Here is a 72,089-nt window from a genome sequence, read left to right on the forward strand (position 1 = left end):
AATTTCCTAGTTATAGAGCGATAGAGTGGACTTCTAGAAAGGAATCCTAGATCTTCATGTTCAAGAAAGAGCAGTGTTAGTGCATAAAGGCACAAGTTACATACTCGGATATTTTTCTATTTTCTATTCAGGAAGGTGCATGAGGGAAGTGTGAACTTCAACTCACTCGAACACTTGAAAGTTTTGAGATTACTCATCTTTTATTTTTCGGCTTGTCTACGAGGAGACCTCCTACTCAAATTTTCAAGAGCATATAGATTTTGAACATATGTGATATTGATATAGTTTTGAAAACATTTTGAAAACTTATTTGATTTGGATGACAAAATATTTTCAAGTTTGAAAGCGAAAAAGGTTTTTCAAAATTCAAACTAATTTTGTAAAAAGTCAATTTCAATTAAACTTTCAAAAATAAAAATATTTTAATCTTTCACATTATGTTTATTATCTTATAAAAAAAAATTTTGCTCAAGAAAATTTTCTCATTAGAGTTATATAACTCATGGAGTGTGGTCCTAAATTCGGAATTCAATAATTTTTAAAAAAACTGGACATTTGGAACAGCCGCGCACCTTGGAGTAAAATCGCCATAACTGGAGGCTCCAACGTCCTTTTGACTTAAAACCATTTGCATTAGAAAGAGGACAAATAGACCTTTAATTTGATTCAAGAATAATTAAATTTAGAGTTATGAGCAGAGAGTTATGCTACTTTTACTGCTGGGTTTTCTCGAGCTCTAAGAAAACTGGAAATAATTAAAGTTCGGACTTGAGTGCGAAAAAGAATCGAGTGTAACGGAACGTTTTAGGGAGTTGTTAAACCTTTTATATGCGTTTTATTAATATGGTAATAACATGGAATAAAAAAAAACAACAATCATAAAATGAAACGAGTAAATAAACGAAACTAGCAAGACAATATAATTAGTCACAAAATTACTCGAAATTTTTTCAAACTTCAAAAACACGTTTTTTATTATAAAAATTAAAAACTTTTAGAACAGATTCTAATGTGTTTTAATAACATCCCGAGGTCATAGAAAATCACCGTGATTTTTAATTTAAAGGCAAGAGCAGTAAATTAAAAAAATCTAAGAATTCTTACTTGTCAAAAAACTAGTAACTTTTCGAAAACGATTTTCAAGCTCATAGTTTTAATCACATGCACATACATAACTTTGACCATAGATTTGGTACCATTTGTTGGAATTGATCTAGGGTTAAGAAAAGATTTAACGGTTCGAACGAGCGGCGGAATATAGATATTTTCTTTTAAACAAGTAAAACGATTATACTAACCTAGACAAAGAGCAAGCACATGTTTATTTTTAAATTAAAACTATTAAAGAGAATTACTCATTTACTAACGTTTGTGAAGCTTGAACGTTGAGAAGCCTTAGGAAGGTTGAAACGTTCGTCTCCCCAAACAGCTCATCTTTCTTTGCTCTTTGGGAACTCGAGTAACCACGAAAGTTTCTATCACACAAATCACTCGAGATTAGAAGGAATTAGTGTGTTGGCACTTTTAAACACGATGACTTGAAAACAAGTCTAAGAGTTAAAGAGCTAAAACACTATATCAAATGTGGACGTAGGTGCCAAAACAAAAACGAAAAGAACTAGAGAGAGAGAGAGAGAGGGAAAGGGGGCGGCCAAGACAATCTAGAGAGAGAAGCTCTCAATCTCTAAAATTGATGGGATGAGAAAATGAGAGGAATGAAGGCTCTATTTATAGGAGAAGGGTTGGCCTTGGAAAGAGGTAGTTTCCTCTTTTTTTCAAGCCTTCATGAGCAATCCGTAGTTGCCCATTTCTCCTAAAATTCACCCATCCTAGTCAACAACTGCCTACCACTACCAGAAATATGGGATACAACTACAACTTTTTTTTTTTATTTTTTTTTAACTCTAGTTTAGCCTTTTAATGGAGTCTTTTAAGACAGACTATGGTCACCCTTTTTTTGGCCGTTATTAGACTCTAGTCGAATATAAAACTGTAGTTAATGGAGTAATTTTCACTACAGTCAATATAAAGAAGTAGTGGTAATACTAAAAAAATAAAAAATTACCAAAATTTCACTACAGTCTAATCTAAAGAAGTAGTAATAACAATAAAAAAAAATTTCCAAAAATTTAAAATTTCCAACATTTCATATTGGAGGGAAATTTCCGGCTGACAAATTGATTTGGGCGGTAGATGAAAATTAACTAAAATCTACCAAGTATTGAAAATAGACTCTTTCTTTCATCTTCGTGTATCTTTTCTTTCTATCTCAGACACCATCTCTCCATTTCTCTATCTGTACCTAGATCTTAAATTGCAACAACCACCACGCAGCACCACCATCGTTAAACCAAAAAGCCCCCAATTTCGCAACAAATGCCTTACAACACCAAATCATTTTCAACATCTCCGTGCTTTTCTGCAAACGTCTTTAATTTTCTTCATCAGCGACATTGTATCTCTCTCTGAAATCTATTTGTCCCTTGCCGCTACCACCACCAAACAAGCTTCTCAGATCTGTTCTTTCTCGGCGCTCCTTGTCTCCGGTCGTCGACTCTTCGTCTCAGTTTGCCGCCACGAAGGTAAGTCCCTCGTTCTCGTTACTCTTTATCTATCTCAATGTCTATATATATCTCATTTCAACATTCTCTTTATCTTTGTAAGCTCTCTCAAAAAAAGCCCATTCGACCTAAATCAGTTTTTGTTCATGGTTTCATACCATGAATCAAAATCTTTGATTTAGGGCTTCGAATCACAAACTGAGCTTAGTTGTGCATCCTCTTCTCTGCTCCTCCACAAAAATGGAATACCAATCACCGTAAGTCTCTCTGAGCGGTCAATCTTGGTCTACATTTTTCTTTTTTATTTTTTTATTTTATTGTGACTGTTTTGCAGAGTGAAGAGATAGGCAAGGTGTGAATTGATAAATTTGGTCTAATGAGTCCAGGTTTTTCTTATTAATTTGATTTAATGCATATTGCTCAGTAGGTGTTTGATAAAATGCTTTTGTAAGATTTGGGGTTCTATTTCTGAGTTTGTTTTGTAGTTGAGAAAATTTTGATATGTAAGGTATAATCTGTGGCTCTCAAGAAGTTGAAAGTTTTGTTGCATTTCCACTCAGTACTGATTCCATTAGAGAGAAGAAAATTCCTTTGATAGAGATAAAAAATTGTAGTACAACGCATATTTCACATTTATAATTCTATACCTTTTATGAATGTATGCATGATTAGCAGTATTATACGGTTTTAGTTAAATATGATGCAATCAAATTTAAAAGTCAAAACTTGCTTTATGATTTCTAGTCCGTTACCATCCAGAAGATGAAATTGACTTGGCTAAAAAGACATGATCTTTAGTTTGGCTTTGAATTGCCTTTTTGTTTCATTTGATTTATTTTTTTGTGGGAAATGTTTCTCACCATTTCAAGAATCGGATTGCAGGTCTTTGTAGCAGGATTCTCCACTGCCATTCTCAAGAAACAAAGCCTCGCGGCTTCCCGAGAAACTTCCAAAGCAGACATATCGAGCCCACAACAAGAGAACGACCAGCCATTGGTCGAAACCGTGTTTCTACAGTTACTAGAGAAGTTCTTCTCTGCCATATTAAAGCTCCCCAATGTTGTTCAGTAAGTAATTTATGATCCTCATTCACTAAGATGTTCTCAGTGATACACTTAATTGTTGTGAGACTTTTCAATCATATGAATTTTTATTCTTCCCTCGAGCTTCTCCGTCTGCAAAGCTGAATTTGGATTATTCTACGAAGAGCGTCTCCGACTCGCCATCACCCTCGAAAGTCTTCACCCTAGGTTTTTTTTTCTTCTCGGTCGCTGATTTTTTCCAAATTTATTTAATTTTCTATTGCTGATTTCTTGGTCCATCTAACTTTCCCGTTTTTAGTTTTGATTTTGGTGTTGTTGATGCTCATATTTAATGCACACTATGTGTTTGATAATTTGTTGTTGCATTTTATTTGTACATTAATGAGACTTCAGTTTAGAAACTTGGATCTTTATACAATTGATACTTAAGTGAACATTGTTTTTTATTTGGTGTTATTATTTCAAAATTGACGATTTTTGTCTTTAAACATGGTTATATTGTTCTAAACGTATGATTGTGGAGTTTTGCAAGGTGGAGAGCCTCTCGTCAAGCTCAGTGTTCGTCTTCTCCAACCATTTCACTCGACTCTCCAAGTCTGTCAAGTACACCTACTTTTTCTCCCTTTCTTGTTGAGCCGATACTCGGTTCCTCAGTAATATGTTATTCCCACACAAAACACCGATTATTGCAAGTTTTCGTTCGATTGTCTTCTGAATCTAGAGTCCATGGTTTGTAAGCTTGGAGTTAATTTATAGAAATTAGGATAGGTTGGTATGTCTTTCTAAAAGCATAAACTTTTCATCTACAAAGGTCAATATTCTCTCTAGTAATGGTAATATGTACCTGAAATATGTCTAAGTTGGTATTTTTTGTTTGTTGTTGCAGGTGATCTATGACAAGGCCACCAAAAGGAGAAGAGGGTTTGCTTTTGTGACCATGTCTTCCATGGCCGAGCTTGAAGCTGCTTCACAACAGCTCAACGGCTATGTAAGCTTATCCTCGTTTTCTGTTTTGAGATTACTTATTAGTTTTAGGTATGAAATTTTTAGATATTGGTAAGTTTGGATGTCTTTGTTTTAGGTATTGAATATGGAAATGAGTATGGTTTGTGTTTTTATTTGTTTGGAGATCGGGAGGCAAGGCAGACTTAACTACAAGTTGTGATTTTTTTGCAGGCAGTTTTTGAGGCATTAATCTAATGACCTTATTATATGATTTTAGGTATTAAAGTTGATATGAAAACATGCTTAATAGCTTGTTTGGCCAAGTATTACCGTAAATAGACATAGATTTTGTTTGTATGCCACAATGATATATATGTAAATTATATTTATTATTGATTTAATGAAATTTGAGATTTTTTGGATATTATTATTATGTGTTTTTTAGATATTCATTTATTATAAATGTATTTTATTTTAAATTTATTTAAATATATATTTTTATAAAAAAAAATTTCTCTACAGAAATAAGATGTAGTCTATATTGTAAAAATATAATTTCATAAATATAAACTACAGCTAAACAATGTAGGCTTCAACAAAAAAGACTAGAGTTATAGGCAAAAAGATAAGACTCCATTGCAATAGATACCACAAAAACACAGTAGTCTGTCTAACTCAATTAATTATAACTACTATTTAAAGCTGTACTGTTTATAGAATCTCAACTTGAACAACTACATTATAAAAATGTAGTCTTCAATAGAAAAGACTGGAGTCATAGGCAAAGAGATAAGACTCCAGTGCAATAGATGCCACAAAAACGCCGTAGTATGTCAAATTGAATCAATTAAGACTACTTATTAAAACTGTATTGTTTTTTTCTTATGTAATTGAGTTCTATATAACTACGACATAACGTTGTAGTATTTATAGATGAGACTAGTAACACTACTTCTATAAAATGTAGTCATATATTTTAACTACAGTCTTATAAAACAGATACACTACGGAAAAAAAACTGGAGTCATAATCAAAGAGATAAGACTCCAGTGCAATAGATGACAGTCAGTAAACTATAGTCGACTTAAAATGACTACGGCGTTCTGCAGTAGTTAAAAGTCAAATTTCTGGTAGTGTAGGATTTATTTCCTCTTTTGTTTGCTCTTTCTCCCCTCTCTTTGGCCGTGTGGTTTATTTCCTCATCGAGGAAATTTGTTTCCTCTTTTTCTTTTAACAAGTATCTTTATACTTGAAGGCAAAAATAATATCTTTCACTCTATAGCATGCACGAAATTTACCCTCTCTTTACTTGGGTTGGACGTGCAAGGCTTCTAGAATGAGCTTCTAGATTTTTCTTCAGTCGTTCATGACAACATAAGAAAAGCCCATTAAGAATTTTCAAGTAAAATTCCATGAAATCAAATTAATCCTCAAGGCCCAAATAACTTATTATGGCCGAGTGATATTTTTCATCATATGACAATGTCAAAAACTTTATTGACATTCATTTTGTCATATGTCCAAAAACACAAAATTATCCTTTAGATAATTTTCGTAAAACATGACCAGTTCTTCTTTTGACTTAGCTTCTAGTTTAACTAATCCTACTCGATATGACTTGTGTTGTCGCTGTTTTTCGGACAACGATTTAGGAGTCAAAGGCGGTTAGACCCAAGGCCGGACCAAGTGGTCTCGCCCTGACTCGAGCGTGTCGGACTTGGTATCCCAAGTCGTCCCTTAGCTGTGAATGTCCCTTGAGTTCGTCAGAGTACCTGAAAAGCAGTAAAGAACAGGTGAACTACAAAGGGGAAACAGAGGGGGTGCCTCTGTTTACCTCTCCGACGCTCAACATTAGTGGGATTGAGGTGGAGTATAGAGGTTTAGAGGTGGTGAGAGGCCAAAGATGAGCGAAACGAGTGAAGTACGAGTTTGACAGCGTTTCAGGACACAAAATTGGATTACCTTTGGGAGAGGGCAGACCTCTCTATTTATAGGCGGCCAAGGGGTGTTTGGGGGACCCCTTGGCCGAGTGAGCACTTTGGGTCGGCCATTGGCCGGCTGAAGGGTTGGGCCGACCAATGGCCGAGTGAGGAGTCTTGCCCGGATGAAGGTTCACTCGGCCATTGGCCGAGTGAACTGCATGGCCGGATGAAGGGTTCACTCGGCCATTGGCCGAGTGAACTGCTGGAAGGTTCACTCGGCCATTGGCCGAGTGAACTGCATGGCCGGCTGAAGGGTTCACTCGGCCATTGGCCGAGTGAACTGCTGGAAGGTTCACTCGGCCATTGGCCGAGTGAACTGCAAGGTCGGCTGAAGGGTTCACTCGGCCATTGGCCGAGTGAACTGCTGGAAGGTTCACTCGGCCATTGACCGAGTGAACTGCATGGCCGGCTGACCTTTAGGCCGGCCATGGGCCGGCTGAGCATATGGCCGGCCATTGGCCGGCTGACCCTTGGGCCGGCCATTGGCCGGCTGACCCTTGGGCCGGCCATGGGCCGGCTGAGCATATGGCCGGCCGTTGGCCGGCTGACCCTTGGGCCGGCTAATGGCTGAGGCAAGGTTTCTCCACTCGAGGCCTCGCATCAGTCGCGTGGATCGAGGTGACGCCTTTGTCCCCGTCGGTCCGAGGAGGACCGACAACATTAGCCCCCCGAGGTTCTGGTCGAGCGTAGGTCGAGCGGAAACTCAGTGCTTGCGTTGATGTGCGGACCCAGGACAAACACTCTCGAGTCTGTGGTCGCATCGTAGAAGGGCTTTCAATGCATCGCGAGGGATGGCATCGGTGCTTCACGAGGGATGGCTTTTGTGCATCGCGAGGGACGGCTTCTGTGTGCGTGGCTTATTTTCTCGACTTGCCAACGAAGGCGTAATCGATTTGCACGTCTTTGTTGTGCGCGACTTACTTTCTCGACCTACTAGTGATCGATTTGCACGGCTTTGTTGTGCGCGGCTTATTTTCTCGACTTACAAATGAAGGCATGGTCGATTTGCACGGCTTAGGCCCCGGGGGGGCGTTGGTGTCACATTTGCGTGATTGGGTTTTCTGCGGACGCTGGCTAGACCAGGTGCGCCCGGCGGACGCAGGCCTTTGAAACCCATTTGTGACTCGCTGCCTATTGGCGCACGAGCTGGGCGGCGAGTGCAGTGCCACATTTGTGTGGCCAGGTTTCCCGTGGACGCTGGCTAGACCAGATACGCCCGGCGGACGCAAGCCTTTGAAACCCATTTGTAACTCGCTGCCTATCGGCGCACGAGCTGGGCGGCGAGCGCGATGCCACATTCGTGTGGCCAGGTTTCCCGTGGACGCTGGCTAGACCAGATACGTCCAGCGGACGCAAGCCTTTGAAACCCATTTGTGACTCGCTGCCTTTCGGCTCACGAGCTGGGCGGCGAGCGCGTGCCACATTCGTGTGGCCAGGTTTCCTGTGGACGCTGGCTAGACCAGATACGTCCTGGCGGACACAAGCCTTTAAAACCCATTTGTAACTCGCTGCCTTTCGGCTCACGAGCTGGGCGGCGAGCGCGGTGCCACATTCGTGTGACGAGGTTTCCCATGGACGCTGGCTAGACCAGATACGTCCTGGCGGACGCAAGCATTTGAAACCCATTTGTAACTCGCTGCCTTTCGGCTCACGAGCTGGGCAGCGAGCGCGGTGCCACATTTGTGTGACGAGGTTTCCCGTGGACGCTGGCTAGACCAGATACGTCCTGGCGAACGCAAGCCTTTGAAACCCATTTGTAACTCGCTGCCTTTCGGATCACGAGCTGGGCGGCGAGCGCGTTGCCACATTTGTGTGGCGAGGTTTCCCGTGGACGCTGGCTAGACCAGATACGCCCAGCGGACGCAAGCCTTTGAACCCATTGTTGCCTTTTGGCTCACGAGCTGGGCGGCGAGCGCGGACTCGGGACTCAACTCGAGGACTCACGTAGAGCCTACACGAGGAGTAGTTAGTTGACTTGTGGACTCGGGACACAACTCGAGGGCTCATGTAGAGCCTGCACGAGGAGTGGTTAGTTGGCTTGTGGACTCGATACTCAACTCGAGGAATGGACTCGTCTCGGGGAGGCATGTGAAGTCGGCACGGGGAGTATCGGTCGACTCGTGGACTCGAACTCGACTCGAGGACTCATGTAGAGCCTGCACGAGGAGTTTCGTGAAGAGTCGGCGCGAGGAGTATCGATCGACTCGCGGACTCGGAGCTCGACTCGAGGAATGAGCTCGTCTCGAGGAGATGTGTGAAGAGTCGGCACAAGGAGTATCAGTCGACTCGTGGACTCGAACTCGGCTCGAGGGCTTATGTAGAGACTGCACGAGGAGTTTCGTGAAGAGTCGGCGCGAGGAGTATCGGTCAACTCGCGGACTCGGAGCTCGACTCGAGGAATGAGCTCGTCACGAGGAGATGTGTGAAGAGTCGACACGAGGAGTATCAGTCGACTCGTGGACTCGAACTCGGCTCGAGGGCTTATGTAGAGCCTGCACGAGGAGTTTCGTGAAGAGTCGGCGCGAGGAGTATCGGTCGACTCGCGGACTCGGAGCTCGACTCGAGGAATGAGCTCGTCTCGAGGAGATATGTGAAGAGTCGGCACGAGGAGTATCAGTCGACTCGTGGACTCAAACTCGGCTCGAGGGCTTATGTAGAGCCTGCACGAGGAGTTACGTGGAGAGTCGGCGCGAGGAGTATCGGTCGACTCGCGGACTCGAACTCGACTCGAGGACTCATGTAGAGCCTGCACGAGGAGTTTCGTGGAGAGTCGGCACGAGGAGTATCGGTCAACTCGTGGACTCGAACTCGACTCGAGGACTCATGTAGAGCCTGCATGAGGAGTTTCGTGAAGAGTCGGCACGAGGAGTATCGGTCGACTCGTGGACTCGAACTCGACTCGAGGACTCATGTAGAGCCTGCACGAGGAGTTTCGTGAAGAATCGGCACGAGGAGTATCAGTCAACTCGAGGATTCGAACTCGACTCGAGGAATGAACTCATCTCGAGGAGACATGTGGAGTCAGCACGAGGAGTAGCTTGTCGACTCGTGGACTCGAACTCGACTCGAGGAATGAACTCATCTCAAGGAGACATGTGGAGTCGGCACGAGGAGTAGCTTGTCGACTCGTGGACTCGAACTCGACTCGAGGAATGAACTCATCTCGAGGAGACATGTGGAGTCGGCACGAGGAGTAGCTTGTCGACTCGTGGACTCGAACTCGACTCGAGGAATGAACTCGTCTCGAGGAGGCATGTGAAGTCGGCACGAGGAGTAGCTTGTCGACTCGTGGACTTGAACTCGACTCGAGGACTCACGTAGAGCCTGCACGAGGAGTTTCGTGAAGAGTCGGCGCGAGGAGTATCGGTCGACTCACGGACTCGGAGCTCGACTCGAGGAATGAGGTCGTCTCGAGGATATATGTGTAGAGTCGGCACGAGAGGTATCGGTCGGCTGCGCGCTTCTGGTTGGGTGCTCGATCAATGTTGGGTGGCCGCTGCCCCAAGACGATCGCGGTCTTGCGCTGAGCGTCGAGTTTTTCTCTCAAGTCGAACTCGTGATCCTCTCTTTGAGAGCTGAGGCGGTCTCTCAAGTCTCCGGAGGCCGTCCCTATCACCCTTGTTAAGGGCGTGTCATTCAGGCGACGCCTTTGGCGGAGGCCGCGACCATCGACGTTGTCACCTTCACAAGGGTTTTGGACGCGGATGGTGAGCTTGGAGCGTCCCTTTCGGGACCTCGAGACTGAGCGTCCTCAGGTATTGCGCGAGCTTTGACGCCTTGACGTGGTCGCCCGAGGGTGTCCCCTCGAGGGCGCGTGCGCGTGCTCATCAGAAAGTTGACGTCTCGGCGCGGTCGCCCGAGGGTGTCCCCTTGGAAGCGTGCGCGTGCGTCCCCTTTCGTGAACAGCATGGTCGAGGTTGGTCTCGTGGTTGACGTCGTCGACGTCGTTGGAGTCGAGGAGGTCGGCGGTGAGCGCGCCGGTGACGCCGGGGCGGTCTAGGAGCTCGGCGAGCCTTCGAGCCGTGTCCTCTCGGACTGCGGCCTCGGGGTCATTCGTCGGGTCTCGGGGCTGGCTCTCATTATCATGAGGTTGCCCTTCAAGACCGTGCGCAGAGCTTTGGAGGCCGTGCCTCGAGCTAGTCGCTCGGGCGCCCACGGAGGTGGCAGGCACATGACTCATCTCTCGAGAGTCGTAGGTGTAGTGATAGAGGAATGGAAGGGAGAGCGTCGAGGTCCCCTCCTTCTAGCGCCAAAATGTTGTCGCTGTTTTTCGGAAAACGATTTAGGAGTCAAAGGCGGTTAGACCCAAGGCCGGACCAAGTGGTCTCGCCCTGACTCGAGCGTGTCGGACTTGGTATCCCAAGTCGTCCCTTAGCTGTGAATGTCCCTTGAGTTCGTCAGAGTACCTGAAAAGCAGTAAAGAACAGGTGAACTAGAAAGGGGAAACAGAGGGGGTGCCTCTGTTTACCTCTCCGACGCTTAACATTAGTGGGATTGAGGTGGAGTATAGAGGTTTAGAGGTGGTGAGAGGCCAAAGAGGAGCGAAACGAGTGAAGTACGAGTTCGACAGCGTTTCAGGACTCAAAATTGGATTACATTTGGGAGACGGCAGACCTCTCTATTTATAGGCGGCCAAGGGGTGTTTGGCGGACCCCTTGGCCGAGTAAGCACTTTGGGTCGGCCATTGGCCGGCTGAAGGGTTGGGCCGGCCAATGGCCGAGTGAGGAGTCTTACCCGGATGAAGGTTCACTTGGCCATTGGCCGAGTGAACTGCATGGCCGGCTGAAGGGTTCACTCGGCCATTGGCCGAGTGAACTGCTGGAAGGTTCACTCGGCCATTGGCCGAGTGAACTGCATGGCCGGCTGAAGGGTTCACTCGGCCATTGGCCGAGTGAACTGCAAGGCCGGCTGAAGGGTGCACTCGGCCATTGGCCAAGTGAACTGCTGGAAGGTTCACTCGGCCATTGGCCGAGTGAACTGCATGGCCGGCTGACCTTTGGGCCGTCCATGGGCCGGCTGAGCATATGGCCGGCCGTTGGCCGGCTGACCCTTGGGCCGGCCATTGGTTTGGGCCGGCTAATGGCTGAGGCAAGGGTTCGCCGCTCGAGGCCTCGCACCGGTCGCGTGGGTCGAGGTGACGCCTTTGTCCCCGTCGGTCCGAGGCGGACCGACAACAACTTGTGACAGTGACCTCATGGATACAAATGAACAAAGCTTGAGCTAACATACTTGGACTCAAAAGTTCACAAACCTTTTTTAAATTTGGCTTAATGTCAACTGACTCTATTAAAGAGTTGACACTGAAAATCTCTCGGTTCAAATGAATTTATTTTCTACTCAAGAATTCAACCTAATTGTAATGCGTGGATCCACTGAATATTATCTATGTTTACCCTTCATGAATATCATCAGGTAGTCGGGATTTACAAAATTACAATTTTACCCTTCTAGCTGTTATTTCCTCAATTCCTTTGTCGCTTGTGAATAAGTTAGAAACAATGTACTGAGAAGTACTAAGTTATGTAGATGTCATGAGTAACTTTGTGAGGATCTCGTAGATATGGACTTCATGTACAAGATTGTTGAAATGCAATGTATATCACCTCATGCTTTGTTACTTGGAATGTGAATAAATGAATTGGCCAGTATCCAAATTGAGTCATGAATCTTTTGGAGTGACTTGTTAGCTCCTCTTCAATACATTGTTTCTAACTTATTCACAAGCAACAAAGGAGTTGAGGAAATAACAGTTAGAAGGGTAAAATGGTAATTTTGTAAATCCCATCTTGCTGATGATAATGATGAAGGGTAAACATAGATAATATTCAACGGATCCACTCATCACTATTAAGTTGAATTCTTGAGTAGAAAATAAATTCATTTGAACCGAGAGATTTCAATGTAAACTCTTTAGTGGAGTCAGTTGATATAAAGCTAAACTTGGAAAAGGTTTGTGAACTTTTGAGTCCAAGTATGTTAGCTCAAGCTTTTATCATTTGGATTCGTGAGGTCAGATTCACAAGTCATTTCGAGTAGGATTAGTTAAACTAGAAGCTAAGTCAAAACAAGAACTAGACAAGTATTGTCTAAAGGGTAATTTTGTCTTTTTGGACATGTGATGAAATGAATGTCAATAAATAAGTTTTTTTGACAATGTCACATGATGACAATGAAGTAGATCACTCGGCCATATTGAGAATATTGGGCCGTGAGGTTTGAATTTCATTTCATGAATTTTATTTGAAAATTCTAAATGGGCTTTTCTTATTTGTCATGACCAAATTAAGAAACATTTAGAAGCATGTTCTAGAGTGCTCAAAACCGTACAACTAAGAGAAGGAAAGAGGAATTATTTTGTGCATTGATGTTTGTAGATACTTGCCAAAAGAAAAAGAGGAAACAAATTTCCTCTACAAGGAATATAGATGGGCGGCCAAGGCTAAGGGATAACAAATGAGGAAACAAATCCAAGGCCTTCTAGAAGCCTATTTGGACGTGTGACATAAGGCAAGGGGAAGTAAATAATTGCTCATGAATATGTGATATTCTAAAGAAAAGAGGAAACTAACTTTTGAAGGTTATCCTCCTCCTATAACTATTGGCCGCCCCTCTCTCTGTCTCTAACCCTTCTTGTTAGTTTTGGTTTTGGTACCTAGGTCCACATTTGACCTAGCGTTTTGTTTTAGCTCTTCGACTCTAAGACTTCTTCTTGAGTCGTCGTGTTTAAAATTTCACAAACACTAAATCCTTCTTCTCTCGAGTGATGCATGTGATAGAAACTTTCGTGGTTACTCAAATTCCCGTAGAATGAAGAAAGGCGTGCTACGTGCGGAGATGAGCGATTCAACCTCCACAAGCTTGTCAACGATCAAGCTACGTAAAGGTTAGTAAATGAGTACCTGCTCTTCAATTGTTTTAATTTAGTATAACATGTGCTTTCTCTTTGTCTAGGTTAGTAAAAATCTTTTTACTTGTTTAAACAAATTTTTAAATTCCGCCGCTTAAAGAAGCGTTAAACTTTTCTAGATCCTAGATCTATTCGAACAAATGGTATCAGAGCTATGGTCAAAGTTAAGCATATACTTTTTTTTTTAATTTATTGCTCGTGTCTTTAAATTAAAAATCATGTGAATTTTATATGACCTTGGAGTGTTATTAAAACACATTAAAATCAATTCTAAAAGTGTATTACTTTTTTCGTAATGAAAAACGTGTTTGATTATGTTTGAGATTTTCGGGTAATTTCATGATTAGGTATATTGTCTTGCTAGTTTTGTTTGTTTACTCGTTTCGTTTTATGTTTGTTATTATTTACTTTTATACTATGTTATTACCATGTTAATAAAACACGTATAAAAGCTTTAACAACTCTCTAAAACGTTCATTTACACTTGATTCTTTTGCACTCAAGTCCGGACTTTAATTATTTCCAGTTTTCTTCGAGCTCGAGAAAAACCTACTGTAAAAGTGGCATAACTCTCTGCTCAGAGTTTGAAATTTAATGATTCTTGAATCAAACTAAAGGTCTGTTTGTTCACTTTCTAATTCCTTTTGTTTTAGGTCAAAAGGATGTCGGAGCCGCCTGTGATGGTGATTTTACTCCGAGGTGCGCAGCAGCTCCGAAAGTCCAATTTTCTAGAATTTTTGAATTCCGAATTTCGGACCACACTCCATGAGTTAAGAACTCTAATGAGAAAATTTCCTTGAATTTTTTTTCATAAGATAATAAACATCATATGAAAGATTAAAATGTTTTGATTTTTGAAAAATTTACTTGAATTGTGTTGTCGGCCCGTCTCGGACCGACGAGGAAAAAGACATCACTTCGACCCGCGCGACCGGCGCGAGGCCTTTGACGGCGGAGCCTTGCCTCAGCCATTGGCCGGCCCAAACCAATGGCCGGCCCAAGTTCCAGCCGACCAATGGCCGGCCATATGCTCAGCCGGCCCATGGCCGGCCCAAGCGTGTCACTCGGCCATTGGCCGAGTCAAAGCCTCAGCAGGCCAATGGCCGGCCCAGTTCACTCGGCCATTGGCCGAGGCAAAGTTTCAGTCGGCCAATGGCCGACCCAAGGGTCTCACTCGGCCATTGGCCGAGGCAAAGCTTCAGCCGGCCAATGGCCGGCCCAGTTCACTCGGCCATTGGCCGAGGCAAAGTTTCAGTCGGCCAATGGCCGACCCAAGGGTCACACTCGGCCGTTGGCCGAGGCAAAGCTTCAGCCGGCCAATGGCCGGCCCAGTTCACTCGGCCATTGGCCGAGGCAAAGCTTCAGTCGGCCAATGGCCGACCCAAGGGTCTCACTCGGCCATTGGCCGAGGCAAAGCTTCGGCCGGCCAATGGCCGGCCCAGTTCACTCGGCCATTGGCCGAGGCAAAGCTTCAGTCGGCCAATGGCCGACCCAAGGGTCTCACTCGGCCATTGGCCGAGGCAAAGCTTCAGCCGGCCAATGGCCGGCCCAGTTCACTCGGCCATTGGCCGAAGCAAAGCTTCAGTCGGCCAATGGCCGACCCAACATGCTCACTCGGCCATTGGCCGGCCCAACCCTTCAGCCGGCCAATGGCCGACCCAACCTTGCTCACTCGGCCAAGGGGTCTTCAAACCACCCCTTGGCTGCCTATAAATACAAGGGTCCTTCCCTTGACCCAGGTAATCCATTTTTGAGTACTGAAACGCTGCCGAACTCGTACCTCGCTCGTTTCTCTCAAAGCTTTGGCCTCTAAACACCCCTAAAACCTCTATACTCCACCTCAATCCCACTAATGTTGAGCGTCGGAGAGGTAAACAGGGGCACCCCCCCTGTTTCCCCTTTGTAGTTCACAATCTCTTGTTTGCTTTTCAGGTATCAAGATGAGGTGAGCTCCACCCACAGCTAAGGGACGACTTGGGATACCAAGTCCAACACGCTCGAGCCGGAGTGAGACCACTTGGTCCGGCCTTGGGTCTAACCACTCTGGGCTACTAAATAGTTGTCCAAAAATCAGCGACAACAAATTGAATTTCTTTAAAAACTAGTTTGATTGTCACCCAAATCATATATGTTTTTTAAAATTTTTCAAAACTATATCTATATCACATATGTTCAAAATCTATATGCTCTTTAAATTTTTGAGTGGGAGGACTCCTGGAAGACGAACTGAAAAATAAAGATGTGTAATCTCAAACTTTCAAGTGTTCAAGTGAGTTGAAGTTCACACTTCCCTCATGCACTTTCCCGAATAGAATATAGGAAAATATCTGAGTATGTAACTTCTTCCTTTATGCACTAACACTTCTCTTCCTTTAACATGAAGATCTAGAATTCCTCTCTAGAAGTCCACTCTATCGCTCTATAACTAGGAAATTTGTTTCCGAACTTATAAAAGACAATGTGCCAACTCCAAAAACTAAGTGGAAGGGTTATACTTGTTGTTTCCAACCCACGATCCCCAACACTAATGAAAGAAGCAATTAAAGTGAGACTAAGAGTCACTCTTGTGGCCCTCTCTTCAATGAGAGTACTCAACGGCGCGATCCTCTGATCATTGCTCGAAGAGCTAAGTTCGAGAGTTAGACAATGAGACAAGTCCTCCCCTCGGTGGAATATTTTTTCAATGTCGATCTCTTGGACTAAGTGGTTGGTTACACACTTAGAATCCATCCCTAGTTATCCTCCGTCGAGGCCCTGTGAAAGGATTTGAGTGATCAAACGTTTTTATAAGGTGGCTAGTCAGATATGATGTATAGACATCTTGGCTATGCATTGATGAGTCATTTACTTATGAAAGGAGACTATTTACGGCCCTCCCTCGAAAGAGTAAAGTGTCATTTCGTTCATAACATCTTTGGATTTTTCATGTCTTGTTCATCCTAAAGACTTAAACAAACTTAAATCCTAAACCAAAAGACTAATCATAAACTTGTTTCAACTTAATTCAGCAAGATGTCTCTCAACCCTCTCTCTATCATCCCTTCCTCAAACAAACTCGAAACCAAAAACTACGTTGATTGGAAACGTAACCTCGACATCGTCCTTACTGCTAACAAGCACAAATGGGTACTCACCACCATGTGTCCTCCTCAAACGAATGATGATTCGACTCAAGAGGACAAATGTTTGGAGGGCAAATGCATCAGGCCAGATAACAAGCAGTCAGACAGTTTATGAACTGTCGCATGAAGGCTAGAACTCCTATCAGGGACCATATGATGTTGATCATTAGTTACCTGAATGAGATGGAAATCGTAGGATATGAGATTGACGAGGAGACCAAAATAGATATGATCTTGGAAACTCTCCCTGAATGTTTGGATACCTTCAAGCTGAACTACACCATGAAAAAGCTAGAGTACACTGTTACCAAGCTTATGAAGGAGCTTCACACTGCTGAAGGTCTCACTGAGAGAAAGAGGAATCAAAGAGAGGAGCATGCTACTAACCATATTTGTTGTTTTTTGACTGGTTCCGAGAAAACCAAAAGCTTAGAGGAAGGTGACTTCTCCTTCATATGGGGTGATGGGAGCTCGGTGGTGTCAGCAAAGGAGTTGTTAGCTCTTCGTCAATACATTGTTTCTAACTTATTCACAAGCGACAAAGGAGTTGAGGAAATAACAGCTAGAAGGGTAAAATGGTAATTTTGTAAATCCCATCTAGCTGACGATATTCATGAAGGGTAAACATAGATAATATTCAATGGATCCACTCATCACAATTAAGTTTAATTCTTGAGTAGAATATAAATTCATTTGAACAGAGAGATTTCAGTGTCAACTCTTTAGTGGAGTCAGTTGACATTAAGCTAAACTTGGAAAAGGTTTGTGAACTTTTGAGTCCAAGTATGTTAGCTCAAGCTTTTTTTATTTGGATCCATGTGGTCACTATCACAAGTCATTTCACGTAGGATTAGGTAAACTAGAAGCTAAGTCAAAACAAGATCTAGACAAGTTTTACGAAAATTGTCTAAAGGGTAATTTTGTCTTTTTCAACATGTGATTAAATGAATGTCAATAAATAAGTTTTTTGACATTGTCATATGATGACAATGAATTAGATCACTCGGCAATATTGAGAATATTGGGCCTTGAGGTTTGAATTTCATTTCATGGATTTTATGTGGAAATTCTAAATCACTACAACATTTACAACATTTACCGACGATTTTATTCGTCGGTAATAACCCTAAAATCGTCGCTAAATGTATTTAGCGACGATATTAGCGACGATGAAAATCGTCGCTAATTCGCCGTGCCTAAATATATTTAGCGACGATTTAATCGTCGGTAAATATTTAGCGACGATAAAATCGTCCGTAAATGTTGTAACCAGAAGTTTTTTTTCATTTTGAAACAGACAATTAGCGACGAATTTGTCGTCGCTAATTACCGCGGGAAAAAATCCCGCGTGAATTAGCGACGACAAATTCGTCGCTAAATGTTGTGACGAGAAGTTTTTTTCGTTGTGAAACAGAGTTTTAGCGACGATTTTGTCGTCGCTAATTCACGCGGGAATTTTTCCCGCGCCAATTAGCGACGACAAAGTCGTCGCTAAAACGTTGTGTGAATGATATTTAGCGACGATTTTATCGTCGCTAATTATTATTATTATTATTATTTTTTTCGTCGTTAATTATTTATTTTTTACGGTTTTTTTGTTGTGAAATTTTAAAATGAAAAATCATATAAAAACTAAATTATATTATCCAAATCAACAACTATATAAAATCCGGTTACGTACGTTTTCGGTTATCGAGAAATATGTAAATAATAAATACACAAAACAACTAATAAATCACTAGTCGCGACGTTTGCTTTGTCGTCCCGCCACTCGTTTTCCCCCTCCTCGACGAGAAACGCTCTTCTACTGGCGCTGAAGTTCTGCAGGCTGCGGCGTCGGAGTAGACTGACTTGGTCCGCCGGGCATCGTCTGCTGGCTGGCGTCGGGAGTCCTTTGCTGGCCGCCCGTCGGAGTGCGGACGTCGGGCGTCGGAGTGTGGACGTCGGCCGTCGGAGTCTGCTGGCTGTGGGATGACGGAGCCTGCTGCGAACTCTGCGGAAATTGGGACATGAACGAGCTAAGGTTGAGGCCGGGCACCTGACTCTGTATTGTCTCGGCGAACGCGGCGAGGGTCGATGCCAACACCTCCTGCGAGACATATCCTGGTTGCGACGTCCCAGCCTCCGAACCGTAGACTTCGGCGACTTCAGCCGCCATCCGTGCTCCCTGTGGCACCAAACGTCCGACGCCGGTCAAGTGATCAGTCCGCGAACCCATAATATCGCGGATCGCCTGCTGCTCTAGAACGGAAATATCAACGTCCGCTCCTTGGTGCTCAGCCTCCGCTCGCAACGTGTTGAACCTAGCGACCAGTCGATCCTGATATAATTAACTAGTTAGTATATATTAATCGAAAAATAAGAAAAATAAATGCAAACTTACATAACGTGCGGAGGCTTCAGGAGTCAGCCATTCAGACTTGTCGGACTGATGTTGGCGCTTGTAGTTCGCAAACAAGCTCTCGAATGCGCCTGTCTCGACGCTCTTCTGCATGTAAACAAAACTTCAAGTGTTAGATAATTTTAACGATTTGATGTATCATATAAACATAAAACTTACGTTTTTCATGCGGTGGGTCGAGAACCCAATCGTCCCCTGTCGAGTCTTCGTCTTCTTCTTCGCGCGATTCGCCTTATTCTTCGCTTGTATAGCCTGTTGTAATATAAGTAAACGTACACGTAAATAACAAATCGTTTAATAAACATTCGAGTAACGTAAATGATTCGATATTACCTTAAATTCATCGCTCGTATATTGTTGTATCAGCGTCTCCCATTCGGTGTCGAGCTTAACGGTCTTCGGTTTCAGCGACCGCGCCACCTGTACGCTGCTCTTGCAGTCGATGTCGAACCACGACCGCAATGTATGCCTCCAATCGCGAAGACGAGTCTTCGCGTCTCGAATGATTGCCGCATCGACAATCGCCTTCTTCTTCCCGGTTGCATCACCATCGACTCGAATGTCGTACTTGTCTCGAATCGCAGCTCGGATCTCGGCCTCCTTCGCCGGCCCCACGTTCGCATTCGTCCACCTTGGGACCGTAGGCGAGATCTTGTCTCGGACGACCAACCCGAGCGTGTTCGCGAACGTCGCGAGATCCGGATCCATCACGTACGGGCGCCGACTGGCAATAATTCGGGAGACGGGCTAAGAAGTCATCCCCGCCTCCGCTGCCTCCAGCTCCTGTAGCCGCAGCCATCTGAAATTAAAAAAAAAAAATATTTGGTTATGCATTCTTAATGATTTAAATCAATTAATTTAGTAAGTAAATGAAAAACGTTATATACTATCAATCATCGTCGTCTGACAAATCATCTTCTTCCATCAAATCTTCGTCCTCAGTTTCTTCATCATCGATAAACTCTTCTTCTTCAATATTCTCCAACAAGTTCACTGCGTCGTTGCTCACGGGCTCTGGTATCGCAGACTGATGACGCGTTGACAGTGAATCTAAATCTAACGGTTCTACTGACAACTGAACGGAAGACGAAGATTGACCAAGAATGAGGTCAATATCGGGAAGATCCCACACATTTTGATGATTACACTCTTCGACGATTCGCCAATCAGGACCATTCAAGTTATCTTCCAAGTAGAAAACTTGTTTCGCTTGAGTTGCCAAAATAAATGGCTCGTCTTTGTACCATTCTTTTGCCACATACACGCTTGTCAAGTTATTGTCGTTGCGTGTCCTTTTCCTCGGATCTTGATCACCGAACCAACAACATTGAAATAAGACGACGCGACAATTGTTCTGATACGTCAAGACAATGACGTTTTCTACTTGACCGTAGAAGTCGTGACCTCCTTCACTTGGTACACATACCCCGCTATTCTGAGTTGTTCTTCTGCTATCACGTTGACGAGAGATAAATTTAACCCCGTTCACTACACAACACGGATACGTCTGTGGTGCGAAATGTGGTCCCAATGCCAATGCATATAATTCGGAGGTAACGGATAATCCGTCTTGGCTCATGCGAAATACCTACATACAACCATTAACGAGTCGGTTAGTAATTATCTCATATTTTTTGAGTTTGGTAGTGAAATACCTTTTCCCAAAACCACTTTGGGAACTCAAGTCGATGCGCTTCTTCAACATCTGGCCGACCTTCTAATTCCATGAGATCTATGTGTTCACTGAAATAACATTCATGTTCATTTAATACATCACTTCGTATCTGTGTCTTTCGTCTTCCCCTCGATGTTCAGCAAGGTACCCAGAAGATTGTCGCATACATTCTTTTCTATATGCATTACATCGAGGTTATGCTTCAGCGTAAGACTCGACCAATACGGGAACTCGAAGAAAATACTTTTCTTTGTCCAATTCAGCTCACTCGCATCGCGCTTTCGTTTCTTCCCGCCGAAGTCAGGGTGCTTCCCCGGGGTTGCATCTCCCACTAATCGCAATTGTCGAAGTATATCGCTCGCTGATTTTCTCACTGGTGGTGGTCGTTTCTCATTTCGTACCTTGTACAGTTTGCTCTTCCTCATCGGGTGTAACAACGGCAAGAATCGACGATGATCGCAGTAAACAATCTTGTTTCGAGCCTTGAAAGATGGTGTGTCGTTGTTACACGTCGGACAAGCAAGGTACCCTTGACCACTCCATCCCGACAAACTGCTTCTCGCTGGAAAATCATTCACCGTCCATAGAAGTACGGAAAACAACCTGAATAGCTCACCGGTCGAACCATCTCTCAACACAACACCGGTTTCCCACAATTCCTTCAGCTCATCAATCAGCGGTCGTAAGAAAACATCCATGTCTTTACCCGGCGCACTACGACCTGGTATAAGCAATGTTAACATCAAGTACGATGTTTTCATGCACAACCACGGCGGTAAATTGTACGCAGTCAAGACTACCGGCCACATATTGTACGATAAACTCATGTCACCAAATGGGTTGAAACCATCGGCGGCAAGTCCAAGCCGGACGTTCCTCGGTTCTGTCGCAAACATGGGATATTTTCGGTCGATCTCCTTCCACGTTGCTCCGTCAGCAGGATGTCGCAGTACACCATCCTCTTTAATGCGTTCATTCTCGTGCCACTGCATCTCTAGAGCTGTGTGCCGACTCGCGTACAGTCGCTTAAGTCGATCTTTCAGTGGAAAGTAGCGCAACACTTTATGCGCTACTTTTTTTCCACCGTCTTTCATCAGCCACCGACTCTCATTACAAACTGGACACTCGTCTAGATTGGCGTTGTCCTTCCAAAACGACGCGCAATCGTGTTTGCAAACGTGAATCGACTCGTAACCCATACCAAATCGACGCAATTTCGCCTTTGCTTCATAATGTGACTCTGGAATCGTGTTGTCGATCGGATGAGATTTTTTCAGTACTTTCAGAAGCTGATCAAACGACTTATTCGTCCACTTGTTCATCACTTTCAAATGCATCAACGTGACAACAAATGAGAGTGACGAATACTCCGTACAACCCGGCCATAATTCTGTGTTCAGGTCGCTGAAAAGGTCATCGAACTGTCCACTCTGGTATTCTGCATTCGGGTCAATACTGTCATCGTCACCGTCTACGTCGTTGTGATCTAAGATATCGTGTACAGCATCAAACATCCCTCCTCCTCTGTACTCCGTCTGATACTGCATTACGTCATCTTCTTCCTCCCCGTGAAAGTTCCACCTCGTGTAATTCCTCTTAAATCCTCTGATAAAGAGATGATTCTCTATATCAGGAATTTTTTGCATCAACACGTTGTTACACCTCTTGCATGGACACTTAACTCGTCCTTCGACATTTACGTGTTGTCGGGCCATTGCCATGAACTCTGTCATGCCAGCCGCAAACTCAACGCTTAAACGTTGGTCCTCGATTATCCAATTCCTATTTGGATAACTCATTTTACCTATAGATTGAACATTTCAAAATTTAGTAGTTTTCGGATTTTATTTTATAATTTCACGATCGATCCTACCGAAATTTCGACAGAACCTCCCCTATAAACTTAACAACCCGGCATCAAGCCTTTAACTTTAAAACCTGCATAGAAACATCCTAAAACTAACAATAAATCCAATCTCAGTGGTTCGATTATTAAAATTCATAATCCATCACATTTTTAATCATTTATAACAACAATTAAATACAATTCTATTTAATTTACATAAACTAACTAATTGTTTTTACATCATTTTACCAAATATAAAATTTATAACAAATATATAATTCATTTATAATTTATAAAATTTATAACAAATATTTATAATTCATTCATAATTTATAAAATTTATATTTGGTATAACAAATATATAATTCTAAAAATATAAATTATAACAAATTTATAAACTAAAAATATATAATTTATTTATAACTAATTTATACTTATATAACTAAATAAATTATATTAGTTATATATAACAAACATTTATAACTAAAATTATATAATTCATTTATAACTAATTTATAACAAATATATAACTAAAGTTTATAATCCTATAACTAATTAAAATAAATTTATAACTAAAGTTTATAATCCTATATATATTAATCATATATACCTAATATATAACTAATATATACATAAATTTATAACTAATATATATTAATCCTATAACTAACTAATATATATATATATATATATAGTTTTTTAAAAAAAAAACTTACCGATCGGACGACAAAAAGAAGAAGAGGGCGCGGGTTCGCGGGGAAGAGGGGAAGCAGACGCGGGTCGGGGGGAAGAGGGGAAGCAGACGGAGCGGCGGAGGGGCGGCGTCGGCGGCGGAGTGGCTCGGCGGAGGATCTGCACCGGGAGAGAGAGAGAGGTAAGGAGAGAGATGCATGTGAGGAGAGACAGAAGTAAGGAGAGAGAGAGACTTACCGGGTAGCGTCGACGGCGTCGGCGGCACACGGCGGAGGACGGCACGGCGACGGCGGGAGAGAGAAAAAGAGAGAGAAAATCGATTTAGGTTAAAGAAAGAGAAATGGGGAAGCTGGGTCGCGATCTGGTATTTAAAGACATTTAGCGACGATTTTCTCGTCGCTAAATGATTTAATTTCGTCGCTAAACGAACTTACGTTAACCAGGCATTTAGCGACGATTTCTTCGTCGCTAATAGTAAATTTCACATAATTAGCGACGATTTTATCGTCGCTAAATCATTTCGTTTTAATTTAAAGGGGGGATTTTTCCCTCTTTAAAATTCGTCAAAATTCGAAAACATTTAGCGACGACTAAATCGTCGCTAATTGTATAGCGACGACAAAAAACTATTTAGCGACGATTTTATCGTCGCTAAATGTTTTTGTCTTAATCAAATTGGAGGGATTTTTCCCTCTTTAAAATTCGAAATTAATTCAACATTATTAGCGACGATATCGTCGTCGCTAAATGAATTCAGAAATCATTAGCGACGAATTTATCGTCGCTAATTATTTTCCCGCGAACTTAGCGACGACAAAATAGAATTAGCGACGATACATTCGTCGCTAATTATCTTTGCCGCCAAACTTTATTATTTTTCGCACCAAAGAATTAGCGACGATGTTATCGTCGCTAAAAGGGTGATTAGCGACGATTTATTAGCGACGATTAAGTCGTCGCTAATAGTTTCGTCGCTAAATGTGGTATTTCTTGTAGTGAATGGGCGTTTCTTATGTTGTAATGAACAAATTAAGAAACATCTAGAAGCATGTTCTAGAGTGCTCAAAACCGTCCAACCAAGAGAAGGAAAGAGGAATTATTTTTTGCATTGATGTATGTAGACACTTGCCAAAAGAAAAAGAGGAAACAAATTTCAAATACAAGGAATATAGATGGGCGGCCAAGGCTAAGGGAGAAGCAAATGAGTAAACAAATCCAAGGCCTTCTAGAAGCCTATTTGGATGTGTGACATAAGGCAAGGGGAAGCAAATATTTTTTCATGAATGTGTGATATTCTATAGAAAAGAGGAAACTACCTTTTGAAGGTAATATTGTCGCAGTTTTTCGGACAACGATTTAGGAGTCGCAGACGGTTAGACCCAAGGCCGGACCAAGTGGTCTCGTCTCGACTCGAGCGTGTCGGGCTTGGTATCCCAAGCCGTCCCTTAGCTGTAGCTGATCTCTATCTCGTCCAAGCACCTGAAACGTGAACAGAAAGGTGTGAACTACAAAGGGGAAACAGAGGGGTTGCCTCTGTTTACCTCTCCGACGCTCAACATTAGCAGGATTGAGGTGGTTTGTAGAGGGTTTAGTGTTTAGAGGTCGAGACTTGAGAGAAACGAGCGAGGTACGAGTTCAACAGCGTTTCAGTACTCAAATTCGGATTACCTGGACTAGGGGATGGACCCCTCTATTTATAGGCGACCAAGGGACGTATTGAGGGTCCCTTGGCCGAGTGAGGCTGAGTCGGCCATCGGCCGAGTGAGGCTCGGCCGGCCGATGGCCGAGTGAGACGATGGCCGCCGAGGGAGATTCACTCGGCCAATGGCCGAGTGAAGGAATGGACGCCGGGTGAGCTTCACTCGGCCATTGGCCGAGTGAAGAGTCTGGGCCGAGAGAAGACTCACCCAGCGGCCGACCAAAGTTAGCTGTTGGGCCGGCAGGGGGCTTCATTCGGCCTTCGGCCGATCGAGCGTGTTGGGCCGCCTGGGGCCTCACTCGGTCATTGGCCGAGTGAGCATGGTGGGCCGGCTGGAGACTTCATTCGGCCCTTGGCCCGGCGAACACGCTGGGATGTCTGAGGCCTCATTCGGCCATGGGCCGAGTGAGCATGGTGGATCTCGTTCGGCCATTGGCCGAATGAAGATATGGAGAAGTTCACTCGGCCATTGGCCGAGTGATGGGCCTGGGCCGAGAGAAGGCTCACTCGGCCATTGGCCGAGTGAGTTGATGAGCCGGCCGAGTGTGGGCCGGAAGTAGGGTTTCACTCGGCCATTGGCCGAGTGAGCTTGCTCGGCCGCCTGAAATGTTGATCGAGCCGTCGGACCTCGTCGGGCCGACAACATTAGCCCCCCGAGTTTGGCACCGGGCGTAGCCCGTGTGGTAAACTCAAGCAACTCCGTCTTCAGTTGTCTCGCCGAACCGTCTTGTCAACAATTGGTAAGCCCGCTCACCTTAGGTATTTTTTTAATATTTTCGCTGACGTGTTCATCGTTATTCGCGCTCATAGATCCCACCAACCGCCTGTCGGGGTGTGGGTCCGTTGAGGACGACCTTTTCCCTCTTCTCGAGAATCAAGACGCCGAATTGGATAATTTTTGGGCACAACTCTCGCCCACCCCTCCCAACTACAACGCATCGTCTTCGTTTGTCTCGAGCAGGAACGTGGTGGATACGACGGGTGGCGATTTTTCTTTGATCGAGGCGTGGTTGGCCGACGGGGAGGGGGACACGCGCGCCGGAGACTACCCAAACCGACAGGGGAGCGCCGGCTTGATGGCACCAGCCGCCGGGGACAGCCGGGCCGACCAGCGCGAGGCTGGCTTGGCCGAAGGACGCGCCACGGAGGTCGCGCGTGCAGGGTCGATCCTGGCGCCGGAGGAGGCGGGCCGGCCACGGGCGGCGCTGTGCAGGCCGCCGCCAACGCCGGGGGAGTCGCGCCTGGCTGGGTCGGCGCCGTCTGCGCTGGACCCAGCCCCGGGATCACGCCAGGAGGGCCGCGCGCGACGATCCCGACCGGGGAGCACGCCGACAAAGCAGAGGAGGCCGGCGCCGGCGTGGAGGAGGCCGCGCCCGGCCGAGTCGGCGCCGTCTGGGGCGAACCCAGACCTGGGGGAGACGCCCCTCACCCCGGGAGGGCCGAGCCGGTCGTGGAGGACGCGGGCGAGCCTTGGGGCGGCGCGTCTGGCGAGGCCGACGCCGGCGATGGCGCGCCGGCGTGGAGGAGCGCCGCCTGGGGCGGCGCTGGTGTCAGGGAGGACCACACCCTCTCGGGTGGGGTTGTGTTGCAAGTGGTCGGCGGCCATGGGAGCCCAGGTGGGTCAGGCCCAGCCGGGCCGGAGCGCGTCCATGGCGGGGGAGCGCCGCCGGCGGCGGCCGACGCTGCAGGTGGGGGCGGCGGCGCCGGACAGGAGGAGTACCGGCCGCCCAACGCCGGAGAGGAAGAATGCCGACCGCCCATGGCTGGAGAGGAGGAGGCGGCCACCTTGGCTGCCTTGCAAACCCTAGGGCCCAATGGGCCGGGCCTAGGTGAAGAAGATTTGGCCCCTCTTGGGCCGGGTCATATGCTCGGGCCGGACGCACTAGATGGAGGTCCCATGGCCGACCCAGTGACGCAGGGCCAAGAGGAGGACACGCTTGGGCCGGCCCTAGGCGAGATCGGCCTCCGGGCTCGAGCAACCGACTCGCATCATGGGCCTGCCACCGGGCCGGATCTGCCGACAGGGCCACCTCTCGCAGATGATACACGAGAAACGGGCCCGGCCGGGCCGAACGCACGCGCTTCGGCTCGAGCGACCCATCCTGACGCCGAGGGATCGGGTGAGGCATTGAGCCGCCGTACTCCGTCGACCGCCTCGTTCAAAGCTGATCTTTTGGACTAAGTGGTTGGTTGCACACTTAGGCTCAATCCCTAGTATCCTCCCTTGAGGCTCTGCGAAAGGATGTGAGTGATCAAACCAATTTAAAAGGTGGCTAGTCAAAATAGATGTATTGACATCTTGGCTTAGCATTAATGATGTGTCATTTACTTATAAATGGAGATTTTTTGCGGCCTTCTCTTGAGGGAGTAAATTATCGTTTGGTTTATAACACCGTTGGATTTTACAAAAGTCTTAATAAAACTTAAATCCTAAACCAAAGACTAATCATAAACTTGTTTCAACTTATATAGGCAATATGTCTCTCAACCATCTCTCTATCTTTCTTTCCTCGATCAAACTCGAGAACGAAAACTACGTAGATTCGAAACGTAACCTCGACATAATACCTACCGTTAACAAGCACAAATGGGTACTCACCACCCCGTGTCCTCCTCTGACGAATGATGATTCAACTCAAGAGGACAATGACGCCTTAGCGGCCTGGCTTCGATCTGATGAGATTGTGAGGTGCTACATCTTGGCATCTATGAACAATGTGCTGAAAGAGCAACATCGTGACATCGAGACTGCCACTGACATGCTCTACAATCTCCTTGAGATGTTTGGAGGGCAAAGGCGTCAGACAAGGCTACAAGCAGTCCGACAGTTTATGAACTGTCGCATGAAGGCTAGGACTCCTGTTAGGGACCATATGATGCTGATCATTAGTTACCTAAATGAAATGGAAATCCTAGGATCTGAGATTGATGGGAAGAATATCATAGATATGATCTTAGAAACTCTCCCCGAATCTCTTGATACCTTCATGCTGAACTACTCCATTACAAAGCTAAAGTACACTGTTACCGAGCTTATGAAGGAGCTTCACACTGCTGTAGGTCTCAATAAGAGAAAGAGGAATCAAGGTGAGGCACATGCTACTGAGCAAAAAGCCTCCGCCTCTGGAACTAAGAAGAGACCTCACAAGGCCGATAAAAAGAACTGTCCCGCCTATCTCAAAGCAAAGGAACATAGTATTGTACTAGTTACCGAAGCATGCTTAGTAGCTGATAATGTATCAACGTGGATTCTTGACTCCGCTGCTACTAACCATATTTGTTGTTCCTTGAATGGTTTCAAGAAAACCAAAAGCTTAGAGGAAGGCGAGTTCTGTTTCAAATGGGGTGATGGGAGCCTGGTGTCTGCAAAGGCTGTGGGATCCGTGACGCTGTCTTTTGAAGACCGCACTTTAAACTTGAATAATGTTTATTTTGTTCCTACCTTTGGGAAGAACTTAATATCCGTTGCTCGTCTTCGTGAGCAAGATTATTATTTAAAGTTCATTAAGAATGGAATTCGTATTTCGTTTCCTGATAATTCTTTTGTCACTGATGCATGTATGAAGAATGCTCTTTTCTACATCTATCCCACTCAACCTTCTCTTTTAGACACCGAAATAGATAATGATCTAATTAGGGAGCCAAAGAGGATCAAACTTTCTGAATCCTCCGATCTAACAAAATCAACACACCTATGGCACTTAAGACTTGGTCATATCAGTCTAGAAAGGATTAAGAGACTTGTGAGGGATGGTCCACTCCAAGCCTCTGCAATAGGTTCACTACCTACTTGTGAATCCTGCATAGAAGGAAAAATGACTAAGCGACCTTTCTCTGATAAAGGTCGAAGAGCCACTGAGTTGCTGGAACTAATACATTCTGATGTATGTGGTCCGCTCAACCAACAGGCACGTGGAGGATACGAATACTTCGTTACCTTCACTGATGATTACTCACGATATGGGTTTGTCTATTTGCTCAAACACAAATCCGAGACCTTTAACGTATTTAAGGTCTTTAGGGCTTTAGTGGAAAAGCAAACTGGCAAAGTGATCAAAACCCTTCGATCTGATCGAGGTGGTGAGTATATGTCTGGAGAGTTCGATGACTTTCTTAAAGAAGAAGGTATCGCTTCTCAGCTTACCGCACCTGGCACACCTCAACAAAACGGAGTGTCAGAGAGAAGAAACCGAACTCTTATGGAGATGGTTAGATCGATGATGAGTTACTCATCACTCCCGCTTTCCTTTTGGTGATATGCCCTCGAAACAGCCGCTTACATTCTGAACCAAGTTTCGTCTAAAACGGTTCCTGGTACTCCTTATGAACGATGGACTGGCCGTAAAGTGAATCTTGGCCGCATCCGAATTTGGGGTTGCCCTGCACACGTGCTGAGGCGAAAGACTAGTAAGTTGGCTAGTAGGTCAGAATTGTGCCTGTTTGTAGGATATCCGAAGGAAACCAAAGGTTTTACTTTCTATAGTCCCGAGGACGATAAGACTTTCGTTAGCACGAATGCTCGTTTCCTTGAGGAGGACTTTATGAAGGATGCGAAACCTAGAAGCAAAATTGTGCTTGAAGAAAAGTTGGGTGAGGAAGCTTCTACCTCATCTGTAAGAACTGTTCTTACCCCAACTGAAACACAACCTAACTCATCAGAATCTCGTCAAGTAGTACTTCGATGTAGTGGGAGGGCTGTTCAACAGCCTGATAGGTACATGTCTTATGGAGACTCTCTCGTAGCCGTCTCGGACATGGATGACCCTGTTTCCTATAGCCAAGCGATGGCTTGTTCTGAATCAAACCTTTGGCTTGATGCCATGAAAGTTGAAATGCACTCGATGTATGTCAACAAAGTCTGGAAACTTGTAGACCTTCCTGAAGGGATTAAACCCGTAGGGTGTAAGTGGATATACAAGAAGAAAAGGGGTCCTGATGGGAACGTCGAGATGTTCAAAGCACGACTTGTGGTGAAGGGTTATACCTAACAAGAAGGGATTGACTATGAAGAAACCTTATCGCCAGTCGCGATGCTTAAATCCATCCGCATACTCCTATCCATAGCTGCAGCTCTCGACTATGAGATCTGGCAAATGGATGTCAAGGCAGCCTTTCTGAATGGCAATCTTGACGAGCGCATTTACATGGCTCAACCAGACGGTTTCGTGGATAAAGGTAAAGAGACCAAGGTTTGTGAGTTGCTTAAATCCATTTATGGACTAAAGCAAGCATCTAGGTCATGGAATATTAGATTCGATGAAACTGTAAAGAGCTTTGGCTTTGAACAGTCAATAGATGAGCCTTGTGTTTACAAGTTAGTACACGAAGGTAAAGTTGTGTTTCTGGTACTATATGTCGATGATATACTACTCATTGGTAATGACGTGGGTAAGTTATCTGAGGTTAAGGTCTGGCTAGCAAAGCAATTCGATATGAAGGATCTAGGAGAAGCCGCGTGCATTCTGGGGATCCAAATCTTTCGAGGTAGGAAAAACCGGACCCTGTCGCTCTCTCAAGCATCTTATATTGATAAGATAATGGATCACTTCTCGATGCAAGACTCCAAGAAGGGCCAAACACCCTTTAGGCATGGAGTTTCACTCTCTAAGGACCAGTCTCCCAAGACTGCACAAGAGATTGAAGACATGAGGAAAATTCCTTACGCCTCTGCCGTAGGAAGCCTCATGTATGCTATGCTTTGCACTAGACCTGATATATGTTTCGCCGTTGGCGTAGTTAGCCGTTTCCAATCCAACACTGGACCCGAGCACTGGATTGCTGTTAAGCATGTTCTTAAGTATCTTCGAAGAACTAGGAACTTGATGCTTACATACTCAGGTACTGACCTGACTATGACGGGATATACCGACTCCGATTTTCAAGCGGATAAGGATTCCAGGAAATCCACTTCGGGATCTATGTTCATCCTTAATGGTGGAGCTGTTGTGTGGAGAAGTATTAAGCAATCTTGCATTGCTGACTCCACAATGGAAGCATAATATGTGGCTGCTTTTGAAGCATCCAAAGAGGCTGTATGGCTTAGAAAATTCCTTAAGTATTTGGAAGTTGTTCCAAACGTCGACGAGCCCATGACCCTTTATTGTGATAATAGTGGGGCTGTCGCTAACTCAAAGAAACCTAGAAGCCATAAGCGCTCTAAACATATTGAGAGGAAATACCATTTGATTCGAGAGATCGCGCAACGCGGAGACGCGGAGGTGAAGTAGATCTCTGGAAGATCCATTCACCAAGGCCCTAGCGAACATGGTCTTCGACCAACTTCGAGAGGGATTAGGCATGTAGGACTACTCACATCTTCTTTGAGTCAAGTGGGAGTTTGTTGTCAATGGTGCCCACAAGAAGAGTAGTAGTGTCTATTTATGTACATTTGATGTCATATAGTCTTACGAAGACTCTTGCTTGTAATTGCTTATTCATTAATAAAAAGTTGAAACGTTCATTCAATCTTCTTTGTTTGAAGCTTTATGATAACACCTTAGTCTTTTAGTCCATAAACAAACTTAACAACTTACGAAGAGACAAATGTAGATTTGCATGAACAAACTCTTCGTAGTTTGCTTAAAACGATATATTCGCAATCTTAGGGTCAAAGGACTATTGACCTCAGTATGATTGTTAGAAGAATCTATGATGTCTGGTTATGAGGCATTGAGAGTTGGAGACTCTATAGTTCTTCTAGGTATCTTCCGAAGATACTGAATTGACCAGTGCACTTCTAGAGACAATATAAGAACAAACCATTTAACCTCTTATGTCTCGAAGTCACTATGTATGAATTGCATCATGCTTACCTTAATCCTGAAATGAGACATGCCATTTCACACCTTAGTATTCTCATTTGAGAAAGTCAAAGTTCGGACTCACTATGTGATTCCGAACAAGGCCTATTGGTGAAGTACTAAGTTGTGAGTCTGTCATGAGTAACTTTGTGAAGTTCTCATAGATATGGAATTCATGTACAAGATTGCTGAAATGCAATGTATGTCACCTCATGCTTTGTTCCTTGGAGTGTGAATAAATGAACTGGCCAGTGTCCAAATTGAGTCCTGACTCTTTTGGATGAAACAATGTGACTTGTTAGCTCCTCGTCAATACATTGTTTCTAACTTATTCACAAGCGACAAAGGAGTTGAGGAAATAACAGCTAGAAGGGTAAAATGGTAATTTAGTAAATCCCGACTAGCTGATGACATTCATGAAGGGTAAACATAGATAATATTCAGTGGATCCGCTCATTATAATTAGGTGAATTCTTGAGTAGAAAATAAATTCATTTGAACCGAGAGATTTTCAGTGTCAACTCTTTAGTGGAGTCAGTTGGCATTAAGCTAAACTTGGAAAAGGTTTGTGAACTTTTGAGTCCAAGTGTTTAGCTCAAGCTTTGTTCATTTGGGTCCATGAGGTCACTATCACGAATCACATCGAGTAGGAATAGTTAAACTGAAAGCTAAGTCAAAACAAGAACGAGACAGTTTTACGAAAATTGTCAAAAGGGTATTTTTGTCTTTTTGGACATAGGACGAAAAAAATGTCAATAAATTTTTTTTGACATTGTCATATGATGACAAATGAAATAAATATTACTCAGCCATATTAGTGTAATTGGGCCTTGAGGATTAATTTCATTTCATAGAATTTTACTTGAAAATTCTTAATGGGCTTTTCTTATGTTGTCAAGAACAAATGAAGAAACATCTAGAAGCTCCTTCTAGAAGCTCAAATTTCGTCCAACCCAAGGAAAATAAGGCTGAATTTCGTTCATGCCATAGTGGGAAAGAGAGTTTATTTTGTGCATTGATGTATGAAAATACTTGCCAAAAGAAAAAGGGGAAACAAATTTCCTTAAGAAGGAAAGTGCATTTTCGGCCAACTAAGAGGAAATCAAATGAGGAAACAAATCCTAAGCCTTCATGAGGCATGTTGGACGTGCAAGGCAATAGGAAAAGAGGAAACTACCTTTTGAAGGTAATCCTCCTCCTATAAATAGGAGCCTCATTCCTCACATTTCATTCATCCAAGTTTAAGAGATTTGAGAGACTCTCTCTCTAGAACTTTGGCCGAACTCCTCTCTCTCTCCCTAGTTTATTTTCGATTTTGTTTTGGCACCTAGGTCCTCATTTGACCTAGAGTTTAGCTCTGCGACTTCAAGACTCGTTCTTAAGTCGTAGTGTTTAAAAGTGCCCACTCACTGATTCCTTTTCTTTCGAGTGATTTAGTGATAGAAACTATCATGGTTGCTCGAGGTGCCGAGGAAGGAAAGAGAGACGTGCTGCGAGGAGACGAGCGTTGCAAACTTTCCAAAAGCTTCTACAAAGTTCAAGCTTCAAGAAAGGTTAGTAAACTTCTATACTCATAATAGGTTTTAATTACATGTACTTGCTCTTTGTCTAGGTTAGTAAAAACTGTTTTTACTTGAAAAGAAATTTTTTAAAATTCCGCCGCTTCCCGAAGCGTTTAATCTTTTTCTTAAACCCTAGATCAATTCCAACAAATGGTATCAGAGCTATGGTCAAAGAGATGCATGTACATGTTTTTAAAATTATGAGCTTGAAAATCGTTTTCGAAAGTTTACTAATTTTGTGACAAGTTAGAATTGTAATCTTAGATTTTTTTTTAATTTATTGCTCATGTCTTTAAATTAAAAAGCATGTGGATTTTCTATGAGTTTGGGATGTTTTTAAAACACATTAGAATCAGTTCTAAAAGTTTTTAATTTTTTATATTGAAAAACGTGTTTTAAAGGTTTGAGAAATTTCGAGTAAAATTTTGTGACTAGTTTTGATATCTTGCTAGTTTCTTATTTTTACTTGAATCGTTTTATGCATGTTGTTATTTCTTTTATTCTATGTTATTACCTTGCTAATAAAACACATATAAAAGCTTTAAACAACATCTTAAAACGTTCCGTTACACTTGATTCTTTTTCGCACCTAAAAAGGACCAAAGTTTTAATTTATTTCTTTTTCTTTAAGCTGGAGTAAACCCGCATTAAAAGTGGCATAACTCTCAGCTCAGAAATCGAAATTTAATGATTCTTAAATCAGATTAATGCTCTGTCTGTCCGCTGTCCAATGCCACCGGTTTCGGCTCAAAAAGACATCGGAGCCGCCAGTTATGGCGATTTTACTCCGAGGTGCGCGGCTGTCTGAAACTCCAGTTTTTTTAGAAATCCGGATTTTCAAACCCCACTACCATGAGTTATAGAACTCTAATGAGAAAATTTTCTTGAGCAAAAATGTTTTTCATATGATTATAAACATGATGTGTAAAGATTAAAAGTTTTGATTTTTGAAAGATTAATTGAAATTGAATTTTTACAAAACTAGTTTGAATTTTGAAAAACCGTTTTCACTTTCAAACTTGAAAATATTTTGTCATCCAAATCAAATAAGTTTTCAAAATGTTTTCAAAACTATATCTATATCACATATGTTCAAAATCTATATGCTCTTGAAAATTTGAGTGGGAGGTCTCCTTGTAGACAAGCCAAAAAATAAAAAGATGTGTAATCTCAAAACTTTCAAGTGTTCGAGTGAGTTGAAGTTCACACGTCCCTCACGCACTTTCCCGAAATAGAAAATAGGAAAAGATCGAGTATGTACCTTGTGCCTTTATGCACTAATACTGCTCTGAACATGTCGATCTAGGATTCTCTTCTAGTTGTCCGCTCTGTCGCTCTCTAACTAGGAAATTTGTTTCCGAACTTATAAGAGTCGATGAACCAACTCCAAAAACTAAGTGGGAGGGTTATATTCGTTGTTTGTAACCCGCGATCCCCAACACTAGTGAAAGATGCAATAACGTGGGACTAAGAGCCGCTCTTGCGACCCTCACTTAAATGTGAGTACTCCAAGGCGTTATTGCTTCGATCATTGCTCAATGAGCTACGTCCGAGAGTGATGCAATGATGGCAAGGCCTCCCCTTGGGGGATTGTTTTTCAAAGCTGATCTTTTGGACTAAGTGGTTGGTTGCACACTTAGGCTCAATCCCTAGTATCCTCCCTTGAGGCTCTGCGAAAGGATGTGAGTGATCAAACCAATTTAAAAGGTGGCTAGTCAAAATAGATGTATTGACATCTTGGCTTAGCATTAATGATGTGTCATTTACTTATAAATGGAGATTTTTTGCGGCCTTCTCTTGAGGGAGTAAATTATCGTTTGGTTTATAACACCGTTGGATTTTACAAAAGTCTTAATAAAACTTAAATCCTAAACCAAAGACTAATCATAAACTTGTTTCAACTTATATAGGCAATATGTCTCTCAACCATCTCTCTATCTTTCTTTCCTCGATCAAACTCGAGAACGAAAACTACGTAGATTCGAAACGTAACCTCGACATAATACCTACCGTTAACAAGCACAAATGGGTACTCACCACCCCGTGTCCTCCTCTGACGAATGATGATTCAACTCAAGAGGACAATGACGCCTTAGCGGCCTGGCTTCGATCTGATGAGATTGTGAGGTGCTATATCTTGGCATCTATGAACAATGTGCTGAAAGAGCAACATCGTGACATCGAGACTGCCACTGACATGCTCTACAATCTCCTTGAGATGTTTGGAGGGCAAAGGCGTCAGACAAGGCTACAAGCAGTCCGACAGTTTATGAACTGTCGCATGAAGGCTAGGACTCCTGTTAGGGACCATATGATGCTGATCATTAGTTACCTAAATGAAATGGAAATCCTAGGATCTGAGATTGATGGGAAGAATATCATAGATATGATCTTAGAAACTCTCCCCGAATCTCTTGATACCTTCATGCTGAACTACTCCATTACAAAGCTAAAGTACACTGTTACCGAGCTTATGAAGGAGCTTCACACTGCTGTAGGTCTCAATAAGAGAAAGAGGAATCAAGGTGAGGCACATGCTACTGAGCAAAAAGCCTCCGCCTCTGGAACTAAGAAGAGACCTCACAAGGCCGATAAAAAGAACTGTCCCGCCTATCTCAAAGCAAAGGAACATAGTATTGTACTAGTTACCGAAGCATGCTTAGTAGCTGATAATGTATCAACGTGGATTCTTGACTCCGCTGCTACTAACCATATTTGTTGTTCCTTGAATGGTTTCAAGAAAACCAAAAGCTTAGAGGAAGGCGAGTTCTGTTTCAAATGGGGTGATGGGAGCCTGGTGTCTGCAAAGGCTGTGGGATCCGTGACGCTGTCTTTTGAAGACCGCACTTTAAACTTGAATAATGTTTATTTTGTTCCTACCTTTGGGAAGAACTTAATATCCGTTGCTCGTCTTCGTGAGCAAGATTATTATTTAAAGTTCATTAAGAATGGAATTCGTATTTCGTTTCCTGATAATTCTTTTGTCACTGATGCATGTATGAAGAATGCTCTTTTCTACATCTATCCCACTCAACCTTCTCTTTTAGACACCGAAATAGATAATGATCTAATTAGGGAGCCAAAGAGGATCAAACTTTCTGAATCCTCCGATCTAACAAAATCAACACACCTATGGCACTTAAGACTTGGTCATATCAGTCTAGAAAGGATTAAGAGACTTGTGAGGGATGGTCCACTCCAAGCCTCTGCAATAGGTTCACTACCTACTTGTGAATCCTGCATAGAAGGAAAAATGACTAAGCGACCTTTCTCTGATAAAGGTCGAAGAGCCACTGAGTTGCTGGAACTAATACATTCTGATGTATGTGGTCCGCTCAACCAACAGGCACGTCGAGGATACGAATACTTCGTTACCTTCACTGATGATTACTCACGATATGGGTTTGTCTATTTGCTCAAACACAAATCCGAGACCTTTAACGTATTTAAGGTCTTTAGGGCTTTAGTGGAAAAGCAAACTGGCAAAGTGATCAAAACCCTTCGATCTGATCGAGGTGGTGAGTATATGTCTGGAGAGTTCGATGACTTTCTTAAAGAAGAAGGTATCGCTTCTCAGCTTACCGCACCTGGCACACCTCAACAAAACGGAGTGTCAGAGAGAAGAAACCGAACTCTTATGGAGATGGTTAGATCGATGATGAGTTACTCATCACTCCCGCTTTCCTTTTGGTGATATGCCCTCGAAACAGCCGCTTACATTCTGAACCAAGTTTCGTCTAAAACGGTTCCTGGTACTCCTTATGAACGATGGACTGGCCGTAAAGTGAATCTTGGCCGCATCCGAATTTGGGGTTGCCCTGCACACGTGCTGAGGCGAAAGACTAGTAAGTTGGCTAGTAGGTCAGAATTGTGCCTGTTTGTAGGATATCCGAAGGAAACCAAAGGTTTTACTTTCTATAGTCCCGAGGACGATAAGACTTTCGTTAGCACGAATGCTCGTTTCCTTGAGGAGGACTTTATGAAGGATGCGAAACCTAGAAGCAAAATTGTGCTTGAAGAAAAGTTGGGTGAGGAAGCTTCTACCTCATCTGTAAGAGTTCTTACCCCAACTGAAACACAACCTAACTCATCAGAATCTCGTCAAGTAGTACTTCGACGTAGTGGGAGGGCTGTTCAACAGCCTGATAGGTACATGTCTTATGGAGACTCTCTCGTAGCCGTCTCGGACATGGATGACCCTGTTTCCTATAGCCAAGCGATGGCTTGTTCTGAATCAAACCTTTGGCTTGATGCCATGAAAGTTGAAATGCACTCGATGTATGTCAACAAAGTCTGGAAACTTGTAGACCTTCCTGAAGGGATTAAACCCGTAGGGTGTAAGTGGATATACAAGAAGAAAAGGGGTCCTGATGGGAACGTCGAGATGTTCAAAGCACGACTTGTGGTGAAGGGTTATACCTAACAAGAAGGGATTGACTATGAAGAAACCTTATCGCCAGTCGCGATGCTTAAATCCATCCGCATACTCCTATCCATAGCTGCAGCTCTCGACTATGAGATCTGGCAAATGGATGTCAAGACAGCCTTTCTGAATGGCAATCTTGACGAGCGCATTTACATGGCTCAACCAGACGGTTTCGTGGATAAAGGTAAAGAGACCAAGGTTTGTGAGTTGCTTAAATCCATTTATGGACTAAAGCAAGCATCTAGGTCATGGAATATTAGATTCGATGAAACTGTAAAGAGCTTTGGCTTTGAACAGTCAATAGATGAGCCTTGTGTTTACAAGTTAGTACACGAAGGTAAAGTTGTGTTTCTGGTACTATATGTCGATGATATACTACTCATTGGTAATGACGTGGGTAAGTTATCTGAGGTTAAGGTCTGGCTAGCAAAGCAATTCGATATGAAGGATCTAGGAGAAGCCGCGTGCATTCTGGGGATCCAAATCTTTCGAGGTAGGAAAAACCGGACCCTGTCGCTCTCTCAAGCATCTTATATTGATAAGATAATGGATCACTTCTCGATGCAAGACTCCAAGAAGGGCCAAACACCCTTTAGGCATGGAGTTTCACTCTCTAAGGACCAGTCTCCCAAGACTGCACAAGAGATTGAAGACATGAGGAAAATTCCTTACGCCTCTGCCGTAGGAAGCCTCATGTATGCTATGCTTTGCACTAGACCTGATATATGTTTCGCCGTTGGCGTAGTTAGCCGTTTCCAATCCAACACTGGACCCGAGCACTGGATTGCTGTTAAGCATGTTCTTAAGTATCTTCGAAGAACTAGGAACTTGATGCTTACATACTCAGGTACTGACCTGACTATGACGGGATATACCGACTCCGATTTTCAAGCGGATAAGGATTCCAGGAAATCCACTTCGGGATCTATGTTCATCCTTAATGGTGGAGCTGTTGTGTGGAGAAGTATTAAGCAATCTTGCATTGCTGACTCCACAATGGAAGCATAATATGTGGCTGCTTTTGAAGCATCCAAAGAGGCTGTATGGCTTAGAAAATTCCTTAAGTATTTGGAAGTTGTTCCAAACGTCGACGAGCCCATGACCCTTTATTGTGATAATAGTGGGGCTGTCGCTAACTCAAAGAAACCTAGAAGCCATAAGCGCTCTAAACATATTGAGAGGAAATACCATTTGATTCGAGAGATCGCGCAACGCGGAGACGCGGAGGTGAAGTAGATCTCTGGAAGATCCATTCACCAAGGCCCTAGCGAACATGGTCTTCGACCAACTTCGAGAGGGATTAGGCATGTAGGACTACTCACATCTTCTTTGAGTCAAGTGGGAGTTTGTTGTCAATGGTGCCCACAAGAAGAGTAGTAGTGTCTATTTATGTACATTTGATGTCATATAGTCTTACGAAGACTCTTGCTTGTAATTGCTTATTCATTAATAAAAAGTTGAAACGTTCATTCAATCTTCTTTGTTTGAAGCTTTATGATAACACCTTAGTCTTTTAGTCCATAAACAAACTTAACAACTTACGAAGAGACAAATGTAGATTTGCATGAACAAACTCTTCGTAGTTTGCTTAAAACGATATATTCGCAATCTTAGGGTCAAAGGACTATTGACCTCAGTATGATTGTTAGAAGAATCTATGATGTCTGGTTATGAGGCATTGAGAGTTGGAGACTCTATAGTTCTTCTAGGTATCTTCCGAAGATACTGAATTGACCAGTGCACTTCTAGAGACAATATAAGAACAAACCATTTAACCTCTTATGTCTCGAAGTCACTATGTATGAATTGCATCATGCTTACCTTAATCCTGAAATGAGACATGCCATTTCACACCTTAGTATTCTCATTTGAGAAAGTCAAAGTTCGGACTCACTATGTGATTCCGAACAAGGCCTATTGGTGAAGTACTAAGTTGTGAGTCTGTCATGAGTAACTTTGTGAAGTTCTCATAGATATGGAATTCATGTACAAGATTGCTGAAATGCAATGTATGTCACCTCATGCTTTGTTCCTTGGAGTGTGAATAAATGAACTGGCCAGTGTCCAAATTGAGTCCTGACTCTTTTGGATGAAACAATGTGACTTGTTAGCTCCTCGTCAATACATTGTTTCTAACTTATTCACAAGCGACAAAGGAGTTGAGGAAATAACAGCTAGAAGGGTAAAATGGTAATTTAGTAAATCCCGACTAGCTGATGACATTCATGAAGGGTAAACATAGATAATATTCAGTGGATCCGCTCATTATAATTAGGTGAATTCTTGAGTAGAAAATAAATTCATTTGAACCGAGAGATTTTCAGTGTCAACTCTTTAGTGGAGTCAGTTGGCATTAAGCTAAACTTGGAAAAGGTTTGTGAACTTTTGAGTCCAAGTGTTTAGCTCAAGCTTTGTTCATTTGGGTCCATGAGGTCACTATCACGAATCACATCGAGTAGGAATAGTTAAACTGAAAGCTAAGTCAAAACAAGAACGAGACAGTTTTACGAAAATTGTCAAAAGGGTATTTTTGTCTTTTTGGACATAGGACGAAAAAAATGTCAATAAATTTTTTTTGACATTGTCATATGATGACAAATGAAATAAATATTACTCAGCCATATTAGTGTAATTGGGCCTTGAGGATTAATTTCATTTCATAGAATTTTACTTGAAAATTCTTAATGGGCTTTTCTTATGTTGTCAAGAACAAATGAAGAAACATCTAGAAGCTCCTTCTAGAAGCTCAAATTTCGTCCAACCCAAGGAAAATAAGGCTGAATTTCGTTCATGCCATAGTGGGAAAGAGAGTTTATTTTGTGCATTGATGTATGAAAATACTTGCCAAAAGATAAAGGGGAAACAAATTTCCTTAAGAAGGAAAGTGCATTTTCGGCCAACTAAGAGGAAATCAAATGAGGAAACAAATCCTAAGCCTTCATGAGGCATGTTGGACGTGCAAGGCAATAGGAAAAGAGGAAACTACCTTTTGAAGGTAATCCTCCTCCTATAAATAGGAGCCTCATTCCTCACATTTCATTCATCCAAGTTTAAGAGATTTGAGAGACTCTCTCTCTAGAACTTTGGCCGAACTCCTCTCTCTCTCTCTAGTTTATTTTCGATTTTGTTTTGGCACCTAGGTCCTCATTTGACCTAGAGTTTAGCTCTGCGACTTCAAGACTCGTTCTTAAGTCGTAGTGTTTAAAAGTGCCCACTCACTGATTCCTTTTCTTTCGAGTGATTTAGTGATAGAAACTATCATGGTTGCTCGAGGTGCCGAGGAAGGAAAGAGAGACGTGCTGCGAGGAGACGAGCGTTGCAAACTTTCCAAAAGCTTCTACAAAGTTCAAGCTTCAAGAAAGGTTAGTAAACTTCTATACTCATAATAGGTTTTAATTACATGTACTTGCTCTTTGTCTAGGTTAGTAAAAACTGTTTTTACTTGAAAAGAAATTTTTTAAAATTCCGCCGCTTCCCGAAGCGTTTAATCTTTTTCTTAAACCCTAGATCAATTCCAACACGTGCATCGTTATTCCCTATCGGAGAATCAGCGATTTGGGACGGCTTCGACTGTTCCGGCGTCGACTTCCCGAGTTCTCTTTCGTTCGCGAGCTTTAGAGGTCTGAGGAAACGTTTCGGTATCCCGGAGTCCGTGTCGCTACTGCGACCATTGCCTGAAGATCTCCCCACTCGTCCTCGGAAGGGATGCGCCGCCGTCCACGAGGCTAGTCTTCGCGGGGGGTTGCGGCTACCTTTTCAGCCCGTGATCCAGGACCTTCTAGCTCGGCTCGGTGTTCATGCGGCCCAGATGTCTCCATCCTTTTACCGTATGGTGGCTGCCTGCCACATGATGCTGCACCGAGCGAAAGGTCGAACCGTTACGGCCGACGACATCAGGAATCTCGTGGCCGTCTTCGATGTTCCCGGGAAACTCGGCTTCTACAAGGTTCAGCACCAGGAGCGATTCCCCATCCTCACCAAGCTGACCTCGAAACACCGATACCCTTGGGTGTGGGTGTTCGAATCTGCCTTCGGGACGGCACCTCTCACCATTGGCCCCGTCGCTGAATTCCCGGCTGACTACGGCATCGAGAGCTCTGAACTCGCGCTCGTGATCGGAGCGGTCCCCGACTCGAGGCGGCAAGGATCGCTTTTCGAGTCCCCGGACCTTATGGCGAGGACTGGGTGGTTCGTGCCTAGTGACGATATTCCTTTGCGCCCTGGCCTCGACGCGGGGGCCACGGAGGATCCCGAGTCCGAGGCGGGGGGTTCGTCAGCTCCTTCCCCCGACGCGGGGGGTACTGGCCGCGCATATACTTTCGCGTTATTGTGATATCGTTGTTTTCCATTATTTGTGCTTATCGTTATGTTTTAACTGACAGACGCTCTTTTCTCCTCTGCAGGAATCATGGCTCGGCATCATCGACCGCGCACACAAATGCCGAGAGCAACGCCCACTGATGACGCTACGACCGTGGCCCGCCCTCCAGCTGAGGCCCGTCGCGGAGGGTCGCCATCGCGGGCGAGGAATGAAGCGATCTCCTCCAACAAGCGACCATCATCGTCGGCTTCTCTCGGGTCACCGCCCGACCACAAACGCGCTCACACATCGACGGTGTCAGACAGCTTGGACTCTATGCTCCTAGCGGAGGCGGCAGAGTTGAGAGACCAATGCTCCCGAGGGATCCTCGAGACCTCCTTGCGAGATTTCAAGGGTCTGCTGACGACGAGCGACCTTGAGCACTTCCATAACAGGATCGGCGACGCCCGAAAGGTATGACTCGTTTTGCTTGTGTTATGTATGGTTGTCGTGCTTATCGTAATCATCCGCGTTCCATTTGCTTGCAGATGCTCGCGCGTCAAGAGCGGAGCGATCGCATTCTCCGAGATATGCTACGACGCATGCAAATCATGGAGAAGGAGAAGACAAGCATGGCGGCTGCGCACGCTGCCGCCCTAGCGGGGGCTCGCACCGCCCAAGAGTTTGAGGCGCTCGATGGGGAGCTAGAGCGAGCTCGCAGGGAATTGTCCACCGAGAAGGCGCTTCGTGAGAAGGCGGAGCAGGCAGCCGACACATTCCTGGGGGAAACGAAGAAGCTTCAGACGGCACTCTCGAGCCGGGATGCAGAGCTGAGCATCGTCCATGCTCGACTATCGGCGAGCGAGATCGCTCGGGTTAAGGTCGAGAGGGAGAGGGATACCCTTCGGACGGAGATGCAGACCCTTGCCGAGGAGAAGGAAGACGCCGTGCGATCCAAGACTGACTTGGAGCACGACTGGGACTTGGCGTTGGAGGCGGCTCGTTACGAGGCGGCCAGGCGAGTTCGGGAAGCGACCGCGAAGGAGAACGCGTCTCGCGGGACCACGTTTTCCTTTTTAACACCATGTTCCCTCCTTACGACGACGAGCTGCCGGAGGACGACCCGCATCCCCGAATCCCTGCCGAGGCTGCGCAATCGACGACCCATCAACCGGATGGAGAAGCCGTCGGCGGGTTCGGCGCTTCTTGCCCCGAAGAAGATGAGGAGCATATCGATTTCGGCTCGGAGTAGCCAACTTTTCTTTAGTTTTTCGCGCAATTGTTTAGCGCTCACCTATTGTTTGCTTTCGGATTCTCATTTGTTCGGCATGCATCGTACTTTCTTTGTTTCTCTCGTCGGTTTGATTGTGTGACATTGTCTTTCTTTGATTGAAGTTTTTACATTCGTTACGCGTCTTATTTTCTCGATCTATAATGCTCAGTATATCGGTTTGCGCAATTTGAATAGTGCGTGTCTTACGAGCCCGGCTTACTATGCTTAGCGTAACCGGTTGGCACGGCTTACTGCCGCATTTGGCGGCGAAGTTTCCCGCGGACGCTGGCTAGACCAGTGTCATCCGGCGGGTGCGATTTTCGGCCATCCATTCGTGACTCGCTGCCTATCGGCGTGCGCGAGCTGGGTGGCCGTCGCGCTCATCCTCCGGCGAGTACGCTACCTATCGGCGTGCGTATCGGGGCGAGTTCGAAGTTCCCAGTGAGCGTGGTACTTGTTGGTACGCGTGTCACGTTTTGGGTTTTGACTGCCGGGATCGACAATCCGGTGCGCGGACGTGATCCATCGATGTCTTGCTGCCTATCGGTGTGCAAGGTGCATCGATGTGCGAGAGGGTCGCAGCGAAAGACGTGCGAGGCCGGAGGTCCGGTGCGCGGATCCAACCTGTCGACGTTTCGCTATCTCTCGGCGTACGACCTCAACCCGTGCGAGAGCGTCGCACGAGGAGGGTACGAAGTCGGAGGTCCGGTGCGCGGATCCGATTTATGGGTGTTTTGTTACTGCTTGGTGCGTGAAAAGTGGAGTAGGCGGGCTTGTTATCCTCACCTTATCCTCCTTAGCCCCCCGAGTTTCTTGGGTGCTCGTAGAGGAGGCTAGAAACTAAGATACAAAGTTTTGAAGTGAAATGTAATTTATTAAATTATTGAAATGGTTCAAAAATTACATCCCAGGCCGTTGGCCGAACTTGAAATTTTAAATTGTCTTTGCTAGAATCGAAAATTACATGAAAACAACAAAGCGAAAAATGGACGAATGAACATCTACTGGTAATATTGCCTAAGGTGCTCCGCGTTCCACGGGTGTGTGAACATGAGTCCCTCCATGTTCTCGAGCTCGTATGTGCCGTTGTGGATGGCTCGACGCACACGGTACGGGCCTTCCCAGGTGGGGCCTAGAATTCCCGCACCTTTCACCTTGGTGTTTTGGAACACCCTTCGAAGAACGAGGCTTCCGTCGGCGAACTTCCGCAGCTTGATCTTTGAGTTGTAGTATTTCTCGACTTTCCTCTTTTGCGCAGCAAGTCGGGTGAGTGCGTCCGACCTCCTTTCGTCTATGAGGTCTAACTCGAGCCTGATTGCGTCGTTGTTGGTGGCTTCTTTGTACTCCTCGATGCGCAAGGTTGGTAGCTTGGTCTCGACGGGTACCACGGCCTCGACGCCGAATGCGAGAGCGAAAGGAGTTTCGCCGGTCGCATTTCGAGCGGTGGTGCGGTATGCCCATAAGACCATGGGGAGCTCGTCGGCCCAAGCCCCCTTTCTTTCCTCCAGCTTCTTCTTCAAGTTCTCTTTGATTGTCTTGTTAACCGCCTCGACTTGACCGTTGGCTTGAGGATGGCGGGGAGAGGAGAAAGTCTTGCTAATGCCCAGTTGTTCGCACATTTCTCGGAGGCGTGCGTTGTCGAATTGTTTCCCGTTGTCGGTCACAATTAACGCGGGGATCCCGAAGTGGCAGATGATGCTTTTCCAAATGAAGCTCGTCGTGTTCGCCTCAGTGATCTTCGCTAGCGGCTCAGCCTCTACCCACTTTGTGAAGTAATCGATGGCCACGATTGCGTGCTTGTATTGCCTCGGGGCCGTAGGTAGCTCACCGATGAGGTCGATTCCCCACTTCGCGAAAGGTCGCGGCACAATGATTGGACACAATGGGGCCGGTGCTTGACGTGGGATGTGGGCGAACCTTTGGCACTTATCACACTTTTTGGCCCACTCGTGGGAGTCCTTTTTCAAGGTCGGCCAAAAGTATCCAAGTCTCAGTAGCTTCAATGCCAATGATTGCCCGGCGGCGTGATTTCCGCACACCCCTTCGTGCACTTCGCGGAGTGCTTTTCTTGCCTCGACTTCGGTTAGGCAGCGGAGAAGGGGCATAGAATAGCCTCTCTTGAACAGGTTATCCTCCCTCATTGTGTACTTCGGCGCCAAGCTTCTCAGCTTTCTGGCCTCTTCTTTGTCTTCGGGGACGACTCCTCGCCTAAGGAATTCCACGAGCGGAGTCATCCATGAGGGAGGCGGAGTCTCGTCAACTACCCCCACGTCGCCTCTCGAGACGTAGGGTCGGGTTAGTACCTCGATCGGGACGCTGCCTTCGCCCTCCTCGTCTATCCCAGACGCGAGGCGGGCCAGGGCGTCAGCGTCAATGTTCGCCTCTCGGGGAACTTGGACGATCTCGAACCACGACAGGGCCTCTAGGTTCTTTTGGGCCTTGGACAAGTATGCGATCATGTGTGGCTCTTTTGCGGCGTAATCGCCCTTAACGTGGTTCACAATCAGTTGCGAGTCGCAATGGATACGCAGGTTTTGGGCACCTAACTTGTTCGCTAACTCCAAGCCAACGATCAGAGCCTAGTACTCTGCCTCGTTGTTGGAAGCCTTGAACTCAAATCGTAGGGCGTATCTCAACTTTTCCCTATCGGGATTTGTGAGCACAACGCCGGTGCCAGCCCCCCGGGCGTTTGACGCGCCATCCACGTGCAAGTTCCAGACCGGCCCTATCGGGTTGTTGGTTCTCTTCTTCGACGACTCGCTGTGGTCGTCCTCCTTGTCTTCAGTGCTCTTACTACGTTCGTCGCCCTCGTTGGTTGGCGGCGCGCTTGTGAACTCGGCGATGAAGTCGGCGAGGGCCTGACCCTTAATGGCGGTTCTCGGTTGGAACTCGATCCCGTACTCGCCCAGCTCTTGGGACCATATCGCCATTCGAGAGGAGGTCCCTTTTTGAAGGGCCTTCTCGATGGGATGTCCCGAGCGGACCACAATGGGGTGCGCTTGGAAGTAGGGCCGGAGCTTTCTCGCGCTCATGACGAGGGCGAGGGACAGTCTCTCGATTTCGGGGTATCGGGTTTCGGCGTCGAGGAGCGCCTTGCTAACGTAATACACCGGCCATTGTACCTTGTCTTCTTCGCGTATGAGAACCGCGCTCACGGCCCTATCGGAAACCGCGAGGTAGAGGAACAAGGTTTCGCCATTCTTTGGCTTCGCGAGGAACGGGGGGGAGGTGAAATAGGCTTTCATATCGTGGGATGCTTCCTTGCACTCCTCCATCCACACGAACTCGTCGATCTTTTTTAGTGCCTTGAAGAACGGTTGGCACCTATCAGTGGCTTTGGAAACGAATCGCGTCAGGGCGGCGATCCTCCCCGTCAAGCTTTGAACTTCTTTGACCTTCTGTGGCGACCTCATCTCTATGATTGTCTTAATCTTCTCAGGGTTGGCCTCGATCCCGCGGCGGCTCACCATGTAGCCCAGAAACTTTCCAGACTCGACCCCGAAAGCGCACTTGTTGGGGTTGAGCTTCATTTTGTAGCGTCGCAGGATCGTGAACATTTCCCCAAGGTCTCGAACGTGGTCGTGGGCTTTGAGGCTTTTGACAAGCATGTCGTCCACGTAGACCTCCATAGTTTTGCCAATTTGATTGGCAAACATGCGGTTCACCAACCTTTGATACGTTGCTCCCGCGTTTTTTAGGCCAAAGGGCATGACCTTGTAACAGTAAAGTCCGCGGTTCGTAACAAAGGTGGTTTTAATCTGATCCGGCTCGTGCATGCGGATCTGGTTGTAGCCTGAATAGGCGTCCATGAAGCTCAGCGACTCGTGGGCCGCCGTGGCGTCCACGAGCTGCTCGATCCTCGGGAGAGGGAAGCTGTCTTTCGGGCAGGCTTTGTTGAGATCTTTGTAATCGATACAGATCCGCCACTTCCCGTTTGGCTTCTTGACCATCACCACATTGGACACCCACTTGGGGTGCTCCGCCTCCCTGATGAAGTCGGCGGCGAGAAGTTTGTCAACTTCTTCACCAATGGCTTGGTACCTCTCCCCACTGAACGCACGCCGCGGTTGGACGTGCTCGGCCACTCTCTTGTCGTCGTTGAGACGATGAACCATGATTTCGGGGTCGATCCCCGGCATGTCGACGTGTGTCCACGCGAAGACATCTTTGTGCTCTCGGAGGAAAGTGGCGAGCTCGGTTCGGACTTCAGACGAGAGTTGGGCGCCTACCTTGACCACTTGGTCAGGCTTGGCGTCGTCCAACACGACGGGAATGAGGTCATCCGGTGTCTCCACCTTTCGACGCTCGACTTCGTCCCTTTGGTCTAGCTCTCCGAAGGTGCCTCCCTCCTCTATCTTGCACGGGAATTCGTCCCCGAGTTGGAAGACGGTGCTCACCATCTTTCCTTTCCCTTTTCCGTCCACGCCCTGGATGTAGCACATCCTCGCCTTGGATTGGTCTCCCAACATCACGGCGATTCCTTTCTCGGTCGGGAACTTCATCATCAGGTGGTACGTGGACGTTATGGCCTTCAACCGATTGAGAGTCGGGCGGCCGACGATGATGTTGTAAGTCGAGGGCTGATCCACCACTAGGAAAGACACGATGTGGGTAACCTCGAGCCCCCCCGGCGTACCGAAGGTAACCGGGAGGTCGATAGTTCCCTCCGTCATGACCCTTTCCCTGGAGAAGCCGAAGAGCGGGGTTGAAATTGGGGTCGGTTTCATCCCGGATAGCTTCATCCTGTCCAACGCCGACTTGAAGATTATGTCGGCGGAGCTCCCATTGTCGATCAGGATTCTCCGGACGAGGTTGTTGGCGACCGGGGCAGAGACGACTATCGCGTCGTTGTGTGGATGGAGTATTCGCGCCGCTTCTTGTCCGGTTAAGAACAGGGATTCGAAGGGGGCCGGAGGAGGGGCCTCGTACGTATGGTTGATGTAGTGCGCTATTTTCCCTTGGGAAACTTCACGCACGTACTTCTTCCTTTGCGTAGCCGAGTCTCCGAACTCCGGGCCGCCCAAAATCGCGCCCACGACGTGAAGTTGCGAGCTCTCCGGTTCTTCGGTTGCCGCGCGGTCCGTGACAGTCACCGTTGTCGGACCTTTCTTTCCCTGCCGCGGGCGGCCTCCGTGTGCCGCGGCCGTCCCGATAGTTCTAAGGACGTATTCTATCAGCTTCCCATCTTGAATCAGGGCCTCAATCTGACGCTTGAGTTGATAGCATTCGGATGTCAGGTGCCCGTGATCCTGATGGTAGTCGCAGTACTTGCTTTGATCCCTCTTGGCGGGATCCTTCGTGAGAGGGGTTGGACTCCCCAACTTGTCACGGTGCAAAGCTAGGATTCGCTCCGGCGAAGTGTTCAGAGGAGTGAATGGCGAGAACTTTCAGAAGCTATCGACATGTGGCGGCCTCGGCCCGGGGAGGGAACGGCCGTTAGGGGCCTGGTTTCCCTTATTCCTCCTCTTCCGAGGGTCGGGACGATCTTCATCTCGATCGTCGCGGCGGCGACTCCCCTGTCCTCCTGACTTTCGGCCATCTCGGCCATCGAGATAGTCCTCGACTCCCATATACGTGCGGGCTCTCGTCATTAACTCCGCCATGTCTCGTGGGACTTGGCCAACAATAGACTTGAGGAAGTCGCTCGTGCGTACTCCCTCAGTGATCGCCGTGATGGCGTCCCTGTCGTCGAACCCTTCGACCTTGTGAGACTCCTCGGTGAAGCGAGCGAGGTATTGTCTCAACGTCTCGTCTCTTCCTTGTCGGATAGAGAGGAGGTGGGTCTTCGGTTTCTTTTGCGCCACGAGGGTGGCGAATCGGGCGTGGAACGCCTCTCGTAAGGCCCGGAAAGACGGGATGCTTCCCGGCCTCAAACTTCGAAACCACTCAAACCCCGAACCTGTGAGGGTCAGGCTGAAGGCTTGGCAGAGGGTGGCGTCCGTCTGCCCTTGCATCGTCATCCACGTCTCATAGTGTTGGACATGGAAGTGGGGATCCGTACGTCCATCGTAGGGGGGGATGGACGGTAACTTGAAGTTTCCCACGCATGGTTGCGCGAGGACTTGTGCCGCGAAGGGAGAGTATGATTCCTCGATCCCTCCGTACGGCCTTTGCCTCCCTGACTCCCTCATTTCTATGATTTGATTTTGGAGGCTCTGAATCATTGTGACCATGTCGAGCCCGTTAGCGGGGCCGACCGTCGGGGCCACGGGAGTCACCGGTTGGCGCTTCTTGGACGCTTGGTCCACGACATTGGCCTGACGTCGGCCGAGAGTTGCGGCGGGGAGCGCGTCCCTCCGAGAGTTTAGCCTTTGGCGGAGATCCTCCCCTCGGGAGTTTCTCTGCGCCGTCAAGCGCTCTCTAAGGTCCACGCTTGGCGCGGGGCGAGGCGAGGTCGCCCTTGGTCGAACCATCCGGCGGGCGCTTTGGCTATCGGCCCCATCATCTACCAGAGTCGCTCTCTCCCCGGCGAGGGGCCGTGTTCGGCCGCCTCTTGAAACCGAGGGGGCGAGTCCCCGGGAATGTGACCGTGCCTGCTGCCGCGCTAGGTGCGACGGCCCGGCCAAAGCATTGTTAGACCTCTCGGGCCGTGAAGGGGCGAGGCTGGGCGTTGCCTCATTGGTCCTCGACGCCCCCACATATTCGGGGTCGGAGTCGTCTTGGGCGGACCTATCTTCAATGTCATAGCCGAGGAGGTCGGCTATGAGCGTACCGTCGACGCCGGGGCGGTCAAGGAGCTCCGCAAGCCGCCGGGCCGTGTCCTCTCGGAGCTCGGCCTCGGGGTCATTCATCGGGTCTTGGGTCTGGCTCTCGCTATCGCGAGGTTGCCCTTCAAGACGATGTGCGAGGCGTCGAAGACCGTACCTCGAGCTTGTCGCTCGGGTACCCGCGGAGGTGGCGGGAATATGACTCATCTCTCGAGAGTCGTGAGAGCAAAGGGAGAAAACTTGTAGAGGGAATGCGTCGTCAAAGTCGAGAGATCCCCTCCTTCTAGCGCCAAAATGTTGTCGCAGTTTTTCGGACAACGATTTAGGAGTCACAGACGGTTAGACCCAAGGCCGGACCAAGTGGTCTCGTCTCGACTCGAGCGTGTCGGGCTTGGTATCCCAAGCCGTCCCTTAGCTGTAGCTGATCTCTATCTCGTCCAAGCACCTGAAACGTGAACAGAAAGGTGTGAACTACAAAGGGGAAACAGAGGGGTTGCCTCTGTTTACCTCTCCGACGCTCAACATTAGCAGGATTGAGGTGGTTTGTAGAGGGTTTAGTGTTTAGAGGTCGAGACTTGAGAGAAACGAGCGAGGTATGAGTTCGACAGCGTTTCAGTACTCAAATTCGGATTACCTGGACTAGGGGATGGACCTCTCTATTTATAGGCGACCAAGGGACGTATTGAGGGTCCCTTGGCCGAGTGAGGCTGAGTCGGCCATCGGCCGAGTGAGGCTCGGCCGGCCGATGGCCGAGTGAGACGATGGTCGCCGAGGGAGATTCACTCGGCCAATGGCCGAGTGAAGGAATGGACGCCGGGTGAGCTTCACTCGGCCATTGGCCGAGTTAAGAGTCTGGGCCGAGAGAAGACTCACCCAGCGGCCGACCGAGTGAGCTGTTGGGCCGGCAGGGGGCTTCATTCGGCCTTCGGCCGATCGAGCGTGCTGGGCCGCCTGGGGCCTCACTCGGTCATTGGCCGATGAGCATGGTGGGCCGGCTGGAGACTTCATTCGGCCCTTGGCCCGGCGAACACGCTGGGATGTCTGAGGCCTCATTCGGCCATGGGCCGAGTGAGCATGGTGGATCTCGTTTGGCCATTGGCCGAGTGAACATATGGAGAAGTTCACTCGGCCATTGGCCGAGTGATGGGCCTGGGCCGAGAGAAGGCTCACTCGGCCATTGGCCGAGTGAGTTGATGGGCCGGCCGAGTGTGGGCTGGAAGTAGGGTTTCACTCGGCCATTGGCCGAGTGAGCTTGCTCGGCCGCCCGAAATGTTGATCGAGCCGTCGGACCTCGTCGGGCCGACAACAGGTAATTCTCCTATAAATACCCCACCTCATTCACAACTAACAACACACAATTTTAGAGATTGAGAGCTTTTCTCTCTATAATATTAGCCATTCTTCTCTCTCTCTCTAACCCTTCTTGTTTGTTTTTGTTTTTTGGCACCTAGGTCCACATTTGACCTAGCATTTTGTTTTAGCTCTTCGACTCTAAGAATCGTTATTGACTCGTCGTGTATAAAAGTGTCCACACACTAAATCCTTCTTCTCTCGAGTGATTCATGTGATAGAAACTTTAGTGGTTACTCAAATTCCCGAAGAACGAAGAAAGGCGACCTACGTGGGGAGACGAGCGATTCAACCTCCACAAGCTTCTAAACGATCAAGCTTCGTAAAGGTTAGTAAATGAGTAATTGCTCTTCAATAGTTTTAATTTAATATAACATGTGCTTGCTCTTTGTCTAGGTTAGTAAAAATCGTTTTTACTTGTTTAAAGAAATTTTGGCGCTTGAAGAAGCATTAAACTTTTCTTAATCCTAGATCTATTCTAACAGAACCCATGCCACGTGTATGACGCGTGGGATGTGCAGAAAATAGTACAAAAAGAAAAAAATTAAGGAAGGACGTGACCTTTTAGGCTATCTCTTCTCGACGCATCCTCCCCAAAATTAAAACGGTTCCCTCAAGTGCGACGATTAGCACCCTCGAAAACCTCTATACTCCATCTCAATCCAACTAATGTTGAGTGTCAGAGATGTAAACAGAGGCACCCCCTCTGTTCCACCTTTAGAGTTTACCGTTTATCTGTCTATTTCAGGTATAGCGGCAAGCAAGGGAACCATCAATAGCTAAGGGAAGACTTGAGACATCGAGTCCGACACGCTCAAACCAAAGCGAGACCAGTCGGTCCGACCGTGGGGCTAACCGCTTGGGCCTTGTAAATAGGTGTCCAAAACCGAGCGACAACACTAGAACCCCTTCCTATTTGTCCAAAAAACGCCACGACGGGCTTGGACAACCACAAGGGAATCACCCCCATAGTCGAGGGAAAGGTTGAGATTCCCCCAACATTTTGTGTATGCTATTGCATGGGGAAGCAATGTTGGCATTCGTGCCCGCAAGAAGAGTAGTAGTTATTACTTATATACATTTGATGTAATAAAGTCTCACGAAGACTCTTGCTTCTAACTGCTGAATAATTAATAAAGAGTTGAAACTTTCATTCATTCTTCCTTGTCTGTTTGAAGCTTTAGGATAAACATTAGTCTTTAGTCCTTAAACAAACCTAATAACAAATGAAGAGTTAAATATAGATTTGATGAACAAACTCTTCATGGTTTACTTAAAATAATATCTTCACAATCTAAGGATCAAAGGGCTACTGATCTCAGTTTGATTGTTAGGAGAATCTATGATGTCTAGTTATGAGGCATTGAGAGTTGGAGACTCTATAGCTCTTCCTACGTATCTCCTGAAGGTACTGAATTAACCAGTGCACTTCTAGAGACAGTATAAGAACAAACCATTTAACCTCTTATGTCTCGGAGTCATTATGTATAAATTGCATCGTGCTTACCTCAATCTTGAAAAGAGACATGTCATTTCATAACTTACGTATTCTCATTTGAGAAAGTCAGAGTTCTAGATTCAATATGTGATATACACAAGATCTGTTGGTTAAGTACTAAGTTATGAAGATGTCATGACTAACTTTGTGAAGATCTCATAGATATGGAATACATGTACGAGATTGCTGAAATGCAATGTATATCACGTCATGCTTTGTTCCTTGAAATGTGAATAAATGAACTGGCCAGTGTCCAAATTGAGTCATGAATCTTTTGGATGAATCAATGTGACTTGTTAGCTCCTCGTCAATACATTGCTTCTAAATCACATCTAGTTGATGATATTCATGAAGGGTAAACATAGATAATATTCAATGGATCCACTCATCACAATTAAGTAGAATTCTTGAGTAGAAAATATATTCATTTGAACCGAGATATTTTCAGTGTCAACTCTTTAGTGGAGTCAGTTGACATTAAGCTAGAACTTGGAAAAGGTTTGTGAACTTTTGAGTCCAAGTATGAGAGCTCAAGCTTTGTTCATTTGGATCCACGAGGTCACTACCACAAGTCATTAGAGTAGGATTAGTTAAACTAGAAGCTAAGTAAAAAACAAGTTCAAATGTTGAACTAGACAAGTTTTACGAAATTGTCTAAAGGGTAATTTTTTCCATTAGGACATAAGATGTTTTGTATGTCAATAAATAATTTTTTTTGACATTATCATATGATGACAATGAAATAGTCCACATTGCCAACATGAAGGTATTTGGGCGCTGAGGATTGAATTTCATTTTATGGAATTTTTCGTGAAAATTCTACATGGGCTTTTCTTAATTTGTCACGAACATATATAGAAACATCTAAAGTTTGTTCTAGAAGATCAAAACCGTCAACCATGAAGAGAGAAATGGAATTTATTTTGTACATTAATATATGAAGATACTTGCAAAAAGAAAAAGAGGAAACAAATCCATAGCATCATGCTATGCATTTTGACGGCAAGCAAGGAGAGGGAAACAAAAGAGGAAACAAATCCACGAGGCATGAGGCAACATGTTGCATGCCCAAGGCAGAAAATAGAAACTACGATTTGCTCATGAATATGTTATATTCAATACATCCTCCTATAAATACCACACCTCAATCACAATGGTGAATACACAAGATTTTGAGATTGAGAGCTTCTCTCTATAGACTTGCCGCAAACCCCTCTCCCTCTATCTATCTTCTTGTTCTTTTGTTTTGGCACATAGGTCCGCATTTGACCTAGTGTTTTGTTTTAGCTCTTTAACTAAAAGACAAGTTCTTGAGTCATAGTGTTTAAAAGTGCTCACACACTAAATCCTAAACAAACTCGAAAGACTCTAATGGTAGAAACTATTGTTGTCAATGGTGCCCACAAGAAGAGTTGTAGTCTTTATTTTGTACATTTGATGTAATAAAGTCTCATGAAGACTCTTGCTTGTAATTTCTTATTCATTAATAAAAAGTTGAAACGTTCATTCATTCTTCCTTGTCAGTTCGAAGCTTTATGATAAAACACTAGTCTTTAGTCCATATACAAACTAAACAACTTACGAAGAGACAAATGTAGATTTGCATGAAAAAACTCTTCGTAGTTTGCTTAAAACGATATATTCGCAATCTAAGGGTCAAAGGACTATTGACCTCAGTACGATTGTTAGGAGAATCTATTATGTCTGGTTATGGGGCATTGAGAGTTGGAGACTTTATAGTTCTTCTAGGTATCTTCCGAAGGTACTGAATTGACCAGTGCACTTCTAGAGACAAAATAAGAACAAACCATTTAACCTCTTATGTCTCGAAGTCACTACGTATGAATTGCATCGTGCTTACCTTAATCCTGAAATGATACATGTCATTTCACAGCTTACGTATTCTCATTTGAGAAAGTCAGAGTTCGGACTCACTATGTGATTCCGAACAGTGCCTATTGGTGAAGTACTAAGTTGTGAGAATTTCATGAGTAACTTTGTGAAGTTCTCATAGATATGGAATTCATGTACAAGATTGCTGAAATGCAATGTATATCACCTCATGCTTTGTTCCTTGGAGTGTGAATAAATGAACTGGCCAGTGTCCAAATTGAGTCTTGACTCTTTTGGATGAAACAATGTGACTTGTTAGCTCATCGTCAATACATTGTTTCTAACTTATTCACAAGCGACAAAGGAGTTGAGGAAATAACAGCTAGAAGGGTAAAATGGTAATTTTGTAAATCCCGACTAACTGATGATATTCATGAAGGGTAAACATAGATAATATTCAGTGGATCCGCTCATCATAATTTGGTTGAATTCTTGAGTAGAAAATAAATTCATTTGAACCGAGAGATTTTCAGTGTCAACTCTTTAGTGGAGTCAGTTGACATTAAGCTAAACTTGGAAAAGGTTTGTGAACTTTTGAGTCCAAGTGTTTAGCTCAAGCTTTGTTCATTTGGATCCATGAGGTCACTGTCACAAATCACATCGAGTAGGAATTGTTAAACTACAAGCTAAGTCAAAACAAAAACGAGAAAAGTTTTACGAAAATTATCAAAAGGGTATTTTTGTCTTTCAAGACATAGGATGAAATGAATGTTAATAAATTTTTTGACAAGGTCATTTGATGACTTAAACCCACTCGGCCAAAATTAGTTTTATTGGGCCTTGTGGATTAATTTCATTTCATAAGAATTTTATTGAAAATTCTTAATGGGCCTTTTTCATGTTGTCATGAACAAATGAAGAAGCTTCTAGAAGTCGCTTCTAGAAAGCCACTTGGGCGCCCACTACCCTAAAGAAAGAGAGAACATTTTGTGCATAAATGTATCAAGATACTTCCCAAAAGAAAAAGAGGAAACAAATTTCCCATGCATGCATATGGAATTTCGGCCAAGGCAACCAAGAGAGAAACAAAAGAGGAAACTAATCCCTTGGGGATTTGCATGAGGTGGGCGCCTATTTTGGAGGAATGGGTAATAAGGGATTGCTCATAAAGGCTTGGAAAATAAGAGGAAACTACTACTTTCCAAGGCCAACCCTTCGCCTATAAATACCCTACCTCATTCGTATCATTTCATTCATTCCACATAAGTTAGAGATTGAGAGACTCTCTCTCTAGACCTTGTGGCCGAACTCCTCTCTCTCTCTCTATTCAATTTCATTTTATTTTTTTGGCACCTAGGTCCTCATATGACCTAGCGTTTATCTCTTCGACTTCAAGACTCGTTCTTAAGTCGTAGTGTTTAAAAGTGCCCACACACTAATTCCTTTTCTCTCGAGTGATTTAGTGATATAAACTTTCGTGGTTGCTCGAGTTGCCGAGGAAGGAAGAGAGACGTGCTGCGAGGGGAGACAAACAATGCAACCTTTTCCAAAAGCTTCTCAACGTTCAAGCTTCTAAAAAGGTTAGTAATATTTTATGCTCATATTAGTTTTTATTTACATGTGCTTGCTCTTTGTCTATGTTAGTAAAAATTGTTTTACTTGAAAAAGAAAATTTTAAAATTCCGCCGCTTAACGAAGCGTTAATCTTTTTCTTAAACCCTAGATCGATTCCAACAACTATCGTCGTTAATAAGGTTCTAGAAGACACAAAGGAGACGAGCTTAGCAGGGAGATGAATAATTCAACCTTTCCGAAAGCTTCTCAACGCCAAGCTTCAATCAAGGTTGGTATCGAGTGTAAACTCATAATAGTTTTAAATTTTAAATTATATGCTCATGCACTTTGTCTATGTAGTAAAATTGTTTTACTTGATTCTAAAGAAATTTTTATACTCCGCCGCTATCTAGAAGCAATAATCTTAGTTGTCAATGGTGCCCTCAAGAAGAGTAATGGTCGCTACTTATGTACATTTAATGTAATAAAGTCTCACGAAGACTCATGCTTGTAACTGCTGAATAATTAATAAAAGTTGAAACGTCCATTCATTCTTTCTTGCCGGTTTGAAGCTTTGTGATAAACTATTGTCTTTAGTCCTTAAACAAACCTAACAACGAATGAAGAGTCAATTATAGATTTGATGAACAAACTCGTCATGGTTTACTTAAAACAGTATCTTCACAATCTAAGGATCAAAGAGCTATTGATCTCAGTATGATTGTTAGGAGAATCTATGATGTCTGGTTATGAGGCATTGAGAGTTGGAGACTCTATAGCTCTTCCTACGTATCATCTGAAGGCACTGAATTGACCAGTGCACTACTAGAGACAGTATAAGAACAATGTGACTTGTTAGCTCCTCGTCAATACATTGCTTCTAACTTATTCCCAAGCGACAAAGGAGTTGACGAAATAACAACTAGAAGGGTAAATGGTAATTTTGTAAATCCCATCTAGTTAATGATATTCATGAAGGGTAAACATAGATAATATTCAATGGATCCACTCATTACAATTAAGTAGAATTCCTGAGTACAAAATATATATTCATTTGAACCGAGAGATTTCAGTGTCAACTCCTTAGTGGAGTCAGTTGACATTAAGCCAGAACTTGAAAAAGGTTTGTCAAGTTTTGAGTCCAAGTATGCTAGCTCAAGCTTTGTTCATTTGGATCCATGAGGTCACTACCACAAGTCATTAGAGTAGGATTAGTTAAACTTGAAGGTAAGTCAAAATAAGAACTAGACAAAGTTTTACGAAAATTGTCTAAATGGTAATTTTGTCCTTTTGGGCATGGGATGTTATGAATGTCAATCAATAAAAGTTTTTTGACATTGTCATATGATGACAAAGAATTTAAACCACATGGCCAAGTTAAGTGAATTGGGTCTTGAGGATTGAATTTGATTTCATGGAATTTTATTTGAAAATTCTTAATATGCTTTTCTTATGTTGTCATGAACAAATAAAGAAACATCTAGAAGCATGTTCTAGAAGGCTCAAATTTCGTGCACCATCTATAGAGGAAGAAAGTTTATTTTGTGCATTAATGTATGAAGATACTTGCCAAAAGAAAAAGAGGAAACAAATTTGCTTCTAGAAGCAACATGTTGGACGGCCAAGAAGGAGAGAATAAATGAGGAAACAAATCCAAGACTTGTATAGCAAGGGTTGCACGTCCAAGGCAAGGAAGAGGAAACCAAATATTTGCTCACGAATATGAGATATTCAATAGAGAAGAGGAAACTACCTTTTGAAGGTAATCCTCCTCCTATAAATACCCCACCTCATTCACAGCTCACAATACACAATTTTAGAGATTGAGAACTTCTCTCTCTAGACTTGTTGGCCGCCCAACTCTCTCTCTCTCTCTCTCTCTCTCTCTCTCTAACCCTTCTTGTTATTTTGTTTTGGCACCTAGGTCCTCATTACACCTAGCATTTGTTTTAGCTCTTTGGCTCATAGACTTGTTCTTGACTCATGGTGTTTAAAAGTGCCCACACACTAAATCCTAACCACACTCAAAGACTCTAGTGGTAGCAAACTTTGGTGGTTGCTCACAGGTTCAAGAAGAGTAGTCCGAGAGGATGTTTCAACCTGCCTAAGGCTTCTTCAACGTTCAAGCTCCATTCGAGGTTGATACCGAGTAAAAACTAAATGTAGTTTTAAAATTTTAAATTATATGTTCATGCACTTTATCTAGGTTGTTAAATATTTTACGTGTTTTAAAGAAATATTTTATATTCCACGGTTTGCTAGAAGCGATAAATCTTTTCTTAACCCTAGATCTATTCCAACAAATGATATCAGAGCTATGGTCAAAGTATAAGCATGTGCATATAATTTCAAATATGAGTTTGAAAATCGTTTTGTTGAATTTACTCGAGTTATGGTTTTGCTAGAATTGTTATTTTAGTTTTTTTAATTTATTGCTCGTGTCTTTAAATTAAAAAACATGTTGATTTTATACAACCTTGGGATGATATTAAAACACATTAGAATCAGTTCTAAATTTTTTTAATTTTTTCATAATAAAAAACATGTTTTGATCAGTTTGAGAAATTTCGGGTAATTTTGTGACAAGTAATATTGTCTTTCCTGCTTTGCTTATTTACTCGCTCATTTTATTTTTGTTGTTATTATCTCTTGTGTTATACTATTAATATGTTAATAATACAAATCCAAAAGACTTAACATTTCAATAAAACGTTCCGTTACACTTAAATCTTTTGCACTTAATTCCCGACCGAAATTCTGTTCAATTTTCCTTGAGCTTAAAAACTACCTACGGCAAAAGGGACGTATCTTTCTGCTTGGAATATAGATTTGAATAGTTCTCTATTAGTCTACTTTCCAAAAAAAAGTTGGAATTAGCTAAATTAGATGTCGAAGTCGCCGTTTACGGCGTTTTTACTCTGAGGTGTTCGCTGCCCGTGATTCTAGGATTTCTTGAAAATTTAATTTTTGAATTCCGAATCCTGACTCCCATTCCAAGAGTTCTAGAACTCAAATAAAAAAAATTCTTGAGCAAAAATGTTTTTCTAAATGTTATAAACATAATGTGTAAGATTGATTTTTGAATATTTAATTAAAATTGATTTTTTTACAAAACTAGTTTGAGTTTTGAAAAACCGTTTTCACTTTCAAACTTGAAAATATTTTGTGATCCAAATCAAATAACTTTTTAAAGTGTTTTTAATACGGAGTCGGTATATCCCGTCATAGTCAGGTCAGTATCTGAGTATGTAAGCATCAAGTTCCTAGTTCTTCGAAGATAATTAAGAACATGCTTAACAGCAATCTAGTGCTCGGATCCAGGGTTGGATTGAAAACGGCTAACTACGCCAACGGAGAAACAGATGTCAGGTCTAGTGCAAAGCATAGCATACATGAGACTTCCTACGGCTGAGGCGTAAGGAATTTTTCTCATGTCCTCAATCTCTTGTGCAGTCTTGGGAGACTGGTCCTTAGAGAGTGAGACTCCATGCCTAAAGGGTGTTTGGCCCTTTTTGGAGTCTTGCATCGAGAAGCGATCCATCACCTTATCAATATAAGATGCTTGAGAGAGCGATAGGGTCCAGTTTTTTCGATCTCGAAAGAATTGGATCCTCATAATGTATGCGGCTTCTCCTAGATCCTTCATATCGAAATGCTTTGCTAACCAAACCTTAAGCTTAGATAACTTACCCACATCATTACCTATGAGTGATATATCATCGACATACAGTACCAGAAACACAACTTTACCTTCGTCTATTAACTTCTAAACACAAGGCTCATCTATTGACTATTCAAAGCCGAAGCTTTTCACAGTTTCATCGAATCTAATATTCCATGACCTTGATTCTTGCTTTAGTCCATAAATGGACTTAAGTAACCCACAAACCTTGGTCTCTTGACCTTTTTCCACGAAACCGTCTGGTTGATCCATGTAAATGCGCTCGACAAGATTGCCATTCAGGAAGGCTGTCTTGACATCCATTTGCTAGATCTCATAGTCGAGAGCTGCAGCTATGGATAGGAGTATGCAGATGGATTTAAGCATCGCCACTGGCGAGAAGGTTTCTTCATAGTCAATCCCTTCTTGTTGGGTATAACCCTTAGCCATAAGTCGTGCTTTGAACGTCTTGACTTTCCCATCCAGACCCCTTTTCTTCTTGTATATCCACTTACACCCTACAGGTTTAATCCCATCAGGAAGGTCTACAAAATTCCAGACTTTGTTGACATACATCGAGTGCATTTCAGCTTTCATGGCGTCAAGGCAAAGGTTTGATTCAAAATAAGCCATCGCTTGGCTATAGGAAACAGGATCATCCATATCAGAGACGGCTACGAGAGAGTCTCCATGGGACATGTACCTGTCAGGCTTTTGAGTAGCCCTCCCACTACGTCGAAGTACTACTTGACGAGATTCTGAAGAGTTAGGTTGTGTTTCAGTTGGGGTAAGAACAGTTCTTACAGATGAGGTAGAAGCTTCCTCAACCAACTTTTCTTCAAGCACAAATTTTCTTCTAGGTTTTGCATCCTTCATAAAGTCCTCCTCAAGGAAACGAGCATTCGTGCTAATGAAAGTCTTATCGTCCTCAGGACAATAAAATGTGAAACCTTTGGTTTCCTTTGGAAATCCAACAAACAGACACAATTCTGACCTACTAGCCAACTTGCTACTCTTTTGCCTCAGCACGTGTGCGGGGCATCCCAAAATTTTGATGCGGCCAATATTTACTTTACGGCCAGTCCATCGTTCTTAAGGAGTACCAGGAACCGTTTTGGACGGAACTTGGTTCAGAATGTAAGCGGCTGTTTCGAGGGCATATCCCCAAAAGGAAAGAGGGACTGATGAGTAACTCATCATTGACCTAACCATCTCCATAAGAGTTCGGTTTCTTCTCTCTGACACTCCATTTTGTTGAGGTGTTCCAGGTGCGGTAAGCTGAGAAGTAATACCTTCTTCTTTAAGAAAGTCGTTGAACAGACATATACTCACCACCTCGATCAGATCGAAGGGTTTTGATCACTTTGCCAGTTTGCTTTTCCACTAAAGCCCTAAAGACCTTAAATACATTAAAGGTCTCGGATTTGTGTTTGAGAAAATAGACAAAACCATATTGCGAGTAATCATCGGTGAAGGTAACAAAGTATTCGTATCCTCCACGTGCCTGTTGGCTGAGCGGACCACATATATCAGAATGTACTAGTTCCAGCAACTCAGTGGCTCTTCGACCCTTATCAGAGAAAGGTCTCTTAGCCATTTTTCCTTCTATGCAGGATTCACAAGTAGGTAGTGAACCTATTGCAGAGGCTTGGAGCGGACCGTCCCTCACAAGTCTCTTAATCTTGTCTAGACTGATATGACCAAGTCTTAAGTGCAAGAGATATGTTGATTTTATTAGATCGGAGGATTCAGATAGTTTGATCCTCTTTGGCTCCCATCACCCCATTTGAAACAGAACTCGCCTTCCTCTATGCTTTTGATTTTCTTGAAACCATTCAAGGAACAACAAATATGGTTAAAAGCAACGGAGTCAAGAATCCACGTTGATACATTATCAGCTACTAAGCATGCTTCGGTAACTAGTACAATACTATGTTCCTTTGCTTTGAGATAGGCAGGACAGTTCTTTTTATCGGCTTTGTGAGGTCTCTTCTCAATTCCAGAGGCGGAGGCTTTTTGCTCAGTAGCATGTGCCTCTCCTTGATTCCTCTTTCTCTTAGTAAGACCTACAGCAGTGTGAAGTTCCTTCATAAGCTTGGTAATAGTGTACTCTAGCTTGTTTATGGAGTAGTTCGTCTTGGAGGTATCAAGAGATGCAGTAAGAGTTTCTAAGATCATATCTATGACATTCTTCACATCAATCTCAGATCCTAGGATTTCCATTTTATTCAGAAAACTAATGATCAGTATCATAAAGTCTCCAACAGGAGTCCTAGCGTTCATGTGACAGTTCATAAACTGTCGGACTGCTTGTTGACTTGCTTGACACCTTTGCCCTCCAAACATCTCAAGGAGATTATAGAGCATGTTGGCGGTAGACTCGAGGTCACGATGTTGTTTTTGCAACACATTGTTCATTTATGCTAAGATATAGCACCTTACAATCTCATCGGATCAGAGCCAGGCCGTCACGGCGTCTTTGTCCTCTCGAATCGAGTCATCATTCGTTTGAGGACAATGGGTGGTGACTACCCATTTGTGCTTGTTAAGGGTAAGGATGGTATCGAGGTTATGTTTCGAATCTACGTAGTTTTTATTTCGAGTTCATTTGAGGAAAGGATGATCGAGAGCGGGTTGAGAGACATGTTGCTTAATTAAGTTGAAACAAGTTTATGATTTAGTCTTTGGTTTAGGATTTAAGTTTTGTTTAAGACTTGATAAAATCCAAAGGTGTTATAAACCAAACGATAATTTACTCCCTCAAGAGAAGGCCGCAAAAAATCTCCATTTATAAGTAAATAACGCATCATTAATGCTTAGCCAAGATGTCAATACACCAATTTTGACTAGTGACCTTTTAAATTTGTTTGATCACTTACATCCTTTCGCAGAGCCTCAAGGCAGGATTACTAGGGATTGAGCCTAAGCCTGCAACCAACCACTAAGTCCAAAAAGTCAACTTTGAAAAACAATCCCCCAAGGGGAGGCCTTGCCTTCATCGTCTCACTATCGGACGTAGCTCATTGAGCAATGATCGAAGCAAAAACGCCTTAGAGTACTCCCATTTAAGAGAGGGCCACAAGAGCGGCTCTTAGTCTCACGTTAATTGCTTCTTTCATTAGTGTTGGGGACCGTGGGTTACAAACAACAAGTATAACCCTCCCACTTAGTTTTTGGAGTTGGTACATCGACTCTTATAAGTTCGGAAACGGTTTTCCTAGTTATAGAGCGATAGATCGGACAACTAGAAAAGAATCCTAGAAGTTCATGTTCAGAGCAGTGTTAGTGCCTAAAGGCACAAGGTACATACTCGGATCTTTTCCTATTTTCTATTCGGGGAGAGTGCATGAGGGAAGTGTGAACTTCAACTCACTCGAACACTTGAAAGTTTGAGATTACACATCATTTTTTTCGGCTTGTCTACGAAGAGACCTCCCACACAAATTTTCAAGAGCATATAGATTTTGAACATATTTGATATAGATATAGTTTTGAAAACTTACTTGATTTGGATGATGGCGCTTACCAGGTGGTTCCCGCCCTTTGCTCCGGGCACCGAGTGTTGGAATTGATCTAGGGTTTAAGAAAAAGATTAAACGCTTCGGAAAGCGGCGGAATTTTAAAAAATTTCTTTTCAAGTAAAAACAGTTTTTACTAACCTAGACAAAGAGCAAGTACATGTAATTAAAACCTATTATGAGTATAGAAGTTTACTAACCTTTCTTGAAGCTTGAACTTTGTAGAAGCTTTTGGAAAGTTTGCAACGCTCGTCTCCTTGCAGCACGTCTCTCTTTCTTTCCTCGGCACCTCGAGCAACCACGATAGTTTCTATAACTAAATCACTCGAAATAAAAGGAATCAGTGAGTGGGCACTTTTAAACACTACGACTTAAGAACGAGTCTTGAAGTCGCATAGCTAAACTCTAGGTCAAATGAGGACCTAGGTGCCAAAACAAAATCGAAAATAAACTAGAGAGAGAGAGAGGAGTTCGGCCAAAGTTCTAGAGAGAGAGTCTCTTAAATCTCTTAAACTTGGATTAATGAAATGTGAGGAATGAGGCTCCTATTTATAGGAGGAGGATTACCTTCAAAAGGTAGTTTCCTCTTTTCCTATTGCCTTGCACGTCCAACATGCCTCATGAAGGCTTAGGATTTGTTACCTCATTTGATTTCCTCTTAGTTGGCCGAAAATGCACTTTCCTTCTTAAGGAAATTTGTTTCCCCTTTTTCTTTTGGCAAGTATCTTCATACATCAATGCACAAAATAAACTCTCTTTTCCACTATGGCATGAACGAAATTCAGCCTTATTTTCCTTGGGTTGGACGAAATTTGAGCTTCTAGAAGGAGCTTCTAGATGTTTCTTCATTTGTTCATGACAACATAAGAAAAGCCCATTAAGAATTTTCAAGTAAAATTCTATGAAATTAAATTAATCCTCAAGGCCCAATTACACTAATATGGCTGAGTAATATTTATTTCATTTGTCATCATATGACAATGTCAAAAAAAATTATTGACATTTTTTTCGTCATATGTCCAAAAAGACAAAAATACCCTTTTGACAATTTTCGTAAAACTGTCTCGTTCTTGTTTTGACTTAGGTCAATAGTCCTTTGACCCTAAGATTGCGAATATATCGTTTTAAGCAAACTACGAAGAGTTTGTTCATGCAAATCTACATTTGTCTCTTCGTAAGTTGTTAAGTTTGTTTATGGACTAAAAGACTAAGGTTTTATCATAAAGCTTCAAACAAAGAAAGAATGAATGAACGTTTCAACTTTATTAATGAATAGATAGGCAATTACAAGCAAGAGTCTTCATGAGACTTTATTACATCAAATGTACAAAATAAAGACTACAACTCTTCTTGTGGGCACCATTGACAACAAACTCCCACTTGACTCAAAGAAGGTGTGTGTAGTCCTTCATGCCTAATCCCTCACGATGTTGGTCGAAGACCTTGTTCGCTAGGGCCTTGGTGAATGGATCTGCGAGGTTGTCCACCGTTGAGATCTTCTTCACTTCCACGTCTCCGCGCTGCACGATCTCTCGAATCAAATGGTATTTCCTCTCAAAATGCTTAGAGCGCTTATGGCTTCTAGGTTCCTTTGAGTTAGCGACAGCCCCACTATTATCACAATAAAGGGTCATGGGCTCGTCGACGTTTGGAACAACTTCCAAATACTTAAGGAACTTTTTAAGCCATACAGCCTCTTTGGATGCTTCACAAGCAGCCACATATTCTGCTTCCATTGTGGAGTCAGCAATGCAAGATTGCTTAATACTTCTCCACACAACAGCTCCACCATTAAGGATGAACACAGATCCCGAAGTGGATTTACTGGAATCCTTATCCGCTTGAAAATCGGAGTCGGTATATCCCGTCATAGTCAGGTCAATACCTGAGTATGTAAGCATCAAGTTCCTAGTTCTTCGAAGATACTTAAGAACATGCTTAACAGCAATCCAGTGCTCGGGTCCAGGGTTGGATTGGAAACGGCTAACTACGCCAACGGCAAAACATATATCAGGTCTAGTGCAAAGCATAGCATACATGAGGCTTCCTACGGCAGAGGCGTAAGGAATCTTCCTCATGTCTTCAATCTCTTGTGCAGTCTTGGGAGACTGGTCCTTAGAGAGTGAAACTCCATGCCTAAAGGGTGTTTGACCCCTCTTGCAGTCTTGCATCGAGAAGCGATCCATCACCTTATCAATATAAGATGCTTGAGAGAGCGACAGGGTCCGGTTTTTCCTATCTCGAAAGATTTGGATTCCCAGAATGTATGCGGCTTCTCCTAGATCCTTCATATCGAATTGCTTTGCCAGCCAGACCTTAACCTCAGATAACTTACCCACGTCATTACCAATGAGTAGTATATCATCGACATATAGTACCAGAAACACAACTTTGCCTTCGTGTATTAACTTGTAAACACAAGGCTCATCTATTGACTGTTCAAAGCCGAAGCTCTTTACAGTTTCATCGAATCTAATATTCCATGACCTAGATGCTTGCTTTAGTCCATAAATGGATGTAAGCAACTCACAAACCTTGGTCTCTTGACCTTTATCCACAAAACCGTCTGGTTGAGCCATGTAAATGCGCTCGTCAAGATTGCCATTCAGAAAGGTTGTCTTGACATCCATTTGCCAGATCTCATAGTCGAGAGCTGCAGCTATGGATAGGAGTATGCGGATGGATTTAAGCATCGCGACTGGCGAGAAGGTTTCTTCATAGTCAATCCCTTCTTGTTGGGTAAAACCCTTCGCCACAAGTCGTGCTTTGAACGTCTCGGCGTTCCCATCAGGACCCCTTTTCTTCTTGTATATCCACTTACACCCTACGGGTTTAATCCCTTCAGGAAGGTCTATAAGTTTCCAGACTTTGTTGACATACATCGAGTGCATTTCAACTTTCATGGCGTCAAGCCAAAGGTTTGATTCAGAACAAGCCATCGCTAGGCTATAGGAAACAGGATCATCCATGTCAGAGACGACTACAAGAGAGTCTCCATAAGACATGTACCTGTCAGGCTTTTGAACAGCCCTCCCACTACGTCGAAGTACTACTTGACGAGATTCTGATGAGTTAGGTTGTGTTTCAGTTGGGGTAAGATCAATTCTTACAGATTAGGTAGAAGCTTCCTCACCCAACTTTTCTTCAAGCGCAATTTTGCTTCTAGGTTTCGCATCCTTCATAAAGTACTCCTCAAGGAAACGAGCATTCGTGCTAACGAAAGTCTTATCGTCCTCGGGACTATAGAAAGTAAAACCTTTGGTTTCCTTCGGATATCCTACAAACAGGCACAATTCTGACCTACTAGCCAACTTACTAGTCTTTCGCCTCAGCACGTGTGCAGGGCAACCCCAAATTCGGATGCGGCCAAGATTCACTTTACGGCCAGTCCATCGTTCATAAGGAGTACCAGGAACCGTTTTAGACGAAACTTGGTTCAGAATGTAAGCGGCTGTTTCGAGGGCATATCACCAAAAGGAAAGCGGGAGTGATGAGTAACTCATCATCGATCTAACCATCTCCATAAGAGTTCGGTTTCTTCTCTCTGACACTCCGTTTTGTTGAGGTGTGCCAGGTGCGGTAAGCTGAGAAGCGATACCTTCTTCTTTAAGAAAGTCATCGAACTCTCCAGACATATACTCACCACCTCGATCAGATCGAAGGATTTTGATCACTTTGCCAGTTTGCTTTTCCACTAAAGCCCTAAAGACCTTAAATACGTTAAAGGTCTCGGATTTGTGTTTGAGCAAATAGACAAACCCATATCATGAGTAATCATCAGTGAAGGTAACGAAGTATTCGTATCCTCCACGTGCCTGTTGGATGAGCGGACCACATACATCAGAATGTATTAGTTCCAGCTACTCACTAGCTCTTCGACCTTTATCAGAGAAAGGTCGCTTAGTCATTTTTCCTTCTATGCAGGATTCACAAGTAGGTAGTGAACCTATTGCAGAGGCTTGGAGTGGACCATCCCTCACAAGTCTCTTAATCCTTTCTAGACTGATATGACCAAGTCTTAAGTGCCATAGGTGTGTTGATTTTGTTAGATCGGAGGATTCAGAAAGTTTGATCCTCTTTGGCTCCCTAATTAGATCATTATCTATTTCGGTGTCTAAAAGAGAAGGTTGGGTGGGATAGATGTAGAAAAGAGCATTCTTCATACATGCATCAGTGACAAAAGAATTATCAGGAAACGAAATACGAATTCCATTCTTAATGAACTTTAAACAATAATCTTGCTCACGAAGACGAGCACCGGATATTAAGTTCTTCTCAAAGGTAGGAACAAAATATACATTATTCAAGTTTAAAGTGCGGTCTTCAAAAGACAGCGTCACGGATCCCACAGCCTTTGCAGACACTAGGCTCCCATCACCCCATTTGAAACAGAACTCGCCTTCCTCTAAGCTTTTGGTTTTCTTGAAACCATTCAAGGAACAACAAATATGGTTAGTAGCAGCGGAGTCAAGAATCCACGTTGATACATTATCAGCTACTAAGCATGCTTCGGTAACTAGTACAATACTATGTTCCTTTGCTTTGAGATTGGCAGGACAGTTCTTTTTATCGGCCTTGTGAGGTCTCTTCTTAGTTCCAGAGGCGGAGGCTCTTTGCTCAGTAGCATGTGCCTCTCCTTGATTCCTCTTTCTCTTAGTGAGACCTTCAGCAGTGTGAAACTCCTTCATAAGCTTGGTAACAGTGTACTTAGCTTGTTTATGGAGTAGTTCATCTTGGCGGTATCAAGAGATGCGGGGAGAGTTTCTAAGATCATATCTATGATATTCTTCCCATCAATCTCAGATCCTAGGATTTCCATTTTATTCAGAAAACTAATGATCAGTATCATGAAGTCTCCAACAGGAGTCCTAGCCTGCATATGACAGTTCATAAACTGTCGGACTGCTTGTAGCCTTGTTTGACGCCTTTGCCCTCCAAACATCTCAAGGAGATTGTAGAGCATGTCAGCGGCAGTCTCGAAGTCACGATGTTGCTCTTTCAGCATATTGTTCATAGATGCCAAGATATAGCACCTCACAATCTCATCGGATCGAAGCCAGGCCGCTAAGGCGTCATTGTCCTCTTGAGTTGAATCATCATTCGTCAGAGGAGGACACAGGATGGTGAGTACCCATTTGTGCTTGTTAACGGTAGGTATTATGTCGAGGTTACGTTTCGAGTCTATGTAGTTTTCGTTTTCGAGTTTGTTCGAGGAAAGAATGAAAGAGAGAGAGTTGGGAGACATATTGCCTATAAAAGTTGAAACAAGTTTATGATTAGTCTTTGGTTTAGGATTTAAGTTTGTTTAAGACTTTATAAAATCCAAAGGTGTTATGAACGAAATGACACTTTACTCCTTCGAGGGAAGGCCGCAACGAGTCTCCTTTCATAAGTAAATGACTCATCATTAATGCATAGCCAAGATGTCAATACATCAATTTTGACTAGCCACCTTGTAAATTGGTTTGATCACTCACATCCTTTCGCAGGGCCTCGAGGGAGGATTACTAGGGATTGAGTCTAAGTGTGTAACCAACCACTTAGTCCAAAAGATTGACTTTGAAAAACAATCCGCCGAGGGGAGGTCTTGTCATCATCGTCTCACTCTCGGACGTAGCTCATTGAGCAATGATCAGAGCAAAGCGCCCTTGAGTACTCTCATTTAAGAGAGGGCCACGAGGGTGACTCTTAGTCCGGCGACACTTGCACTTTTCATTAGTGTTGGGGATCGTGGGTTACAAACAACAAGTATAACCCTCCCACTTAGTTTTTGGAGTTGGTTCATCGACTCTTTTAAGTTCGGAAACAAATTTCCTAGTTAGAGAGCGACAGAGCGGACAACTAGAAGAGAATCCTAGATCGACATGTTCAGAGCAGTATTAGTGCATAAAGGCACAAGGTACATACTCGATCATTTCCTATTTTCTATTTCGGGAAAGTGCGTGAGGGAAGTGTGAACTTCAACTCACTCGAACACTTGAAAGTTTGAGATTACACATCTTTTTATTTTTCGGCTTGTCTACAAGGAGACCTCCCACTCAAATTTTCAAGAGCATATAGATTTTGAACATATGTGATATAGATATAGTTTTGAAAACATTTTGAAAATTTATTTGATTTGGATGACAAAATATTTTCAAGTTTGAAAGTGAAAACGGTTTTTCAAAATTCAAACTAGTTTTGTAAAAATTCAATTTCAATTAAACTTTCAAAAATCAAAACATTTTAATCTTACACATCATGTTTATAATCATATGAAAAACATTTTTGCTCATGAAAATTTTCTCATTAGAGTTCTATAACTCATGGTAGTGGGGTTTGAAAATCCGGATTTCTAAAAAACTGGAGTTTCAGACAGCCGTGCACCTCGGAGTAAAATCACCATATCTGGCGGCTCCGATGTCCTTTTGAGCCGAAACCGGTGGCATTGGACAGAGGATAGACAGAGCTTTAATTTGATTCAAGAATCATTAAATTTAGATTTCTGAGCAGAGAGTTATGCCACTTTTAATGCGGGTTTACTCCAGCTCGAAGAAAAAGAAATAAATTAAAGCTTGGTCCTTTTTAGGTGCGAAAAAGAATCGAGTGTAACGGAACGTTTTATGAAGGTTGTTAAAGCTTTTATTTGTGTTTTATTAGCAAGGTAGTAACAAGGCATAAAAGAAATAACAACAAGCATAAAACGATTCAAGTAAAAATAAGAAACTAGCAAGATAACAAAACTAGTCACAAAATTTTACTCGAAATTTCTCAAACCTTTAAAACACGTTTTTCAATATAAAAAATTAAAAACTTTTAGAACTGATTCTAATGCGTTTTAAAAACATCCCAAAATCATAGAAAAACAACATGGTTTTTAATTTAAAGGCATGAGCAATAAATTAAAAAAAAATCTAAGATTACAATTCTAACTTGTCACAAAATTAGTAAACTTTCGAAAACGATTTTCAAGCTCATAATTTTAAAAACATGTACATGCATCTCTTTGACCATAGCTCTGATACCATTTGTTGGAATTGATCTAGGGTTTAAGAAAAAGATTAAACGCTTCGGAAAGCGGCGGAATTTTAAAAAATTTCTTTTCAAGTAAAAACAGATTTTACTAACCTAGACAAAGAGCAAGTACATGTAATTAAAACCTATTATGAGTATAGAAGTTTACTAACCTTTCTTGAAGCTTGAACTTTGTAGAAGCTTTTGGAAAGTTTGCAACGCTCGTCTCCTCGCAGCACGTCTCTCTATCTTTCCTCGGCACCTCGAGCAACCACGATAGTTTCTATCACTAAATCACTCGAAATAAAAGGAATCAGTGAGTGGGCACTTTTAAACACTACGACTTAAGAACGAGTCTTGAAGTCGCAGAGCTAAACTCTAGGTCAAATGAGGACCTAGGTGCCAAAACAAAATCGAAAATAAACTAGAGAGAGAGAGAGGAGTTCGGCCAAAGTTCTAGAGAGAGAGTCTCTCAAATCTCTTAAACTTGGATTAATGAAATGTGAGGAATGAGGGTCCTATTTATAGGAGGAGGATTACCTTCAAAACGTAGTTTCCTCTTTTCCTATTGCCTTGCACGTCCAACATGCCTCATGAAGGCTTAGGATTTGTTTCCTCATTTGATTTCCTCTTAGTTGGCCGAAAATGCACTTTCCTTCTTAAGGAAATTTGTTTCCCCTTTTTCTTTTGGCAAGTATCTTCATACATCAATGCACAAAATAAACTCTCTTTCCCACTATGGCATGAACGAAATTCAGCCTTATTTTCCTTGGGTTGGACGAAATTTGAGCTTCTAGAAGGAGCTTTTAGATGTTTCTTCATTTGTTCATGACAACATAAGAAAAACCCATTAAGAATTTTCAAGTAAAATTCTATGAAATTAAATTAATCCTCAAGGCCCAATTACACTAATATGGCTGAGTAATATTTATTTCATTTGTCATCATATGACAATGTCAAAAAAATTTATTGACATTTTTTTCGTCCTATGTCCAAAAAGACAAAAATACCCTTTTGACAATTTTCGTAAAACTGTCTCGTTCTTGTTTTGACTTAGCTTTCAGTTTAACTATTCCTACTCGATGTGATTCGTGACAGTGACCTCATGGACCCAAATGAACAAAGCTTGAGCTAAACACTTGGACTCAAAAGTTCACAAACCTTTTCCAAGTTTAGCTTAATGCCAACTGACTCCACTAAAGAGTTGACACTGAAAATCTCTCGGTTCAAATGAATTTATTTTCTACTCAAGAATTCACCTAATTATAATGAGCGGATCCACTGAATATTATCTATGTTTACCCTTCATGAATGTCATCAGCTAGTCGGGATTTACTAAATTACCATTTTACCCTTCTAGCTGTTATTTCCTCAACTCCTTTGTCGCTTGTGAATAAGTTAGAAACAATGTATTGACGAGGAGCTAACAAGTCACATTGTTTCATCCAAAAGAGTCAGGACTCAATTTGGACACTGGCCAGTTCATTTATTCACACTCCAAGGAACAAAGCATGAGGTGACATACATTGCATTTCAGCAATCTTGTACATGAATTCCATATCTATGAGAACTTCACAAAGTTACTCATGACAAACTCACAACTTAGTACTTCACCAATAGGCCTTGTTCGGAATCACATAGTGAGTCCGAACTTTGACTTTCTCAAATGAGAATACTAAGGTGTGAAATGGCATGTCTCATTTCAGGATTAAGGTAAGCATGATGCAATTCATACATAGT

At 43.8% G+C, this 72,089-nt stretch overlaps 1 protein-coding gene across 1 annotated transcript; it reads right to left on the reverse strand.

The window, feature by feature from the left end:
* Positions 1-18,364: 18,364 nt before the first annotated feature.
* LOC149404062 (uncharacterized) lies at positions 18,365-52,262 on the reverse strand. The gene is made up of 4 exons (XM_089607380.1): positions 52,113-52,262; positions 19,121-19,213; positions 18,944-19,048; positions 18,365-18,880 (listed from the first exon to the last, which is right to left on the reverse strand). The coding sequence occupies exons 1-4, from the start codon at positions 52,260-52,262 to the stop codon at positions 18,365-18,367; spliced, it is 864 nt and encodes a 287-aa protein (XP_089463506.1).
* Positions 52,263-72,089: the final 19,827 nt, after the last annotated feature.

The sequence above is a fragment of the Urtica dioica genome, chromosome 2, assembly GCF_054948205.1.
Source record: "Urtica dioica subsp. dioica isolate 48M chromosome 2, U.dioica_male_clone48M_v1_H2, whole genome shotgun sequence".
In the NCBI taxonomy this organism is placed as follows: Eukaryota; Viridiplantae; Streptophyta; class Magnoliopsida; order Rosales; family Urticaceae; genus Urtica; species Urtica dioica.

Excerpts from the sequence above, each read along its gene's own strand:
- LOC149404062 (XM_089607380.1), bottom strand. The coding sequence starts at position 52,262 with ATGGGGGTGATTCCCTTGTGGTTGTCCAAGCCCGTCGTGGCGTTTTTT. Across the intron at positions 19,214-52,112 it reads GACCGACTGGTCTCGCTTTG|GCTATACAAGCGAAGAATAA; the intron begins GTTTGAGCGTGT and ends ATATTACAACAG. Across the intron at positions 18,881-18,943 it reads CTGAAGCCTCCGCACGTTAT|GATCGACTGGTCGCTAGGTT; the intron begins GTAAGTTTGCAT and ends TAATTATATCAG.